Here is a 68,650-nt window from a genome sequence, read left to right as displayed (position 1 = left end):
GTGAAGATCCGGGGTAAAATAGGCCTTCAGCAACCCATGGCTGCCATAAAAAGCAACTCCGCTGGTCGTAAGAGGCGACTAACGGGATCGGGTGGCCAGGCTTGCTGACTTGGTTGACACATGTAATCGGTTCCCAGTTGCGCAGATCGATAATCATGCTGTTGATCACTGGATTGTCTGGTCCAGACTCGATGATTTACAGACCGCCGCCATATAGCTGGAATATTGCCGAGTGAGACGTAAACTAAACCCACTCACTCCCTCACTCACTTAATGGCAACTTTACAATTTCAAGCTGATAAGAACAGCTGTCGGTAGTCTAACAACAAAACCATGGCAATCTGACAAGAATACCTAATGCAGGATACAGACTCGGAAGCTCATGATGTAATATATTTTACATGTGATATTGCCTTGACCTCTATATTATTGGCGATTACGACTTTGTTTAGATATGAACCAAAGGATCGTGAATAGCCCCTTACCATTTAGGATATCAACTGTTTATTCGCAATGGATGCTGTCGTAGCTGAAGCCAAACAGTAGACCAAAAGAGAAGAAGGGGCTGGTGTGTGTCACATAGAGATGGTTATGTCAGTGCGGGATATTGTCATTGACTTGCTTACATGTAATAGAGGAAACAGAAATGGAATTATTCCCATTCATCCAAAGCCATCCGTAATCTGGCTTCCATTCATGCAACTGGTGTAGCTGTTACCACTGACAGCTGTCAACCGTGGTCTAGCTTCCTTTCATGAAATGCTTGTGGCTGTTACCACGAACGTCTGTCAGTCATTGTCTGGCTGCCTTTCATGCAACTTCTGTTGTTACCACTGACAGGTGCCAATCATAGTCTGGCTATATTTCATGAACCTTTTGTGGTTGTTACCACTGACAGTTGCCAACCATAGTCTGGCTTCCTTTCATGAAAAGCATAGGCAGTGTCTAACCATTATATGCAAACATTATACTACATATATGATCATCAAAGAGCTTGGCATTAGTGGCATCAAATTATATGAGGCTAGTATTTTAACCGAAAAAGAAACTCCACCCAAAGCATGGGTCGGCCTCATCAACGTTTTACTTTAAACCCATAAGATGGCTCCGTAACTGAGAAAGACATGTTTCTGGGTCCAGTAAATGGACGTCCACAACGCTGGCTCAAAGATAAAGATTAACCAATTGCAAAGTACGCAACCCAATCAAAGAAGGACTTTCTCAGAAAAAAAACAGGTAGATTTACTGCTTTATGAATCTAAAATTTTTCGAAGGATTTGCTCTAAGTTTGTGCAACTTAGTACAAAACGAACTTTACGAGACACCTTAAACACTGATCCATGAAGCATCTGTTGTACTTACTAATGAAACACTAGTATCGAGTTTGGATGCCATTACATCTACCTTCAGGGATTATGGAACATGTGGGAGTGACATGATGTCGCGTAATATATCCTACAAGTCTGTGCGCGGTCAATGTAACTATTCGGTACACAGAAGAAATATTTCTTTTAAGCTGTCCATGTTATTAGAAATTCGATATTTTGGCTGTGAAATTTGGCAGCAGCCGTTCCAAATTTACATGCGTTATCACACGTGTGCGTTTCTTTTTGTGGAGAGTACAGAAGATTTAAAGGGCGTCGTGCGACTCCAGCTCAGAAGTTGTTTGATCGGCGTCTTCCCAAGGTGCCTACAATCCCAATCTGCCTACAGCTTAAAACAACATGATGTGGTCCAGTGGTCAGGACGTGGTTAATCAGCTGACCTATTCTACCCCTGTTAAAAAGGACTTGACCACTTAATTGCTGAATGAACCTACCCGAACCTACCCAACTTCTTGGGTATATTCCCACTCTGCCTACAGAGGTCCAACAAATGACGAAGGTTTTTTTTTTATTGTTCAGAGAATTTCAGACATGGAAACAATGATAATGCATAATAAACAATGATATAAATAATAATGATGTAGTATAACAGTTTTCACCATTTCATTTTTAACACTGGTCAGTAACTTGTACACTGGTTTCAGAGTTCACCAGGATAGTACTTCTATGAGCCAACTTGTCCTGCAGCATCCAGATACTGAAGAGGTGATTTCTGCCGCTCTGGAGGTGTTCCTTAGGTCGCAGGAGTCCAGCATCGAGTTCTTAATAAACACGCTTCCGAGACTTAGGAAGGGCACCACAGTCAAGTTGGGCACGCTTGGTATTGTTTGCTGCTTCTATCTTCTTTATGTTGGTGATGAAGAGGTAGATGTGTGGGTGGGCTTTGGTGATGAGGTTCTTCAGTTTCAGGTGCCATCCTTCCAAGTGGTTGTTTGTCCTTTGTCCTACGTTTTCAATATGAGTCCATATCCGTACGGTAAAGCGCGCTTCGTAGTTAACCCATGCACGCGTGACATAGTCATTGAAGTCCCTGACCTTGTCTGACTCTAGGTCTTTTATCCATGGCAGCGATCCAAGTGTCCTACACCGTGTCTCGAGGAAGTAATGGAGGGGCGGCCGCTCTTCTGACATGAGTTTGAACTTGTTTGGCGTTGATGCTTATGTAAAAGAGACCCTTACTCCTATCAACGCACCCGTCATCCATTGATAGAACTGGTCAGCTCATTAACCACATGTCCAGAATCAGACAAGGCTGTTCCATTACTTCACAGGGCAAAACAAAAATTTCCCAAAGTGCCTGTAGGCAGATTGGGACTGTAAGCACTATGGTACATAACCGTTTGATCGAGGATCCATCATTCAGGGTCCAAAGAAAGCTTTCATAAAGCTTTCATGTGAAGGACATTCCTAATTTTGTCGCATTAGAGATGTCGTATGGAATTCCCTATCTTGACTATACCATGGGTCACATGTTCTTCTGGTGAACAATAAATTGTTCAGTAACACTTGTGTGATGGGAGCCGTGAATGGGCAAGGGTAGCTTTCCTTTTCGAAAATACGTGTTATCACCCATCACCCAAGTCAGGCCTACCAAAGAAACCTTTCCCACTGTAAGGAAATATGCACAAAAGTTCACCGTGGAAATAACAACATAAGCATAATGCCTCGCTACTGAAACAGTAAAAGTGGTAACTGTAAAATGCTAAAATTGCATTAAAAAAAACTGCAGCTTCGACTATGCGCATGCGCGCGTGGAAGAGGAAGTTCCGCATATTACCATTTTCCAATTTGAACACAGGTTTTAAAGTATTTATGTTGTGTTGTTTGGCATTTATCTCCATTAAACTTGTCTGCACGCTTATTTAGTTTACTTTCCATTCGTATGAAATGATTGACAGAAATCATTTCGACACATTCAATATTTTTTTGCTACGCGAGGCGATTCATTGTTGCTCGTGTTACGAGTGTGTATTTTCTGTATATTTTGTAATTAATTCAGTAATAATTATTATTGGGTCACAACATTTAGTGTTTTGAATAATAATTATGGTGGGTCACATTTCGTTTTAATAGATGGTCATGGTTTTCTAGGTGTTTACTTCCGGGAGACTTATTCGAGGGCATTCTACAGTGTTGACGATATTCGTAAGTGCCCGAACTTTCGGGAAATGACTGAGTATATATATATATATATATATTAAAAGGCTGGTTGCCGTGTTGAGGGCGACACACATTCATATTAAATGGAGGATATACATCACTGCCAACGCTTAATCATCAAAACCCGTCAACGCCTGAATCTACATTATATGCTGTCAGACCGATCGCTGTGTTTACATTCTGCATAGTTGATTATCTCTCGTACTGAGACTTTGGTGAGTTTGCTATATCATATCTTGTGACCCATTGCCCTAGATTTTGTCTCATTTCTATTGAATTTGTAATCAGCATTGTGACTATTGACATGTGACTTTGTATACCTTGCTCTCGTTTCATAATATTACAGAATTCGAACCTTTATGACTTTTGCTGTTTGCTGGTTCACAGGGGATTTCTGACATAGTTTGTCACGGTGAATCCTTAACTGTAACACTCAGAAATTTGACAGAAGCACGGATCGTAATGCGCAGTAGAGGTGAACGTCCGCTGATGTGCAGTTTCATAATAGACTTTCGTTGCCGTTTTCAGTAGCGAGGAAACATGTTGCTATTTCCACGATTTATTAGGACTTTTCAAGGTTTTTATGCACAGTGGGACAGTTTTCTTTTGTAGGCCTGATAGTACATGTACAATCGACTTATTAGGTAAATGATTTGTCGCTTTCATATTTTCAGGAAGAATCGGCAACCACCGATACAGTATGATAACAATGTGTACCTTGAAAACCTGGGGAACGGCCGAACTAGAAGCACGTGGTACCTACAAGCACGTAAAAGCCAGTTTCGGATATTGCCTCATATCAACTGAACAAAAATGTTAAGGTCTATCCAAATTTCAGTTTCAAAGTATTTATATTTATAATCTGTCAGTGGTAAGAACCACATTAAAATGCTTTAATGAATATTGGAATTGTCCATAAATTTTTGTTCAGTCTATTAAATCATAACATACTGCCAAATACTGTCTACAATGACACGATACCAAATATTGGCAAACAATTACGTCCTGCTAAGGATTCATATCCAACTACTGCCTGAGACAGAAGAACGCATGGACTACTGCTCAAGTGATGCTATAAGGCTGAATAATGCCTGAAGTGATGCTATAAGACTGAATACTGCCTGAAGTGATGCTATAAGGCTGAATATTGCCTGAAGGGATGCTATAAGACTGAATATTGCCTGAAGTGATGCTATAAGACTGAATATTCCTGAAGGGATGCTATAAGACTGAATCTTGCCTGAAGTGATGCTATAAGGTTGAATACTGCCTGAAGTGATGCTATAAGGCTGAATACTGCCTGAAGTGATGCTATATAGCTGAATATTGCCTGAAGGGATGCTATAAGGCTGAATACTGCCTGAAGTGATGCTATAAGACTGAATATTGCCTGAAATGATGCTACATGGCTGAATACTGCCTGAAGTGATGCTATAAGGCTGAATATTGCCTGAAGTGATGCTATAAGGCTGAATACTGCCTGAAGTGATGCTATAAGGCAGATAATGTCTGAAGTGATGCTATAAGACTGAATCTTGCCTGAAGTGATGCTATAAGGCTGAATATTGCCTGAAGTGATGCTATAAGGCAGATAATGTCTGAAGTGATGCTATAAGGCAGATAATGTCTGAAGGGATGCTATAAGGCAGATAATGTCTGAAGTGATGCTACATGGCTGAATATTGCCTGAAGTGATGCTATAGGGCTGAATATTGCCTGAAGTGATGCTATAAGGCTGAATACTGCCTGAAGTGATGCTATAAGGCAGATAATGTCTGAAGGGATGCTATAAGGCTAAATACTGCCTGAAGTGATGCTATAAGACTGAATATTGCCTGAAATGATGCTACATGGCTGAATACTGCCTGAAGTGATGCTATAAGGCTGAATATTGCCTGAAGTGATGCTATAAGCCTGAATACTGCCTGAAGTGATGCTATATAGCTGAATATTGCCTGAAGTGATGCTATAAGGCTAAATACTGCCTGAGGTGATGCTATAAGACTGAATACTGCCTGAGGGGATGCCACAAGGCTGAATCTTGCCTGAAGTGATGCTATAAGGCTGAATATTGCCTGAAGTGATGCTATAAGGCAGATAATGTCTGAAGTGATGCTATAAGACTGAATACTGCCTGAAATGATGCTACATGGCTGAATATTGCCTGAAGTGATGCTATAAGGCAGATAATGTCTGAAGGGATGCTATAAGGCTGAATATTGCCTGAAGTGATGCTATAAGACTGAATATTGCCTGAAGTGATGCTATAAGGCTGAATATTGCCTTGAGTGATGCTATATAAGTGAATACTGCCTGAAGTGATGCTATAAGGCTGAATCTTGCCTGAAGTGATGCTATGAGGCTGAATATTGCCTGAAGTGATGCTATAAGACTGAATACTGCCTGAAGTGATGCTATAAGACTGAATACTGCCGCTCCTTGCGTAAGTAGTCTCAGATGCAGGCTTTCTTTGAAAGGTGAAAGAAACAACACATTTGTCGACTCATAAAACGGAATTGGAATCAAGTCTGCTAGTATAACCACCCGTTAGGAGCTGTGCCTAAAGAGACAATTCAGTATGACGAGTTTGACAGCGGATTCTCGCTCTCTTTTGTTCATCACTGATTTCACCAATAAAATCATCTTGTCACGAAATGGGATAATTAAACGTGAAACGTGAGACCATAATACAACATGCATTACGGAGTTTGGTTTGAAATAAGGAACTGGGCACTCCCAGGGACCTGGTTGACAAAGCAAAGTCCGCAACCCCTTTTTTACGCGTCAATGCTATCAGTGTCACAGCTTTGTCCTGATGATTGTGAAATTCGGTGGGTGAGCTATGTGGTAACAACGTTCGCTAATCACGCCGAAGGCCCGGGTTCGATTCCCCACATAGGTACAATGTGGGGTGTCCCATTTATGGTGTCCCATTTGTGATGTTGCAAACAAGCGGCGTAAAACAAAATTCAACTTCTGCTTTATGAACACGGAAAATGTTTTCAGAATGGATATGGAAATTCATTTGTTGCAGAGCGTCTAAAGTATCGGGTGTATACTTCTACCATGTCAGCACTATGCACTACAGTCGACACCATACAAGTTCTTTTCCGACGCTATATAATTAAACATTGCATAATTCGACTGTAAAAGTTTTAAATATCGGAAGCTTTAGTGACCACATCCTCGAATTCCATCCTCGAACTCACTCCAGACCATAGTCTCCTCACCTAAATATAGACGTCATCGGCGTGAGTGAGTGTAGTTTTACAGGACCTTCACGGATTGCCATAATCTGGTTGAGTGAGTGAGTGAGTGTAGCTTTACCGGACCTTCACTGGTTGGCCGTCATCTGGTTGAGTGAGTGAGTGAGTGTGTGTAGTTTTACCGTGCCTTTATGGGTGGCCGTCATCTGGTTGAGTGAATGAGTGTAGCTTTACCGGACCTTCATGAGTGGCCGTCATCTGGTTGAGTGAGTGAGTGAGTGAGTGAGTGTGTGTAGCTTTACCGGACTTTCATGGGTGGCCGTCATCTGTTTGAGTGAGTGAGTGAGTGTAGCTTTAAGGGACCTTCACTGGTTGGCCGTCATCTGGTTGAGTGAATGAGTATGTGTAGCTTTACCGGACCTTCATGGGTGGCCTTATCTGAGTGAGTTGAGTGAGTGAGTGTAGCTTTACCGGACCTTCACTGGTTGGCCGCCATCTGGTTGAGTGAGCGAGTGAGTGTAGCTTTACTGGACCTTCATGGTTGGCCGTCATCTGGTTGAGCGAGTCAGTGTTGCTTTACCGGACCTTCACTGGTTGGTGTCATCTGGTTGTGTGAGTGAGTAAGTGAGTGAATGAGTGTAGCTTTACCGGACCTTTATGGGTGGCCGTCTTCTGGTTCAGTGAGTGCGCGTGTGTGTGTAGTTTTACCGGACCTTCATGGGTGGCCGTCATCTGGTTGAGTGAGTGAGTGAGCGTAGCTTTACCGGACCTTCACTAGTTGGTGTCATCTGGTTGAGTGAGTGAGTGAATGAGTGTAGCTTTACCGGACCTTCATGGGTGGCCTTATCTGAGTGAGTGAGTGAGTGAGTGTAGTTTTACCGGACTTTCATGGATGACCGCTATCTGGTTGAGTGAGTGAGTGTGTGTAGCTTTACCGGACTTTCATGTCATCTGGTTTAGTGAGTGAGTGTGTGTAGCTTTACCGGACCTTCATGTCATCTGGTTGAGTGAGTGAATGTGTGTAGCTTTACCGGACCTTCATGTCATCTGGTCTAGTGAGTGAATGTGTGTAGCTTTACCGGACCTTCATGGGTGGCCTTATCTGGGTGAGTGAGTGAGTGAGTGTAGTTTTACCGGACTTTCATGGATGACCGCTATCTGGTTGAGTGAGTGAGTGTGTGTAGCTTTACCGGACCTTCATGTCATCTGGTTTAGTGAGTGAGTGTGTGTAGTTTTACTGGAACCTCACTGGTTGGCGTCATCTGGGTCTACGACGTTGGCGAGGTCGAGCGGGAGTTTGTAACTTGGCTGAAGGGATGTGTTAGAGGTTCGATTGTGACGTACTACAACATACACAGCTGGCTTTGGTTAGATCATGATTTGTATATTGCAAGAACAAAATGTCTCCACAATGCCTTTTTGGATCACTGTGATGCCATCGCTAACCTTTATGACACAGTCTAATCATATCACATATCACCTCTGTCATTGAAGCTGTTCAGCTGCAGTTGTTTTACACTCAAGACACCGAGATCAGTATTTATACACTAGAAACATTCTAAGAATGATTTTAAATGTAGAGAATGTCATTCTTGAATCATTTAATTTCTAATGTCTATGCACTTGTCAATGAAAACGTAAAAGTATTCAGGAAACCTCGCAGTTATAAACTTTTAATTGACTCGTGTTGACATATTTCATATCAAACATGGATGGATGCGAATCTCTATTGGCCACAACACATCGAGTACCGAACAATCGATGGAGTGTTCGTAAAGATAAACAAAACGACAATGCCTCGTCCTCTAAGTGACGTCATGTGGATCAACAGACTGTTCTCTCTTGAGCGTCTCGGAATACGACTAAGGCTGACTTCTGTCCGCAACCTTTGAATACACCATACTCTCGCCCTTGAATTTCTAGCAGCAGTATCACAGTGGAACGTTTCATCCAAAACAGACACGCAGTGACAATCCGTGATGCTGTCCACAGTGGGATATAATCAAACCTCACTCGTCCACTGGATTGACAGGATGGAAAAAGCACTGTTTTTGCTTGTCTTATGTAGAGTCTGACTCAGGTAAACCCTCACATTCAAAATGCAGTCCTTTCCTGGATGTAGGATACACAGGCTGTGCCATTGTCTTCAGACGGTCACTTCTGTAACAGGAGAACCTAGTTGATTTAAACGGACATTCTGCAGCGAATGTCACGTGTATCCCGTTGTCTCAAACTAAACATGTGGTTCCGTCAAACAAAGGGTAGCCTGCTGCACTGCTCCCAGGATGACATGCGTGTCACAGGACAACACTATGCCTGATGTTGATGTAGATCCCTGGTTCTGTGACTGACACGGGCTTCGGGTACAGAGCACAACCCTAGCTATCGTTCATAGCGTCGCATCTTCAATCCTTATCTCAACAAATCCTAGTCATCCCTTCTCATGGGCACCGTTCTCATTCTTGCAGAGGGAACTGTTGAGGAGCTGTTCGTGACCAGTGTTAGCCGACGCCATTTCTATATGGTCAGTCTGCTCGGTCACCATGTCTTGGTCATCGTCACCGCAGTTGCAGCTGCACTTTCGAACCTCAGGAATAAGCAGCCAGAAGAGTGGCCGTATGCCTGGGCATGCTGATCGGAGCCAACTCAGCGCCTGCATCATCTTCACCGTTGATTCACAAGCCGCATCCACGCAGTTAGGCTGTAACATCGATATGGCGCCATATGGGAGCTGCATTGCCAAGCTGCAGAAGTTGATCACGCACAATGACGTCACAACGGATCTATGACCTCGTTTGATGATCCTCTTATCCAATCGTTGTCCAATAAATGTTATTCTAGTTATTTCTCCGAGTTCGTCCGGAAGCCCTCCAATAACTGTCACCAACACCAGGACTGTCAACACCATGATGGCGATTGCTGGTATGTACAGAGATATCAATGAAGACGCCAAAATCGCCTCCCCCGTTATACCATAGATGCAAAACTCAGGATGAGGCTCTTGAACAGAAGACAGCAACCACAGGGGAGACAGGATGCTGCTGCTTACTACCCACGGCATCAAGATGACCAGACAGCGCAGGAACCATTTACTGAAGAGCGTGTAGTACAATTTGGGTAGGAGAGCAAATATGAGTCGGTCTAGGTTTAGTGCTATGATGATTATCAGGGACACAAAAGGTAAAATAGCATCCAGGATCATCCATGCTTTACACACGTGTTGACCAAGTCGCCACGGCTCCAGTTCATAATAAACTGTCACTGTATCAACTAGCATGCTGTATGCGAGGTCGGACGCCGCCAGGTTTGCCACCTGGGTATAGATGTACTGGTTGTGGGTCTGACGTCGACAAAGGAGCAGGATAATGAAAACCGAGTTTACAAGAAAGTTCCACAAACAGATGAAGATCCCGAAGCCAGCACTATGAACAAAGCCACGTTCGTACGAGCTGTTGTGATAGTCAGCCCATACGTCGTCTTGGACGACAAGGGACGGAGTGCTGTTGGACGTCATCTGTAACAGACAAAGTGAGCTAGTAAGGAGGCCATTGACCTGTCACTATCTCATAAACTAGTCATATGCACTAGTCCCTACAACACCACTGCCGTGTACATCAATCATTACAACATCATTGTCATATACACTAGTCATTACAACACCGTTGTCATATACACTAGTCATTACAACATCACTGTCATATACACTAGTCCTTACAAAATCACTGTCATATACACTAGTCCTTACAACATCACTTTCATATACACTAGTCATTACAACACCGTTGTCATATACACTAGTCCTTACAACATCACTGTCATATACACTAGTCCTTACAACATCACAGTCATACACACTAGTCATTACAACACCGTTGTCAGACACACTAGTTACTACAACATCACTGTCATATACACTAGTCGTTGCAACATCACTGTCATAGACACTCGTCATTACAACATCACTGTCATATACATCAGCCATTACATCACCACTGCCATATACATCTCCCATTACAACATCACTGTCATATACACTAGTCATTACAACATCATTGTCATATACACTAGTCATTAAAACACCATTGTTTATATACACTAGTCATTACAACACCGTTGTCATACACACTAGTCATTACAACATCACTGTCATATACATCTCCCATTACAACATCACTGTCATATACACTAGTCATTACAGCACCATTATCATACATACCAGCCATTACAACATAATTGCCACATACACAAGTCATTACAACATCACTGTCATATATATTAGCCATTACAAGATCACTGTTGTATATACTAACCATTACAACATTACTGCCATACAGACTAGCCATTACAACATCATTGCCATATACACCAGTAATTACAACATCACTGCCATTTACACTAGTCATTACAACATCACTGTCATATACACTAGTCATTACAACATCACCACTGTCGAATACACCAGTCATTACATCCCCAGTGTCATATACACCAGTCATTACATCACACATATCATATACATTAAGCATTATATCACCAGTGCCACTGTCACATACACCAGCCATTATATTACCAATGCAATGTACACCAGCCATTATGTCACCCTTGTCATACTCATCAGTCATTACATCACCAATGGCATATACACCAACCATTACATCACCACTGTCATACTTATCAGTCATTACATCACCAATGTCATATACACCAACCATTACACAACCAACGCCATATACACCAGCCATTACATCACCACGGTCATACTCATCAGTCATTACATCACTAATGCTATATACAACAGCCATTACATCATCAATGCCATGTACTCCAACCATTACATCACCACTGTCAAAATCATCAGTCATTACATCAAAAATGCCATATATACCAAGTATTACATCACCACTGTTATACTCATCAGTCATTACGTCACCAATGCCATATACACCAACCATTACATCACCAGTGACATATACATCAACCATTACATCACCAATGCCATATACACCAACCATTACATCACCAGTGCCATATACACAAGCCATTACATCATCAATGCCATATACACCAACCATTACATCATCAATGCCGTATACACCAACCATTACATCACCAGTGACATATACATCAACCATTACATCACCAATGCCATATACACCAACCATTACATCATCAATGCCATATACATCAACCATTACATCATCAATGCCGTATACACCAACCATTACATCACCAGTGACATATACATCAACCATTACATCACCAATGCCATATACACCAGCCATTACATCACCAGTGCCATATACACAAGCCATTACATCATCAATGCCATATACACCAACCATTACATCACCAGTGACATATACACAAGCCATTACATCATCAATGCCATATACACCAACCATTACATCACCAGTGACATATACATCAACCATTACATCACCTATGCCATATACACCAACCATTACATCACCAATGCCGTATACACCAACCATTACACAACCAAGCCCATATACACCAGCCATTACATCACCAGTGCCATATACACCAACCATTACACAACCAAGCCCATATACACCAACCATTACATCACCAGTGCCATATACACCAGCCATTACACAACCAAGCCCATATACACCAACCATTACATCACCAATGCCATATACACCAGCCATTACACAACCAAGCCCATATACACCAGCCATTACATCACCAGTGCCATATACACCAGCCATTACACAACCAAGCCCATATACACCAGCCATTACATCACCAATGCCATATACACCAGCCATTACACAACCAAGCCCATATACACCAGCCATTACATCACCAATGCCATATACACCAGCCATTACATCACCAGTGCCATATACACCAGCTATTACACAACCAGGCCCATATACACCAGCCATTACATCACCAGTGCCATATACACCAGCCATTACACAACCAAGCCCATATACACCAGCCATTACATCACCAGTGGCATATACACCAGTCATTACACAACCAAGCCCATATACACCAGCCGTTATATCACCAGTGCCATACACGCCAGCCATTACATCACCAATGGCATTACATCACCAGTGCCATATACACCAGTCATTACACAACCAAGCCCATATACACCAGCCGTTATATCACCAGTGCCATACACGCCAGCCATTACATCACCAATGGCATTACATCCTCAGTGCCATATACACCAGCCATTACACAACCAAGCCCATATACACCAGCCGTTATATCACCAGTGCCATACACGCCAGCAATTACATCACCAATGGCATTACATCATCAGTGGCATATACACCAACCATTACACAACAAAGCCCATATACACCAGCCGTTATATCACCAGTGCCATACACGCCAGCCATTACATCACCAATGGCATTACATCACCAGTGGCATCTACACCAGTGTCCCAGGAGAGGAGAGGTTTGTACAAGAGTATGTGAATGGTTGGAAGTATACGACATAGAAGGAATACTCTGTCACGGTCGTGTTTGACTGAGCCTGTACCGGGTCCCCTATGCAGGCTCTGCAGCTGCACGATGTCATCGTGCCATGACGGCGTAGATCATGGCTCATGCGGTCAGTCACAGTTTGCTATAGCCCCGTTTCGACGTCACAGAGACAAGGCACGCATTGTGCTGAGTGCGGCGTTATGCAATATTCACTTGGTCGTATCCAAAGCACTACTTTTGTGCTCTTGCCTTCGTAGCGCATCAGTTGAAACGTGAGGAATATGGATGACAATTTGGACAGTGATTACACGTGCTTATTTCCTGTACCATTTGCAATATCCCATTTCATGACGAGAGTTGACATATGAGGCTGTTCGTGTACATCAACACAAACACATTAAATGTGATTGAAACAGGCGTGATTGAGACCATTAATGTGAACCGTGCGTCTCCTGTGGTGGAAGCTTGCCAGCCAATGAAGGAACAGAAACCAGTGGAACAGTGAAACAAATCACGAGCGGTAGGTGATGAACGTTAACGTAACCCTACTTGCATACCCCCTGTAATACAAACCAATGACAGTCATTTGACACTATTATCGTTGGTCAAACAACTTTTATCCTAAGTTGACTAAAATTCTGAGATTTAAATGTTCAACTGGCAAGGTAAATTCTGAGGAGTCGAAATCTTAATTTCGCTTTTTTCAGTTTACTTCTTTGTTAAATTCTTCGGTACGTTTGCACTGCAAACTGTGTTTTTGTTGAAAGACGAGGGGGTGAGGGGGAAAGACAGGCTGTCTGAAAATACCCTTTCAGTCACGCGCAATCTGTAACGAATGTTCCATGCAAACAGTGTATAGAATGAACAGAAATTATTTAGAATTTGAAGACTGTAATTATATCATGTTTTTTTCACTCATTACTCACGTATTAAATGTGAATATAACTCCAGATTCAAAGACAGGTGAACAGTCAGTATTTTATCTAGTCACCATGGGCAGCAATGCAGGCCTCAATGCGGCGGGCCATACTACTGATCAAAGAAGTTAGAAAGCCGTGGTCTATGCTGTCCCCAATTCGGACCACCTATTCTTTCATTTCAGCAATATTTGTCAGAATTTACTTACTGACACTTTCCTTCATTAGTCCCCAAACATTTTCTATTGGATTTAGGTCACGGCTATAGGTTGGACAATCTAATAATGACATATTTTGGGTCCGAAACCAGGCCTGTGAATCCTTTGAACGATGTTTTGGGTCCTTGTCCTGTTGGAAAATGAAAAAAAATCCATATAGGAAAATGAAAAAAAAAAAGATATAACACGTGAGCAGATGGAAGTAAATTTCCCTCGTGAATATCTGTATACCACTAACTGTTCATATTCCCTTCAAATACACAGAGGGACGTTGCTCCTAACACAGATATGACACCCAAACGTTAAATTTCGGATTGTACTTTGATATATCGCCTTCGATAAAAAGGTTTTAGTTTGTTTGGTCCAGAATTTTCATCTGAGAAAATCACATTGCCCCAGTTACAGTTTCCACGATCGGTGATGAAAGTCCTCGACTTTTCTGCGAACCCACTGCATGCAGCTCACTTCTAATTGTCTTCTTCCAGACAACCACAGTTTCTCTATCAGTCATATCCAGCTTTAAGTTTTCTAAACTCATTCGCTTGTTTTTAGAAACAAGAATACCACGCCGCCTCCTGTCACCGACAGTCAGTTTTCTGGGCCTACCTGCGGTTCCTAGTGCTCAATACCATATCCATTTGTCAATATTTTTCAAAACAAGATAAACAAGGGACAAAGTGATGCCTGTTCTACTTGAAATCACTTCAGCTGATCTAATATCCTTGTTATAACACTCTAAAATCAACTTCCTCTTCTCCAAATCATCCATACTGAGAATATCGTCTGCTAGCAAGTACCCAATGGGGATAACTCTTCACAAACTATTGAAAAAGAATAAACGGAGTTGTCCCTTGTGAATGAAACCAAGCAAGGTTGTTTATACTAGAAATCTAGTTATACATGTTCCTTAAATTCGCAATACTTTCTGGTCGTACTATACTAGGCACATACAGAAACTGTGCATACTAAAATTTAAAATCTAAATTCATCAAACCTGCCTAGACACATAAGGATTTAAACTCAGAGATATGTGGCATGTATCCAACATGTATGCACGTGCCACGTTCCGTGACGTCAGTGGCTTCGTCCTTGAGACGTGCAATACGTTGTTGCACGTGGATTTCCGGAAACGGAAACATTCCAATCGATCGGCCACGTTCTGGACGTCCACGTGTAACAATGCCAAGACAGGACAGATAGATAAAGGTGACCCATCTTCGCCACAGGTTTCAGACTGCAGTGATGACTGTCCGGGACATCCCAGGACTTCACCCCAACACAATTCGACAACGTTTACGTCATCACGCGATCAGACCTCGACGTCCCGCCATACGACCTATCCTGGCACACCGTTATCGACAAGCTCGCCGAATGTGGTGCCAAAATGATGTAACCAGACCCTTGTTTTGGTGGAGAAATGTCGTTTTTAAAGACGAGTGCAGGTTTAACATTTCCCATAGTGATTCCCAACGTAGAGGCGTGGGGGAATGTTATGCACAGGCCTGTGTCTTCGAGAGGCATCGCTTTGGTGGTGGTGGTTCCGTGATGATTGGGCTACAGGGGTCAGATCCTTCAACCTGTGGCAATTCCTTTTCTGCAACGTCATGGCCCTGGGTTAACATTCCAACAGGACAATGCCCACCATCATATGACAAGGGTTGCTATGGATTTCTTCCTTGACTTACTGTCTTGGCTTACAATTTGACCGGATCTCTCCCCGCATGTTTGGGACGAGATCCTCCAGATAACGTCCTTGACCTTGCAACAGAACGTGAGAGAAACTAACGTGACACCCCACCGGCCTTCCTTGCACGTCTGATCGGCTCTATGCGTCGTCGATGCACTGCTGTTCTCAATGCCGATAGTGGACATAACCGTTATTGAGCTTGTGACATGGTTGTTTGACACCTGTGCCGCATGTGGATTCGTGACGTCATAGTGACTGACTTTTCAGTTGAAATCCTCCCGACTTGTCATGATCTCATGATCCCTCCATTAAGGTTTGTATGTACCTTTCACACTGTTATCGTACTTATCAACTGGGATGATATTTTGACAATGCACAGTTTCTTTATGTGGTTAGTATATATTAGGAGTCTTGGCAGTTACGGTTGCTTTAGCTTCACGATAAATTTAATATTCTCGCGTTTTTGTATTTCAGTTAACTTTTTATTTTGTAGTTGTTGTACTTTTTTGGTTGATGGATATCACTTGTTATTGTTTATGTGACGTGGGGTGAAATGTCCTATGTTATATGTAATGTGGTTTATTTGTCTGTGTCTGTGTGTGTCTGCGTTTCCTTCTTCTGCCTGCACATGACATATCGATTAACAAAGGATAGACGACAGAGCAAATACAATTGAATCTGTTGTTTTAAATTGATCATCAATGTCTGACAACGGATAAAAATATTAAAGGATACATATAGGGCATAATGAGACACGACACAAGCAAAGGTCGAGTCGTCAGCTACTACCTTTAAACAGGTAGTATGTGGTGTGAGGCCGCATTAGGAACACAGTACGGTTCCAGGACCAGTAGGTGACACTGACCACGTGACATAGGCCTTTATTGAAGCCTGTAAGTCACTTCCGGGTTTTCCGCTCTACACGGCAGATCAAGGATGGACCACTGTCAGTGAGGATGAATGGGCCTCTTTACCTTCGATGTGAGACTGGTATATCTAGGCCATCTTGACTCTGACCTATTTAAGTGTGAAACGTGGTATTGACGTGACTTTGTGGAACACCCAAATGAACATAAAGAATGTGTTGTACTAAGCAGGGGGTGACTAACAACAAGTTTCTGAAGTGACCATGTTTACAGTAAATATAGGGATTTCATTAAATAGAATAAATAGAATAAGAAGGAAGCCAGATATTTCCTCATTTTAAGAAATGAAGCTGTGGAAATCTAGACTTGCCACATTTTCTGGGATATATTTGCTTCAGGGTCTGTATGACAGACTTATTGGCAAGTAACATATTTGGGATTCACCTCAAAAGACTCATCTCTCCAATGAACTCCACATAATGATGTGTTGTTTGGTGTGATATACACTCTGTATATTCAGTGAACCTCTACTTCACAATCATTTCAAGAATGTAGTCTGGGTATGGGGGAAAGAAACTGACGAACAAAAGAAAGCACACGCTTTAGCATTTGACCCTAAAAAAATACAAAGGTAACCGAAACTTTACTTCACCGAAACAGGCTCTTAACGAAAAGCCAGGAGACGTCTATGACACCCACATCGGCGCATTGCCATGACATGACCACTTCTTATGTGTATCATGCTTGAGACCATGAGACAAACTGTCTGTTGTCCAGCAGTATATATATAAAGCTAACTCATTACGTGGTGCTACAGGTTTACGCGGCACATCATGACATTGACGTAAATGCCAGGTTTAATGAAGAACTATGACAGTAAAATACCTATTTCAGGTTGCCGGACGCTCTAGTCTTCGTCAACCCTCGCGTCTGTCAGTACAATTAATGGCTCCATACCCACTGCGATCAGGCGTTAATGTGGAAGTACAAGTTGACAGATTGCGAATTAACGCGTACATTAGTTAGACTTAAAATGAAGACCCAATACCTCAGTCCGTCGTTATTCATGCTGTGGTCTATTCGTCTTAATTAAATGTTCCTGTTCCTGTGGTCTATTTCAGCTGCAGGTGCAATGTAAGGTCGTCGAGGGAAACGCATTTCCAAATCTGCATGTGTTAAGGGAGGGAATAGTAAAAAAAGAGTGACAATTTCGCATAGCAATCTGCGGTATCATTCAAGACGGGCCTGGGGCTAATTAGGGGTGAAAATTCATTTTGATGCAATCTTGGTCGAAATGAAAGACTACCGGAGTAATTTTGTCTAGGCTAAGTTCACGATCCAAGTAGTGAAGTCGCCCTCTGAAACGATGGCACAGTTGTAGACCATCACAAGTGGATTGTGATTTAATGTTTAATGTAAGTGTGCATGCTACTTACAAAAATTCGGAGGAAAAGTGCATGGTAGTTACCAAAAGCCTGGACTAAATGTACGTGGTGGTAGTTCCCAAAGTCTGGACTAAATGTACGTGGCGGTAGTTCCCAAAGTCTGGACTAAATGTACGTGGCGGTAGTTCCCAAAGCCTGGACTATGTGTATGTGGTGGTAGTTCCCAAAGCCTGGACTATGTGTATCTGGTGGTAGTTCCCAAAGCCTGGACTATGTGTATGTGGCGGTAGTTCCCAAAGCCTGGACTAAATGTACGTGGCGGTAGTTCCCAAAGTCTGGACTAAATGTACGTGGTGGTAGTTCCAAAAGTCTGGACTAAATGTACGTGGCGGTAGTTCCCAAAGCCTGGACTATGTGTATGTGGCGGTAGTTCCCAAAGCCTGGACTATGTGTATGTGGCGGTAGTTCCCAAAGCCTGTACTATGTGTATGTGGCGGTAGTTCCCAAAGTCTGGACTAAATGTACGTGGCGGTAGTTCCCAAAGTCTGGACTATGTGTACGTGGCGGTAGTTCCCAAAGCCTGGACTAAATGTACGTGGCGGTAGTTCCCAAAGCCTGGACTATGTGTATGTGGTGGTAGTTCCCAAAGCCTGGACTAAATGTACGTGGCGGTAGTTCCCAAAGCCTGGACTAAATGTACGTGGTGGTAGTTCCCAAAGTCTGGACTAAATGAACGTGGCGGTAGTTCCCAAAGCCTGGACTAAATGTACGTGGCGGTAGTTCCCAAAGCCTGGACTAAATGTACGTGACGGTAGTTCCCAAAGTCTGGACTAAATGTACGTGGCGGTAGTTCACAAAGCCTGGACTAAATGTACGTGGCGGTAGTTCCCAAAGCCTGAACTATGTGTATGTGGTGGTAGTTCCCAAAGCCTGGACTAAATGTACGTGGCGGTAGTTCCCAAAGCCTGGACTAAATGTACGTGGTGGTAGTTCCCAAAGTCTGGACTAAATGTACGTGGCGGTAGTTCCCAAAGTCTGGACTAAATGTACGTGGCGGTAGTTCCCAAAGCCTTGACTATGTGTATGTGGTGGTATTTCCCAAAGCCTGGACTATGTGTATGTGGCGGTAGTTCCCAAAGCCTGGACTATGTGTATGTGGTGGTAGTTCCCAAAGTCTGGACTAAATGTACGTGGCGGTAGTTCCCAAAGTCTGGACTAAATGTACGTGGCGGTAGTTCCCAAAGCCTGGACTAAATGTACGTGGCGGTAGTTCCCAAAGCCTGGACTATGTGTATGTGGTGGTAGTTCCCAAAGCCTGGACTAAATGTACGTGGCGGTAGTTCCCAAAGCCTGGACTAAATGTACGTGGCGGTAGTTCCCAAAGTCTGGACTAAATGTACGTGGCGGTAGTTCCCAAAGCCTGGACTAAATGTACGTGGCGGTAGTTCCCAAAGCCTGGACTATGTGTATCTGGTGATGGTTCCCAAAGCCTGGACTAAATGTACGTGGCGGTAGTTCCCAAAGTCTGGACTAAATGTACGTGGCGGTAGTTCCCAAAGCCTGGACTAAATGTACGTGGCGGTAGTTCCCAAAGCCTGGACTAAATGTACGTGGCGGTAGTTCCCAAAGCCTGGACTAAATGTACGTGGCGGTAGTTCCCAAAGTCTGGACTAAATGTACGTGGTGGTAGTTCCCAAAGCCTGGACTAAATGTACGTGGCGGTAGTTCCCAAAGTCTGGACTAAATGTACGTGGCGGTAGTTCCATAAACCTGGACTAAATGTACGTGGCGGTAGTTCCCAAAGTCTGGACTAAATGTACGTGGCGGTAGTTCCCAAAGCCTGGACTATGTGTATGTGGTGGTAGTTCCCAAAGCCTGGACTATGTGTATGTGGTGGTAGTTCCCAAAGCCTGGACTATGTGTATATGGTGGTAGTTCCCAAAGTCTGGACTAAATGTACGTGGCGGTAGTTCCCAAAGCCTGGACTATGTGTACGTGGTGGTAGTTCCCAAAGCCTGGACTATGTGTATGTGGTGGTACTTCCCAAAGCCTGGACTATGTGTATGTGGTGGTAGTTCCCAAAGCCTGGACTATGTGTATGTGGTGGTAGTTCCCAAAGCCTGGACTAAATGTACGTGGCGGTAGTTCCCAAAGCCTGGACTAAATGTACGTGGCGGTAGTTCCCAAAGACTGGACTATGTGTATGTGGTGGTAGTTCCCAAAGCCTGGACTATGTGTATGTGGTGGTAGTTCCCAAAGTCTGGACTATGTGTATGTGGTGGTAGTTCCCAAAGCCTGGACTATGTGTATATGGTGGTAGTTCCCAAAGTCTGGACTAAATGTACGTGGCGGTAGTTCCCAAAGCCTGGACTAAATGTACGTGGCGGTAGTTCCCAAAGCCTGGACTATGTGTATGTGGTGGTAGTTCCCAAAGCCTGGACTAAATGTACGTGGCGGTAGTTCCCAAAGTCTGGACTAAATGTACGTGGCGGTAGTTCCCAAAGCCTGGACTAAATGTACGTGGCGGTAGTTCCCAAAGCCTGGACTAAATGTACGTGGCGGTAGTTCCCAAAGCCTGGACTAAATGTACGTGGTGGTAGTTCCCAAAGTCTGGACTAAATGTACGTGGTGGTAGTTCCCAAAGCCTGGACTAAATGTACGTGGCGGTAGTTCCCAAAGCCTGGACTATGTGTATCTGGTGATGGTTCCCAAAGCCTGGACTAAATGTACGTGGCGGTAGTTCCCAAAGCCTGGACTAAATGTACGTGGCGGTAGTTCCCAAAGCCTGGACTATGTGTATCTGGTGATGGTTCCCAAAGCCTGGACTAAATGTACGTGGCGGTAGTTCCCAAAGTCTGGACTAAATGTACGTGGTGGTAGTTCCCAAAGCCTGGACTAAATGTACGTGGCGGTAGTTCCCAAAGTCTGGACTAAATGTACGTGGCGGTAGTTCCATAAACCTGGACTAAATGTACGTGGCGGTAGTTCCCAAAGTCTGGACTAAATGTACGTGGTGGTAGTTCCCAAAGCCTGGACTAAATGTACGTGGCGGTAGTTCCCAAAGCCTGGACTATGTGTATCTGGTGATGGTTCCCAAAGCCTGGACTAAATGTACGTGGCGGTAGTTCCCAAAGTCTGGACTAAATGTACGTGGCGGTAGTTCCCAAAGCCTGGACTAAATGTACGTGGCGGTAGTTCCCAAAGCCTGGACTAAATGTACGTGGCGGTAGTTCCCAAAGCCTGGACTAAATGTACGTGGCGGTAGTTCCCAAAGTCTGGACTAAATGTACGTGGTGGTAGTTCCCAAAGCCTGGACTAAATGTACGTGGCGGTAGTTCCCAAAGTCTGGACTAAATGTACGTGGCGGTAGTTCCATAAACCTGGACTAAATGTACGTGGCGGTAGTTCCCAAAGTCTGGACTAAATGTACGTGGTGGTAGTTCCCAAAGCCTGGACTAAATGTACGTGGCGGTAGTTCCCAAAGCCTGGACTATGTGTATGTGGTGGTAGTTCCCAAAGCCTGGACTATGTGTATGTGGTGGTAGTTCCCAAAGCCTGAACTATGTGTATGTGGTGGTAGTTCCCAAAGCCTGGACTATGTGTATGTGGTGGTAGTTCCCAAAGCCTGGACTAAATGTACGTGGCGGTAGTTCCCAAAGCCTGGACTATGTGTACGTGGTGGTAGTTCCCAAAGCCTGGACTATGTGTATGTGGCGGTAGTTCCCAAAGCCTGGACTAAATGTACGTGGTGGTAGTTCCCAAAGCCTGGACTAAATGTACGTGGTGGTAGTTCCCAAAGTCTGGACTAGTGTATGTGGTGGTAGTTCCCAAAGTCTGGACTAAATGTACGTAGTGGCAGTTCCCCAAATCTGGACTAAGTGTACGTGGTGGTAGTTCCCAAAGCCTCGACTATGAGTATGTAGTGGTAGTTCCCAAAGCCTGGACTAATAACATATATGACAACACTTGGAAACCCTACACCCCTTCAGTCGATTGACTAGATTGTTCCTCCCGGAAATAATAAATATAGTTAACACATAAAGCACCGTAGGATCACTGGCAACTACAAGTGTAATCTGGAGTATATAAAATATATGTGCCGCGCTGTGAAGCGCTCAGTGTCCCACGATTCCCCTGAACATCAATATAACAGACACTGAGATAGCTGAAGAAGCCGAGGTCCAGTCCTTCATGAACACCAGAGAGAGCGCTGTATGTCCTTCCCCTAATCTCTCAATCTCGTAACCACAGACTATATCAGAGCATGTTCCTGTATGTTTCGTTACTAATGGGATGTTCGAATGTTGTAACGGCGAATACGAGATGTCAGGTACAATGTCAATCTCACACTGACGACCGGTTGGCCGAACTGTACAAAATCCGAAAATCTATGGACAAAATACAAATCAAAGACGAAGTGTGACACACCATCATATAAACATAAACACATCACCATGGGATTGTTGTGTAACACATCACCAAAAACATGTGTTGTGTTTGTACATCACCACCCAAACACCTCACCAAAAACAACACATTAGGTGCTCAGGGTCTGTCAAACATAACGGAAAGTGTTCTGAAGATATACTAAATAGGATGTCCCACAGATACACTCCTAGACTCCCAAACAAAACATCCGTTTACATGGACATTCCAACAACATATTGAAAATAGCCTCATTTCCATGAGATGCTCGACTACTGGGCCGCAGCAGTAAGTACATGTGTGACTGGCCATAGAGTGGTGACAGAAAAGACAATAAGCAGGTTCTTGGCGACATATTTGATGATGAAAAGCTTCCATTAGAAGCAACTCCCACGGAGTTTATCCTCTTCCGACCTATTAAATCAGAAGATGATCAAAGTAGACTTCCTAAATGTCTGTTGACTTCACGCGCGACGTTGGTGGGCGTGAATACTGCGGTGAGTAAGTACCAAGCAATGTTTAAGTATAGCGATTTGTTAATACGGCGAAGCGAGGATGTCCCTCCAGGGCATTTTGAAGCATTTTCAGTGATTTCGTCTGACTGAATCCCTACAAATCAGAATTTGTACACCTCGGAACGGATTCACATAAATACAGACCTGCCACTAAGTAAGTCAGACGACCCGCAAAGGTCCTTCCCTAGGCAGAAATCAGTATATATCATACATAATAAGGCATACATATGTTCAACCACAACTATAGATGCAATGACAGGTGTTACAAGGAGTATTCATGTTTTTCTGAATTGTATTTTGTAATATTTCAAGGCTACATGTGTGCGTGCATGATTGCGTGCGTTCGTGCGTTCGTGCGTGCGTGTTCTAATTTCTGCAGAGCTAGTTTTGGCTGAGGGGGTTCCTGATGAAACTGCTCTTTGACGCAATATAGAAATTGCTGCGAAGAAACCCTGACTTGTCTCCCTATAAGTGTTTAATGTCAGATTCTAGCTCCATTCTTCATAAGCGGACCCAATATTAAGCCTGGACCAGGAAACCCAGAGGATGACAGTGTGAGCACCTATGCACGCAGTCGGTTAATGATATCGCACATCCGACCAGGTCACGCGCTATATCCACGCTGTACCTATCAACACACAGCTGACAAGCTACTTTCGACTTTAACACAAGACAAGAAAGAATAACCTCACAGTTCGTCATAGCAACGGTTATCAGAACACCAATAAGCTAATATTTACAATTTACTCCAGAGCACTTGAATGTTAAAAACACGTCTTTCAAAAACATCTGTCATACAGACATAAAGTATGTTTTCCCCTACATCACTGACAGCCAGTAGTCCTGACACTATGACACATGTTAGAAAATAAATGTTTTTTAACACGCCAGGCAGTACTCCGTGCCAATCTGTGCCAATCATAAAAATTACTTTTTTACACGTCCTTTTTCATCTGACATTTTAGCTTATACGTCTTCTTGCTATTGATAAAATACAAGCATGTTATAAAACGTGGGGAGCAATGCTTGTTATATATGTTATATATAAAGTTTCGTGTCTTACCATGACAGTACTGAGGCCAATACCTCAACCTGGCTTCCATCACCAGTTTCATCTACGCAACCTCTGCCCGTTATTTCACATACCGCATAAACCAGACAAAGAAACTCCAAACTTGTACAAGTTTGTACTGATATATTTCTTCGCAAAACAGACGGCCAATGAATAAAGGGCATCAGATAAAATTCACCTTCCTGGTTTCTCGTCTTGATAGCTGGCGTCATTTATACTGTCAGTTATATAAATGCAATCACATATCCCACTGTTTTCTTCCGATAACGATGATGAATGCCCAGTAGACCACCCATGAATATTCTCCATGACGCAGACTCATTACTGACATGTTAAATGTTGATAATAATGACTACTGATGACCTTCAGAATCATCATTGCAACAACAGAATGTGGAGGTCACAAAACTAATTCATCCGTCTTTATCATGAATTAATACCCTGTTTGGAATATAGTCATTCAACATATCTACACAGAGTGAGAGGGGGAGATAGAAAGAGAGAGAGAGAGAGACTACATACAGACAACATGGTACAGACGTGTGTGTGTGTGTGTGTGTGTGTGTGTGTGTGTGTGTGTGTGCTAAATCAGCTGTTTATTCCTCTAAATACAAGTTGGAAAACGCTACCGTTCCATATGTTCATAGCTTATCTTTTGTGTGATATTGATACAGGTCTCATCACGGATCCCACTGGTACAATGTGTTGAGGTGGACAATTGATATAGCCAATACAGATGGCAGTCTCCACGACATCTTCATACTGATTTATTACAATCTATGCCAAAATAAAAACACTCACAGATATCAACATTCCAACAGAAACCCTGTTTCCAAACGAGGTGGGAAACAACTTTTGGGGCAATTGTATTGTTCCCAAAATATCTAACAATTTTTGGTGTAATGTCCATGAAACATGGGCAAAATTAAAAGAACAAGATACGACAGCTAAACACACAGTTTATATGGCTGACATTTGCTAACAAACCTATAATATATAGGCACTGTTTTAAAGAAAATGTTAAATTCATTAATGATTTACTCAAAAACGACCGGATTCGTTTCCTCACATGAGTACAATGTGTGAAATAATTTTTGGTGTCCCCGGTTGAAAGATACCACTGATACTGCTGAAATATTGCTAAAAACGGCATAAAACCAAACCCACCCAGTCACTTACCAGTGGAAAATGTATATCTCAATACCTTTAAGATCAAAGTCCAAAACACAACTTCGATGGCTACAATTATCCAGAGAATGGTAACTCCAAATGAAGGCTATTTTAGCATATCACAATCATTGTATTCATTCTGTGCAAACATTTTACAATGTTGTGGAAGCGATTGGATAGACATTTTAAATGGCACGTAATTAGAGTTGAACGTAAAACAGATTTTGGGGGATATAAAGAAAGAAAAACTTACTAGTTACTTCTAATTTCATAGTCCACAAAACAATTCATCTATGCAAACAGATCTATCCCCTACAAACATAAATCAGACTAAAGCGCATTCGAAATATCTGATATCAAGTAAATAGATGTGCAACACACTCGAGTTGTCAATACAAAAGTTATCGGTCTTTTGGGTCTTCATGTCATAACCTGTTCATATGATTAATTTAAACTACATGTGATGTGAAAACATGTTTTCATTCCATATTCGCCAGATGTAAGAATGAAAATATATTATATACAATGTTATAATATGTGTACATGTATCTCAAATTATTCACTTGATTGTGTCTGAGTAATCATGTAATACCCTTTCCCTTTAAAAAAAATAAAGTGATAAAAAAATACATCCAGTCTACTCTCCTCCACCACAACGTTGTTGATGAGAATATATATAGATTTATTTCAGCAAAATGTTAGAGTCGAACTGTTCCACCCTAACTGAGCCTCTCTCAGTTGTGACTATATCTGAGGAACCTGACCAGTTACTGTAGTTCAGCTGAGAAATGGCGGGATATTGCAACCCTGATCAAACAACTTGGAAGCTCTTTGAAATCTTCATTCATACAGCATTAAAGATTACACGCCAAGTTATCAAATGTAAATTCGAACTCAAGTGATGGAGTTCGCTATTGGTCGACACTGAAGTCAAGGAAAACGTTGAAGTTATCTTTCTTGACAAACAGTCTTCTATCTTAACTAAACAGCTTGCCCGCCCCTAAAGACTTTATTATTTATGCGGATGACGTATCTGTGACGAACTTTTCCATTGTTTTGTATTGCAAGGCTAGACGGTTTGTTTGATGCAGCAAAGGAAACGGAGGTATGTGCGTCTATTCGTTCGGCTTCCGATTACTTCCGAGCGAACGCTGCCGTAATCAGTCAAGAGTGATCCGTAATTATGTCTTGGCACCATGTTGATCCTACCACATCTGGACATGAGGCAGAGGACATCGACGTCCTTAAAACTACCGCGGCAACGAACACTCCATCATTGACTATTTTAACTGAGTTGCGTTTGTCGAGTGATGCCAGCGACCGTTCTACGGACACATCGTTATAACGTGTCTTGCCAAGACAACTATCAGCTCCCGCCTTGTTTAGTAAATAACCGGATCTCGACAGGACGTCGAAGGAGCCATATTTGGTTCCTGTGATCAGGGTTGGACGCGCTTTGAACTTTATATCTGGTGCAACATGAACTTGCCCCATGCCTTGGGCACTGCTTTAGTATTATTATGAGAAGGCACACGTTGAACACACGTGGCTGACATTTGAGTTGTTTCAGTTACATCACGGAGTGACATCTTAATGTGAGACAGATACAGGAAGTTACATCACGAAGTGACATCTTAATGTGAGACAGATACAGGAAGTTATATATCACGGGACAGATACCGGAAGTTATATCACGGAGTGACATCTTAATGTGAGACAGATACAGGAAGTTATACATCACGGGACAGATACCGGAAGTTATATCACGGAGTGACATCTTATTGTGGGACAGATACCGGAAATTATATCACAGAGTGACGTCTTATTGTGGGACAGATACCGGAAGTAATATCACGCATTGACATCTTAACTTGTGACAGACACCTGGCCTAATTTTATCACGGAGTGACATCTTAATGTGGGACAATTACCGAAAGTTATATCACGGAGTGACTTGTTATTGTGGTGAAGATACCGAAAGTTATATCACGGAGTGACTTGTTATTGTGGTGAAGATACCGAAAGTTATATCACGGAGTGACTTGTTATTGTGGTGAAGATACCGAAAGTTATATCACGGAGTGATATCTTAATGGGACAGATACGTATAGTGTTTGGGTTACAGCACCGCGTGTGCATTCATTGTGATATGGACGTGTTACTAGTAAGTAAAACTGACAACCAAATTGTCAATTTTTGAAAAGTAATGTATCGAATAAAAGACAGAACAATTTCAGAGAAACGTCTAATGGACGTTATATTACAGAATCGGAAGGACATATGTTTGTAAAATCACCCGTCCTATACTCCCCATGCATCCAAACCTCACGCCCTTTGCAGTTTTCAAAAAATTCTCGATTTCATCACAATAAACAGACATGTATTTCGGGAGATGAATATGAGCATCTAGAGCAGGCTGTCATAATCCAGTCTGGACCAGGTAATCAATTAATTGATATTGAAAACAATAATTCACGCCTTTAGTTAATCATGTCATGGAGCCACACCACCAGATCCGTTTGGACTCCCGTTGTTAACAATATTGGTTGCTGAAAGACTTGTTTCCGTGAATTCCCTAGTGGATTCAGCTATACAATTGTTCTTTATGAAGCAGGGTGTCACATGCATTTGGCATTGCGAACGAGAGTTTTATGACAAACATAAAAAATTCTGATGTAATTAGGGATGCCTTTCTGGCAAATCCTCTCGCATAACATTTCACAAAATTTAGCAAAAAATATATTGTTAAAGCTATATTTTTTCTTATTGTCGGATTTGTTGCCAATTTCAGTCAAAATGTATCTCCAATGTGGATCACAATCTTCATTTACCTGACATTTCCTGAACTCCAAGCGCAATTGATACAGCTGTGTGTCCTCTCAATCGTCCGCACCTCAACAACCAATCAACTCTGCTCTAAGTTCAAAACAGTTCCTCTCGTGCCTTGGCTGGTGTAGGTCAATTATCCAACCCATCTGTCTAAAGTACGGACATCAGAACAGGGTGTGTTACCGCTAAAACCTCAATATCCACAGTGTTTTAACTCTCGGTGTTAAGAGAGACTATACTTATAAAGCTGCATCTACATTTAGTGATGTCGAACTGGATAGGATCTGGGGCATAACCGCTTTAAAGGTTATTTGAGGAGCCGAGGAAATTAACACTTACTCTAATGTACAAATCCTATTTCGGGGAGAGAGTACCGGAAACATTCCATAAATTTGTACAATAGCAGTTCCCGAAACATTTATAGAGAGGTGGATCACTAAACGGTAGTAATGTGATGTTTATGTGATTTAAACGTTGGGTTCCAAAACAAACAGGATGGCGTTAATCATACATCAGCAGTTGACTTCTTTTTATGATACGTACCACACAGATACCATAGAGCTTGAATCTAGAATTAAGGAAAAGAAGTCTTAAATACAAAGCAATGTTCAGGCAAGTGAGCAGGTTTTCACCTCTTTTTCAGCCGATTAACTCTGATTCGAAAGTATTAAAGAAAACAAGGCCAAAGAAAAAGATTCTTCGACCAGGGTTCAATGGTATGATGAAGGGGAAAAGCCTTCCATGCATTTTTGTTGCTTTGAGAATCGACACTACACCTCTGAATTGATTAATGCCCTTATTAGAGACTATGAGAATGAACTTTTTGAAGGCAGTGAAATACATAAAGAACAGAAAATGTATTATGAAAATGTATATAAATTTACAAATTATTGAAAATGAAAAGTTTCCAAACTCTTTTATCCTTCCTACACTTGATAAACTGCTCAATGAAGAACTGGAAAAACAATTGAATCTTAAAGAGATTACCTGTGCTGTTAAATGTATGGAAAACAATAACAGTCCAGGCCTAGATGGATTTCCTAGAGATTTTTCAAAATTCTTTTGGAGAGAGCTAAATATATGGATATTTAGATATGCTAACGCTGTTCATGAAACTAATGCGCTACCCAATGAACAGAGGTGCTACTACATGTATCCCCAAATCTAACAAAAATAGGAAGTACCTTAAAAACTGGAGACCTATTGTTCTCTTCAACTCGGTGTATAAAATAATCAGTACTTGTTTAACTATCAGAATAAAGAAAACTCTCCCTCATATTATCCATATGAAGCAAACAGGTTTCATACCAGGCAGATGTATCAAGTGATAACATTAGATTCTTGTAGGATATTATGTTTAAGGAGATTAATGACGTTGAGTGTTACTCCTGATAGACTTTGAAAAAAGCCTTTGATACTGTCTCTAAATACTTTATTATGCTGGTATTGGATATCAAACTTTATAAAATGGATCTCAGTCTTATCCAAAACGCTAGCTCTCATATTGTACACAACCTATTGTGTCTTTTATAAACGAACCAGGCTGTAGTCAAGGTGACCCAATATCACATTATTTATTTTGATATGTAGCAAATATATCTGTAGAAATTCTCGGTAATATGATCCGACTAAAAAATGACATCATAGCTATACAACTGAAAGATCAAGGGTATAACCCGGGCCAATATGCAGACGGTACGCAACCTTTCCTTGATGGCAGCGAGGTTAGTCTGAAGGCAGCTATGAAAACAATGTGTATGTTTCATCTAATGTCTGGAATCAAACTAAACATTGAAAAGACTAGGGCTATCTGGATTGCTTCTATGGCAGTTAACAGACTAAATTACAGGCAGGTATGGCAGGTAACAGACTAAAGTTATGTGAAAACCTTGACCTTGACTGCACTATCGCAACTTTGAAATCCTTGGCATTACTTTTAATCTTAATTTGCAAGACCTTTGGGTAATATGTACAAAAAAGCGAATGGAAATAGTTACTGGAATCTTGGCTTCATTGAAGCTCAGGTCCTTGCCTCTACCTTGAAAAGTAAGGAAAGTGAAAAAAGTATAGTCATTAAGACTTTAGCCCTCTCTACCTCAGTACACATTTTCTCTTCTCTTCCAAATCCGTCTCAAACTTTTATTAAGGACTTAAATAGAACTTTTTTCAAGTTTATTTTCAATGGGAAACCAGGAAAGATAAGAGAACTTGTATAGTTAGGAAATATGAAGAAGGCGGTCTCAGAATGATTGATATGAATGCATGTAAATCACATTTAAGAAGATGATTTCAACGTCCTGATTTCAATAACCCAAGGTACTTCCCTTTAGATGAAATATTCACCCTGGGTGCCAATATTGATACTCATATTCACAGGACGAACCCGTATTGGCAAGATATTTTATAGACTTGGGTAAATTATGTAAGAATAAAAAGAAGATATTTCTCTTAATGTTAATGAGATTCCGTCCCAAACTCTATGGCTCAATCATCATTTCAACCATAACACTTTTGATTAAACAATGTTATAGTAAAAGAACTTATTTTGAGGAAAACAAGAGTAACTATAGTGGTTTAATGAACTGAAGAATGTTTTTGATATTAGAGGCACGTTTTAGATTATCACAGAGTACTATGCTGCATTCCTCCTGGTTGGAAAACATGTATTGATGACCAAATCTGTATTAATAAATCAAGTTTGGTAATTAGTAATTCTCAAAGCTGGTAGGGGTTCTAGATTTTTCTACGTTAACGTCATTGCTTGTGACCAGTTTCCACTAGTGTGTAACAAATGGGTTGAAAAAGTCATTTCTCCTACCTCAAAAGATACATTTCTTCTTTATAGATACTGCACCAAAGTTGTAAAGCTACTGGAACTCCAATTTAAATTCTTACATCTCATAATCTACACCACACAGAAACTAAAAAATATGAAACTGGTGAACGAGGATATCTGCTTCTTCTGTAAAACTATACATATGGAAATTAATTAAGCAACACCAAATTCAAAGACACATAAAAACTGAACAAAGTTTAACGAAGTAATTTTGATGATTGATTATTCAATTTTGATGTATTGACATACAGCATGAGCTTTTCATGGGTTGATATGACGCGCGTGAAGCTTGCACAGTGCACGTGCATTGCTTTAACCTCAACTTTCGAAAAATGCACTTTTTCCCTGGGGTGTTTACAAGCGCAGGTTGTCGATTGCATTCGGTTTTTCATTCATTTCAATGTCATGGCACGTAGGAAATTATCAGAGGCCACTCGTTGGCAAATAATCGGCATGAGGAATGCTGGTATGTCTCTAAGACAAATCGGGACTCAAATCGGACGACATCATTCCATAATTTCAAAACTTTTGAAAAAATACCGGGCCACTAATGAAGTTAAAGACCTGCCTAGACCAGGAAGACCCAGGAAGACCACAGTCTGGGAGGACAGAGCTTTACTGAGACTTGTACGGCGCAGGTCCTTCGACTCGAGCTCTCGGTTGAGACAGGAGTGGCTTCCAGGGAGACCCATCTCGAACAGGACTGTTCGGAATCGTCTGAAAGCTGCAGGATACCGGGCAAGGAGGCCAATCAAGCGACCCAGACTGTCTCCAGCCCATAAGGCAGCCCGACTGGCCTGGTGTAATGACCGTTTGCACTGGAACATTGCCTCTTGGAGGAAGGTCCATTTCTCAGATGAGAGCCGGTTCTTGCTGCACATGGTGGACGGTCGTACTCGGGTCTGGAGGCAGAGGAACACAGCAATGGCTCCACGGAACATCCAGGAGACTGTGGCCTTTGGGGGAGGTTCCGTTATGGTATGGGGGTGCATTTCCATGAACTGCAAGTTGGATATCATTACCATCCGTGGCAACCTTAACGGTGTTCGTTACCAACAGGAGGTTCTTGACAGGGCTGTGGTACCTCATTTTGAGAACCATCCTCTGGCAACGAGACCCATATTTATGGACGACAATGCTAGACCTCACAGGGCGCATGCTGTAAATGATTTTTTGCGGCAAAATGCAATTGACAGAATTCCATGGCCTGCCATGAGCCCTGACCTCAACCCCATTGAACATTTGTGGGACTTTATTGGCCGTCGTGTGAGGCAGAGAGACCCACCAGTCCATAATCTCAACGAATTGACGGCTGCCCTGCATGAGGAGTGGAACAGGATCCCCCAGAATCAGATCCGGAGACTCATCCAAGGAATGAGGAGGCGTCTGGAATCGGTGGTGCGTGCGCAGGGAGGACACACTAGATATTGATGAAAGTCGGTGTGCAGACTCTCAGATGACTGTTCTTTCTTTCCATGTGACATTTGTGTTAATACACCTGACAACAACGTCTGTGGATGAATAGTAAATTGTGTCCATTTTTTCATGAATTTAAGACAGTTTTAAGAATTTGGATTTCGTTGCAATAAAGCAAAGTCTTGATACTTTTTCCCTTTAAGTTGTTTGTCAGAGATCGTCTGTTGAATAAAAAAGTGTCAAACTATATCAACCCGGCATATTTTGATTGTCAGAACACTTCAAAGTTGCTCCAATAGAAAAAATTGGGGTGTTGCTTGATTAATTTCCAGGTGTATAATAGTGAAAGTCTATCACATGTTTTTTCTAGATTGTGAGCATGTCAAAGATTTCTGGTGAAGTGTGGAACTATACTTAAACTCTTTTCTCAGTGAAGAAAAACAAGTAGACACTTGTGCTATTCTTTTTGGTTTCCCCGCCAAATTTAAGTCACTAGTAATTAACCACTTACTCCTGTTATGTAATAGACATATATTCTTAAGCAGTCTCAAAAGTTCATCGTTTCAGTTGAAAAAGTAATAAAGATTTTCAAACAGATATACTCCACCGCCCGCAACAATAATGAAGGGTCAGCGTTTGAAAAACATGACTTCCTCCATACAGACACCTATGAAGAAGTCACCTGTCTGACATAAACACTACACTACAGCTTGATCACTCTTGTCATATGCTGTGTGTCTATGTGCTTCGCCTGGATAGCTTTCAACCATCTCACTTTCCTCGTTGTTTTTCCTTCCAATTCAATCATGTCTGTGCCTTACGTTTTGTAGACATTTACCTTATTCCTGCAATATTATATTCATGCATATTATACACACAGTTTTATGTGAACATTGTCTTGGACTGTTTGAGCTCTGTATCTACTGTCAGTGAATAACACAATAGTTTGATGAAATAATAAAAAAAACTCATACATCAGCAACAATTGGCGCAATAATACTTCTAGTTAATACTGTCAAGATATCCTTCATTACATCGAAGGCGGTGGCGTTGTGATAGTTAAAATGATCACGTCACATGTCATTACTGACACACCCTAAAATCTGCCATGTTGCCTTGAACTGACGTTCGTCAAAATAAATGCCTTCACGCCAATGCATATCCAGAAGGTCTGGGATGGATCTGAAACCATTACACGAGAATATCGGCGGTTGCCCGACTTTCTCCTCTATGAAAAAATTGAACTGTTGACGGCATATAAATAACACTAATCCTAATGTAAAGTCCCAATTTCGTCGAGAAAGTAGCGGTATCCTGACTATGTACAGTAACAGATTTCCAACGTTTATCGAGAGATTATCAAAATATCTGAACCAGCGTGAGATGTGAGTTAGCTGGAGTTAAGACTGCTGTGAACAGTCTCCAACGACTTCTCCAAGCCAGTGGTCCCTTGGGAAACCTAGCGTAATATACACTGCTGGCGAAGTAAATACACAACCATGTTTGATTGTGGCTAAATATGGAATGAGCTGCGATATGTTGATGTACTTTTACACATTTGTTATGGTTTCATTTCAGCTAGTGAGTTAGTAGAGTTTTGTCGACGGCTCATACGTTCTGAAAGCGTCCAATTCAATTTCCGAGTATTTCTTCTGCCAGACAGTTTATAGATTTCTACACATCTTCACCATTTCTGTCAATAGTGGAAAATATATTATTAGATCCTCCCATTTGACATTTGTGAGCCCGTTATTTGAAGAAAAGTAATGAGAGCGCTTACTAGTTGTCTACAAATATAGCCCAAGATGAGCGTACATATACATAATAGTCATGTAAAGTGTGCTTTTAGAGTAATGCAGCTTCCTTGGAAATCTATCATCCTCATAACTCCGTCTATTCAACTATGGAGTGTCCTGTGAAAGTCCCTCCAGACAGCGGCGACGACTGACGCCCTCCGTGTGCGTGGTGTAGATGCAGTGGATAAGGAGACCTAGTAACATCTAATACACAGTTGTTATTATGGTGAAGGTCACTGTCAATAGAGTTGGCTTCCATGAATTCCATGTCATAATTGACGCTTTGGCATGAAACATTTATATCAGTTACGCCGAAAGTTTTAAATATGATTTGCTACTTTTTTATGTTGTTTGTTGTTTTTACTTTGTTTGATTTTACGAGGGGTAGTTTCGGTGTACTACTAACGCCGTTATCAAGCAAGTGATGTTAGTGTTGTAGCTACACCGAAACGTCGTTCATATTATGTTAAAGAATCTGCATATCCATACAACTCTGTTCATTGTTCGGTGTTTTTGCATATTTAGCGGACCTATCTTGAAACATCTTTCAATAGTTAGCTCAAACTGCCAACAGAGGCACCCTTGAAATGACCAAGAAGGGACGTGACAGTAACGGCATCTTAACGGCAGTGCAGGCCTGTCATTTGGCGTATGTGGATGTTCTACACGACGTCACGTGAGTAACGGGATTCACCTGCACAAAGAACTGTCAGCGTTTCATTTTAATGATGTTTCACCTGCAAAAAGATAGATTTAGGTATGATATCCTAAAAAAGTAGGAGTTTTATCTCTTAAGCGTTCACGTGAAGACTATTCATAGAAAAGTTGAAAACTCATGCTCAAGAGCAGGCGCGCAGCAGTCCACTTTTTTCGTGTAAACCAGGTAGGATGCAAGGCTATATATTTAGATAGTATTGACACATAGCCCAACCTTTTCAGCAACTATCATGTGCAAGTCCGGGCTTTTTATATAAAGGTAGCTACCTGAAGAGGGGGTAAAAGTTGCACAGAAACTGTCAATTAGGGGTAAGCTCTGGTTTGGCAGAGCTAGAGAGACAGCACTCAGTAATTTTCGCACCAGATAAGCACAGATCAATGCATATATGGGTCTGGGAGTTTGTGAACATGGCCATCGATTTTTGATACAAATGTGTAAACAATACGACTGAAAAACGCAACGGAAAACGTTTGGCATTAGCATATGGTTTCGCTGCTACCCCAGTTTTTTCTTGAGCCAACATGAACTAGTATGGATTCTTCACACTGATAACCGAGGTGACCTTCGGAAGTTGTAAAGAATCGTATGAAAGGGAAGTGAAAATTGGTTATTGGTTAACGTGAACAACGAACATTGTGTCGGCTTATCGATAACTGTCATGCCATTTACACTTTCTAGAAAGATCGATTTATATGTCAACTATTATTTATGTCAGCGTGTCGATTCTTGGCTGTTTTAATTCTTGGAATATCATTTAGCCTTGGGACGATTACACCGCGCCGATCACTACATACGGACGTTTGGAAATCCTGAAATTTTGGAGAGTTGAGCGCATCATAGCGAGCACTTTCAATGTTTTATAGATTGTCATTAGGTGCAAGTAAAACCCTAATTGTCAACGAGCGATTTCTAAGGTCAATGACTGAATTATCTGAGTGAAAGATGCGACATCAGGCACAACGAAAGACGTAAATGATGTAAACAACGCCGAAACTGGGTCATGGATGCTGTTTACGTACCTTGTAGTCAGATGAATCCGATTCACTCATCACTATGAACATTCACGGGCGTGGTCATGTTTGACGACGTCGAACTGACGTCTAACCAATGTCAGTCTGACGCCTGTATATTTGGCTGTCTATCGGTAACTGACGTTGAATAACATCAATATGACCGAGGAATCCAGGAAAGTTTCTCTTACAGTTTTGGAATATTTGACGAACGTCCAAGTATCGTCACCGGCTATATCTCCCTTTAACATTCAGTTATGGAATATTTGATTTGAGAAATCATAAAATGCGCGTCGTTGTTTAGCATACTGGTTTTTCTGCACAGAGATCCAATGAGAGACACAGAGTGGTACAGTGATCCACTGAGAGACACAGAGTGGTACAGTGATCCACTGACGGACACAGAGCGGTATAGTGATCCACTGAGAGACAGAGTGGTACAGTGATCCACTGAGGGACACAGAGTGGTACAGTGATCCACTGAGGACACAGAGTGGTACAGTGATCCACTGCAGGACACAGGATGGTACAGTGATCCACTGCGGGACATAGAGCGTTAAGTGATCCACTGAGGGACACAGAGCAGTACAGTGATCCACTGAGGGACACAGAGTGGTACATGGCGTAATTTGAAGTAGTCACAACTGCTTGTAGATAGATATTTCTAACACAACACACCCTTCAACCCTCCTCTCTACTTGTCCCCTTTTCATACCATCTAATACATAAGCATATACAACATATACTGTTTTATAAACATTCGACTACGGTTGTGCTTTCGACAAATTATGTGCCTTAAAGGTCATTATCGAGAAGGTTCAGTGAGGCTTTGACAGAATATGGTCTAAACATAAGAAAATAAATTATAGATTTTCACGTAATCGAAAAACAAATATGCCTCCTCACATACAAAGAAATATATATTGGATTCCGTTCACTGTAGAGTAAATCTTATTATTTTTAGTCGAAAAATGTATAATACTGTATATATATATTGATAATAGCACTGAAATGTGCATGTAGGATACATGTACACAATCAAATTATCAAAAGCATCCAACGGACCGCTAACCCCCAACAGGATCTTACCTGTCTGTCTCTGAAGCTGTTCCAAGTCAGAACTAATCAGCGCGGTCTTTCAGCGGAAGTTTCGCACTACGCTCTATCACGTGATCCGCGCAGTCGGTGCCTCGTGGTGAATCGATTTGACTTTATGCAGTAATTACCTCTGCACCAACCTGGCTAGGGTCTGTAGTAAACGCATCCTGCCTCATTAATACAATCTTCATTTGGCGTAATGATCCCTTTTGTTATCTAACAAATGTACATTATCATTTATTGGAATATCTCCGATAGCATGACATATGGAGGAGGAAATGGAGCCCTTGTTAGCAGCTGTGGTCCTGATTAGTAATTTGAAGCTGTGCTTGTTTACACACAGTAGTATCCATGTGCACTACGACATACATACTGGCGGGAACACACCGCGAAATGGACGGAATCCTGTTTGTATATTATGGGTGTCATATTTATGATGGATTCCACTATGCCTTTGTGACAATGAGAATGGCTGAATTCTGTACCACGAACTCAGTGTCCACAGAAACAGAGGCAACACTTAAATCGGCAGAGATCACAAGTGAATTTGTAAATTCCAATTTAAATCATAAAATGTTGTACTCGATGTTACGTCAGAATACACTCAGAAAAGAAACTGTCAGCTTTCGCGCATGCACACCGTTTCAGCGTCTCAGTCAGCCAACATTCACTACACGCACACTGTTTCAGCGTCTCCGTCAGCCAACATTCACTACACGCACACCGTTTCAACGTCTCAGTCAGCCAACATTCACTACACGCACACCGTTTCAGCGTCTCCGTCAGCCAACATTCACTACACGCACACTGTTTCAGCGTCTCCGACAGCCAACATTCACTACACGGTCACTGTTTCAGCGTCTCCGACAGCCAACATTCACTACACGCACACTGTTTCAGCGTCTCCGACAGCCAACATTCACTACACGCACACCGTTTCAGCGTCTCCGTCAGCCAACATTCACTACACGCACACCGTTTCAGCGTCTCCGTCAGCCAACATTCACTACACGCACACCGTTTCAGCGTCTCCGTCAGCCAACATTCACTACACGCACACTGTTTCAGCGTCTCCGTCAGCCAACATTCACTACACGCACACTGTTTCAGCGTCTCCGACAGCCAACATTCACTACACGCACACTGTTTCACGCTAGTGTTACACGTTTTCTAATACGTTTTATGAGTGAGGGTTTTGTTGGCTACAGTTCACACGATTCGCAACGCACATTGCGTCTGGAGCCAGAACATCTAGGAGAGAAATCGCATTTGGAATGTAATCAACCTTTCATGTCAGTCGTTTATTTTTGATATCAGTATTATATTTCAAGATATCAGTAACCAAATAACTGATGTCATTAGTCCCATTTAAGATATCACAAATGTACACATCATAAATGTGCTTCAACATATCCGTAATTCAGTCCATGATATCATGATTGTACTAGAGATATCTATGATTATCTTTACTTGAGATATGTCAGAGGGAAGAAGTTAGAAATCGTAGAAATCAGATATATACATTTGAGAATATAACAAAGGCGGAAGCTCATCATATACTGGACGAAAATAGTTAGGGATGTTTGTAAATTGAAATAATGATTATGAATAATGATATAGTTAATCGTGGACATGCTGATCCAATGTCTATCATAAAAATACCAATATCCCTAACTTATTTGGTCCAGTATGCTTGAATATTCTTTAGACATCTCTTGGAAATGCAAAATAACAATTGCTTGTATAGAGCATTTTCAATAAAAACAAGTTCAAGAACTGACATTAATATAAAACTCTGCAAAAAAGTACTGCTATATTAAGTACTTAATAACAGGAAGGGAGGTTGTATCTACAAATCTAAAGGTTCTGTTAAACCAGAGATTTGGGTCCGCCCGTGTAATCATTGTTGTACGAACAGTGTGAGTAATGATGCAGATTTTTATAAATGACGGTAAATAGAATTCTTGCATAACCTACGCAAACTCTCCTCATGACAATACATACACACTGATACTACGGGGAATGATATCAGGGTTAGAATTGTTCTTCAGTAACCCTTGCTTTTCGTAATAAGCAGCTAACGGGATCAGGTGGTCAGGCTCGCTGACTTGGTAGACACATGTCATCGGTTCCCAATTGCGTGGATGATGCTCATGATTACTGTATTGTCTATTCCAGACTCGATTATTTACAGATCGCCGCCACAAAGCTGGAACGGTGCTGAGTGTGGCGTTAAGCATCAAACAAAACCAATATGCATAGAGATAGGATAAGCGAGATCTCACTGACGACTTGGGCTTCACGCGACAACTGTGCGATCCCTCTTATACTCGCTCTGTCCTTAACAGTGCGACAGTCTCGCTCAGCCTGTCTTCCGTCCATCTCAAGTCAAGTCAAAAGGTTTATTGTACCAAAGGCCTCCGTATACAAGAGAGTTTGTACATAACATGAAGCTGCACACAGGGAGTAACATGTTCTTTAAGCGATTCATTCCTTGTAACTAATGCATGTTTAATATATAGTAAAATGTTTAATATTTGAGATTCGTTCTTAGCAGCTAAAACATATACGAAAGCTTGCGATGGCGGCATCTTTATCAAATTATCTTTAATATATTTCTTTCGAAAGTCACTATAAAATGGACAGACGAACACAAAGAGAATTTCATTGTCTGTTACTAAATTGCATAACTGACAAATTCGTTTCCATTTTGCAGTGGACACATTTCTTCCCTTCCCTTCGACAAGGTCTCAGTACAGGCGGTATGACACATTGGTACCCTGCCATAATGAAAGTAATGCTATCACCGGTTTCTTTTATCCCAACTGAAGGCGTCCCGATCACCCCTGTCCTGTCCTGTCTATCCGGAAGAAAGTTGAGTACATTTCAATGTTGACCGCTAACAGGGCTATCTTTGTGTACAGTGATACGTATGATAATGATGTTCACGTAAGAAAATATTGCAAAAGCGTCTCAAACATACCCCGTTGAAGCAAGATGCCAACCCATGAATGTTTACAGTTAATGCACATGCCACATGTTGGTATTTAACCTGCATAGGCTACCACTATAGTACGAAGATTCGCGACTGTTGTCAAGCTACACTGGTTACCAGTTTGCCAGCGCTCCACGAGAACAGCCCGTGGTTGCCTAAGAGTCGGGTACAAGAGTCATCCAAACTCCTCTACTGACAGATCATCACCACCAGGTATATTTGTTTTGGAGTTCGCAGCGGAAATACTAAATTCTGAGGACATCTAAAATACATTGTTCTGATGAAAGCCGATCCTTTCTTCGTGTAACTGTTCCACGCTTCAGGTTCTGGGACAGCAAAACACAGGTTTTGCAGCAAAAACATTAAACCAACTGTTGCTTTTGGCGAAGGCTCCCAGTGTGTGGGTGAAGTGTGTTATGAGTGTAAACTTGACATGCTGACAATACATGGGACTTTGACGAGTGATCAGCAGAAGGAAATGTTGGATCCAGTCGTTGTCTCACTTTTTGATGATCATCCTCTTGCTACAAGATCTGTGTTTATTGATGACAATACTACGCCACGCCGTTCTCGTGCTGATATAACCTCAACCAAGAACTAAACTCGCCATCCGTGGCTCGCCATTAGAACAAAAATCAACTTCCCGTAGAATATCAGAGACTTTATCGGACGATGTATGGAAGCACGAGTACCACTTGTTCTGTATCTGCGAGTTGGAAGCAGCTGTGCACCAAGAATGGTGACACTTCCCCTGCAACATATGCGACAACTGACGGGTAATGCAAAGTAGGGTACCGGCAGTTATCTAAGCACGTGAAGGGAACACTAGACATTGATATTGATTGTGCAACGTTACCAGGTTACAAATAAACACATGAACGCCATGTGGCCACATCTTCTCTCCAGTTCCACGCTAATGACAGATATCATTTTGACCCAAAACATTTGGTTTTTGTATTGTGTTAAATCTGTTATTAAAACGTTGAAGGAAACTGTTCTCCTCTGTTTTCTTATAGTCAAGCCATCGCTGTCTCTAACTAACTCGAGCATCGCTATCTATCACTCAGAAAGGATGTGGCTCGATAATCGTATTCTATCATCCATACTGGAGGTAACGCGATCATCGCTATGTATCACTCAGACAGGAAGTGGCTCGATCATCGCTGTCTCTCAACCATATTGAATGCGATTCTTTTATCGCTGTTTCTCCTTCATAGTGGTGGTGGCTAGTTCTCACCCTTACTGAAGGTGGCATGAAGTTAATGATCTATGGGCATGCGACAGCATCTCGGCGCTCTTGCTGTGACCATATCAGCACACTTTGCAAACATCTAGTCAGTAGCAGCGGTTTGACATCGCATATCTTGAGAGCCGACTCCAAGCCTTCAAGCTGACACAAACCACAACAGAATGCTCTTTGTCTATCAGGAATAGTGACAACCGAACGGTGGAAAGGAACAGAGTCGTCTTGCACACAACATTGCTGCGTGTAACGACTTTAAGACGTGTTAACAGGAATAGATCTGAGTTCATAGTTTGAGATATGTGGTGAGAGATGGCATTGGTGGCTTTGTCTTTTCGACTTCTCCGTCACAGTTGTATTTGTTCAACGAGTGTGACGTAATGTCATTGTCTTGCTGACTATGACGCAGTATTGATCACTGTGACTTATCATTGTTGTCTGGCTTAATACGTAGAGGATGTTATATGTGTGATCATGTTTTACTATGTTTACGACACGTGTGCCGAAACGTTGGTATTTCACAAGCGAGTGAAATTAATGTTCACTGCCCCGACCTTGTCCGAACTTGAAGATTAATTTCGATCGGGACACATTTCCCGTTCTAACTTGTACCTCGTGGGGTATTCTCTGACTACATTAATGATACTGGCACTTGTGACGGTTCTTCACTTGTAGTGTACTGTTTTCGACAGTGGCGTATCATTGCCAGCTGTGACATACTCGCCGAATTCATCATAAAATCACCATTATGACGTAGCGTTGGCGATCGCGAAGGCTTACCATTAGGATGTTGTTTATGGCATTATGGGGTCATTTTACTGAATATGATTCCATCTGGTTTGATCTGTTTCTTCTAGGCAGCGAATAGAAAATCTTCCCAGGAGTGAGGTAAACCGGGATATGCATCTGTGTCTGACAATCTGCCTCAGGTAACGTCAAGAATTGGAGCTACTAGTGACGCCATATAATTGTCGTCATGTACCTAGATGCAATCCCTGTATGTGATGTATGTTAAAAAGGCAACCACAACCGCGGGGAATGATGTACACTCTGCAGCGTACTCTGTCGCTTCAAATCTCGACATCCGAATTGGCTCATTTTGCTGGTCTGTCTATCTTCATTACTGGGTCCTTCGAACGGCTGCAGCAATTTATGTCAAACTGAAGGCTGAAGGGCTCAGTTGTATGATACAGCAATACATATTGGCGAGGTTTGGGCTTTTTATATAAAGGCTTTCCCTTTAATTTCGCCAGAGTAAGTGTCAAGTCTTCTTGTGTACATTTTGATAAAGATCTTTTCTTGTATTACGCAAGAAAACTACATAGAAATATGTCGTTAGTGAAAAGGAATTACCGACATTGTAAGCAAAATTCCAGTTGTCCACGTGAGCATGTATTCAGTGTTTCTTGTAGTCTCTGGAATCGTGACTCTGCACGAAGAGGCGAGGTAACATCAGCACCTTTACCACCATATCAAAGTGGACATTGTTACTTTTCACCGGCGTGCGAATTAAAGAAGTAATTTGGAAATCTAAGTACCCAGAACACAAAATGCTTTATATCGTGCGTGAAATGTAGATTTATTTGCTCGAAAGATGCAGGTTTTTTCGTTAACGCGGACACAGGGATTAGCTTCATGTTCATTGTTTGCGTGGACATTAACACGCGGCCCAGTTGTCGTTGGTTGTAGATCCGTAAAGCATTCATACCTAGATGATGCATGACATATTTGAATATTGCTGAGTTTTGCAATCTTTGGAACTAACAATAGTTTCGGGTGATACACGTGCATTGAAATATCAGACCTAAACAGCTGGATACCTAATTAGTAACAAGGAATTAGTGAGTACGCGTTTTCCACTATTCCAACACTACTTTAGCGTGGGGAATCGAACCGCCTTCGTCCGTGTGACACCGCCAATGTAACATGTAGCAGTTAAATCCTCCCTCTTGGTCTACATATCCTACTTGCACACACACAACCCCCAATATTTGGAAAACTGTTTTTAGTTAAACACTTGACTGAGAATGTTTCTGAAGTGTACAAAGTCGACGAGACTTGTCTTAGTACATTCCCGTAAAGCATAAACTGATCGGTACAAGACTGTTGGCCAGTTAACTAACCCAGCGAAATATCGCCATGAAACCATAAGGTTTCCTTGAAACATGAAAGGGTTTTCTTGTAGTTGGAAGTTTATTGCAACAGTGGTTTGAACAGTGCCATCTAAACGAGTGCTAGAATTGCCAAGCAATGAAATGCAAGCTTTAGTCTCGAGTTTATAGGCTGCCCGGTTTTAACGCTGCTGGGTTAATTACAACTTGGTGAATATTGCCATCCGATTAACAAGTCCTGGACCAAAGCGCAACCTTGTAAATTTGAACTAGTAAGAGTGTACTCCGTCTTGTGAATATGATTGTTCTCTGACCGGTGCATTTATTCAGGATATTAAATATGTACATGATGGAGCGTTGTGCTCTGTACACTGCTCATTGACAAAACATGCCCTCTCGTCAGATAAGAGATTACACCTGTATACACTTTTGGTAGAAAGTACTTCGTTATTATATTGCTTTATTTCATGGACCGTAAATACCTGCCAAATTCCCGTGCTTCAAATACTCAGTAACACCCAGAAATTGGCCAACACATGATGTTTATCGACATTGTAAACAAAAAAGTAAAGCAAAGGGGTTTTACTGTCTGCACTCGTTTACATAGAGTATGGGTACAGCAGTAAAGTACCATCACCTGGCCGTTTCAGCTGGTTCCCATCTGGAGTTCCTCATTTGTGACGTCATTCTAACTTTACGTCACAATATGATTTGAATGCCGTCACCACTGTTGGTGGCACAACAAAACATGTGTTTACGTGCCAAGACGCAGTGAACAGTCTTGCAGTTTCCGGGAATCTAATACCATTTGATCATGTTTTTCAACCAATCAGATTACATAACACAGTAACTTTTGGTTTACAATTCTAACCTCCACTGATTCACTCAAGTGAGAAAGTAATTTGGTCTTTACGCCGCTTGTAGCAATATTCCAGCAACATCAAGGCGTGGAACACCCAGAATGGGCTTTACACATTGTACCCGTGGGAATCGAATTCAGGGTCTCGGCGTGACGAGTGAAGGCTTAAACCCCTGGGCTACTCCACCGCTCCGTATTCACTCAAATACCATAGAAGAAGTACTGCGCCATCGTCACGTTTCGTATTAGATTTATGCATTCTCTGATACTAAGTACCACTAAACGGCTATTGACTTTTCTTCTATCATTAATATTCCTGCTCCAACTGATTTTTCAAAAGCGACCAGGTCTATCATGTTAGTGTCCAGGAAGTAACCAGAAACTGCATGTATGGTGCTAATCTACAAGTCTATTTCTAATATTCCCTTCACATATGCACTCATTCTCATCTCTTTTGTAGAGTTGCCCCCCGTGGTCCTTATTTAACTCAGCGCATTGATATCTAGACCTCAGCACGCGGTGTAGTTCTGTCTCAGTCGCGTCACGTCCTAGATAGAAGCAGTTATAAAACCTACAACACCGTGAAAGATGTACGATAAATTGAGATTATATCGTACAGTCCTCTAATTAAGTACGGGATAACCATACCAGTTCCACTAGATGAGACACAGATTTCCACTAACACGCCGTCAATCAACTGCAGTTTGTCCCTCGTGATCCTTGAAAGGCTTTTGATGTAATAAGAGAGAAACAACATCGGGTTGAATGTCAGTTATCAAAGGACTGCTTAAATCAATCAGTGTTGGCTAATTAATATATTAAAATGAAACACGTAAATATCTTAAAAAGATGAAACACCGAAACTAGTACTAAAGCATCAAACTGAATTAATCAAATTCGTGTACTGTTTCTACACTTTAAAGTCACAATGTCACATTACGCATCTCTACAAACACATAATGCAATTTTCTCGATAATACTGACTATCTTTCCTCGGGGATGTTACCATATAATGTATTCCAAACAAAATTACGGTTTTAATTACAATGTTAAATTAAAAAGTTCAACGAATTAATGCAACGTTGCATTAAATCGACTCTCACGTCCTCTACCGACCGAACATTGTTTTAAGAAAACTCCATATGTCGGTTGGAGCGCTCTTTACGAATATTTCGCTTACAACTTGTGATTGAAACCAGTTCGGTAAACACCCACAAGACCGCCACGCTCGACACCTTCCGACGATCGGAGCAGTTGTTTACATTCCATGTATGACAAGTGTTGATTGTTCGAAAGCTTGTTCTGCTTGACGTGTAAATTATCGATAATAAGTTTCTTATTGCATCAGTCGAAAGCTACAGTGAGTGTGTATTTCCCCAGTGTAGAAAATGTGGGTCAAAATATGCTCAAAAATGACTGACATTGTGTCTTTAAATATGTCTTGTTACTGATGGATATACATTTTCAGAATCAAATGTCATCTGGCCTGTTGTATCAGCGCAATCGTACAAACAGGTGGGAAAACATTCAAACCTGAGACGAAAGTACTGAACAGGAAAATTGCATTTTAACAGTTGAATGAACTTATTTTGTTTAACCAGGTAATGATGACATAGTTGGAGTGTTAGTCTTGTATATGTCATACATAGTACATAGCAAATAAAGTATACAATCACTTAAGCCTGAGAATTTGAAGTGTCAAATCTACCTGATTTTACAATATAGAAGTGAACGAAATGAACCTGTCTATTTTCAATTACATTGTATTAAAATTATTTTATATCCACTTTTAGTTCATAATGTAAAGATTCAAATCAATACTTTGTGAGATATTAATGTATTGATGCAAGCTGTCATATCTGTCTATTTAAGTATTTTTCGTAGTTTGTGAATGTACAGTAGTCATGAAATAACCTAGATATTATTAACGTTACTAATGATACTATTACATGTATTTTATATAATTATGGATCTGGGGTTTTAACTCGGTAGTATTGGAAAGGCATCCTGTTTGTAACCTATGGCAACATACGTATAATGGATCCTGCAGATAATTAGTATCATGTGCATTTCATCTTGAAAAACGCAGTAACGGCGTCTGTCAGCTTGGCTTGTTTCTCTGGTATATAAATACATCTCTTTGTACTTCCAAAAAACATTCCTTTGACGGTTGTGTTTGCAGCAAAAATATCCATATTTCGATTTTCTCAAATCCGAAATTGAACTGTGTCCACCAGACACCCCGTAATAACAGTCGGCGATGAGCCAGCTTCAAAGGTCGGACATCACAGGTAAGTTTCATAAAGACCACATTCTTGACTAATGACATTCCTAACCAGGGTTTGGGATTGAGACTCAGAGAATACCGGAAGCAACAAAATATGCCCTTGCCTCGCCGCCCTTATAGATACATTCACGAAGGGTTATTGATTAGGACCTGTAAGGTTCGACAACGCAGTTGTGTACTGATATCAAAATCAGCTTTTGTGATCATTATGTCCTGCTGCCTGGAGTATCTGTTATCAGTTGGTGGCAGACACTTATAGATCATCTACTAGCAGGGAGTTTATATGCGCTTATTGACCATACCCACGTGTGTCCACGCTCTGACAGATAACATTCGCCTATACACAATGCCCTCATGTGTCTACTGTCGGACAGGTGATATACTCCTTTGCACAATGCCCCCGTGTGCCTACTGTTAGAAAGGTGATATACACTTGTACACAATGCCCACGTGACTGCCATCTGACACGTGTATCATCTCTTCACATGTAAAGCTGTACTCTCAGATACACTGAGAACTAACACAGTAATTGATTTGACGTACGAGATGGCAGTCTTGACCTATTACATTTAATATCTGATTAATACCAGAACTCCTCATCAGTGTCATAACTTAAATCTACTGGAAAGGAAGGCTGAACCCTTCTGTAAGACCATATCCGAATGAAGGAATACGAGTGTACGTGGGGTAGGGTGATAGTGAAAGTAGTTAAGTGTTTAGTACCCCTCGGGGGGAACAGTTACTGCCAATAACGCCGGCCACGTCTCCTGATATATGTCTTCCTTCATATTATAACCGGTCTGGTTTCCATAACAATTTTTCATTCCTGACGTTTACTAAGCTCGTAAAAGACAGCGGAGATAGAAATCATATTATGTTTGAATTATACATTCTGACTGGGAAACATGTCCCGTTCATTGACACGCGGACAGTTTTCGTCTGCTTCGAATAAGGTATTACCTCGAAATTGGTTTTGCATGGGGTTCATTTGAGCGCCGCGTTTGCTCACGTGATTGCGATAGGGTTAACGTTAATAGCGAATTGTTTAATGGCTGTGGACATGTCCTCACCTGACTCAGTGGGCGGTGGGGTAGCCTACTGGTTAAAGTGTTTGCTTGTTACGCCGTGGGTCCAGGTCCGATTCCCCATATGGGTACAATGTGTGAAGCCCATAAGCCCGTGATATATATCACGGGCCTATAAGTCCGTGATATTGCTGCAATATTGCTAAACACGGCATAACACCATACTCACTCACCTCACACAGACTATGCTAGTATAGTGACTTGAATCTATTTTGAGCACATACGTATTGTAGTACGTACCTATTGCAATTCCAGTCTAAGATACGCAGACATCACAACTCAAATACCCAGCATACTGTTCGCATGATTCTCGGCATCTGAGCAAGAACTATGTCCTCTACGGTAAGAGGCAAGAAAACACACACAGTTGACTCGACATTAATATTCGTGACGCCAAATATGCAGTGACTATGAAGACAAGAGAGAAATACACATGTCGGTGCACATTTCCGTACCCATTTCTGAGTCGTGACACCAAGAGACAATTACTCCTATAGATACCAAATACGTGTCCGTGCTGATCATCAGAATAATTCCACCTTTATGGTGAGGCTCTAATAATCTTTATTTAGTGTGTGCGTGCGTGCGTGCGTGCGTGCGTGCGTGCGTGCGTGCGTGCGCGCTGATTGCATCATTATTAGGCTGTAGAGAGTTCATTTCTCCTATGTAGAAAGACATAGTACAGAGTCTTTGACAACGTCTCTAGGATTTCCTTCCGAAAATATAGTCTTAAAAAAAGTAGGGGAACCTGAACTTTCAATTCTGGAAGGACGTTACAACGACATTCATCTTGAGTATGCAGCATCATTTCACGTTGTCACCACACGCAAACATATGCATGGGAAGAACGTTCACAACGTGGGACCCTCCTACACGTGCATGGGTTGTCATTATGAATCGTGACGTTTTTCAGGCAGGTCGATAAATCACTGTAGACCATTTTTTCCGATAATTTTCTTGCATCTGTGCATGATCAGGGTTTTAAGGGTCAAATCACACACTAATGACTGAAAATTCTAAACTTGAAATTTTCAAGTCATACTCTAGTCACCTAACAAGGGGGATAACTAAACGAACAGATTTGCTTTGAATCAAATCCATGTGATGATGCATTCTCAAAACATCCGTTATTAATGTATCAACATTGATTCAATCCCATATATCACCCAGTTTCGACAATCGTACAATGAAAGTACAGTTCCCTTACTTTTTTAAGAGCATATGCTATATATATGCGCTAATACACATATTCATTTACGAATATTGTGATGTACAAAGTAATAAATACGTACAATACTCATTTCTTAAAGTGTGGGAGGCTGGACAGACACAAAGGAAGTGATATTCTTCTTCAATAATTGGATTCGAATCACACATTTTCTATCGTCTTTTGAATTCCCATATATCTACCTGTTTCTATTTAATTTAACAATTCATCGGAGGATCTACGAACATTTGTAAGCGTGATTCTATATTTATTTATTTGACACAGACAATTGGTCAAGCAAAGTCTGGATAGATATATAGATATATATACCTAGTGGCCTTTGTTTAATGGATAGGAGGAAATATGGATGCGTGGGTCTATGCACTGTTCTAGCCATAGGCATATATTACAGAACCAGTAGGAAAATAAAAAATGTATAACATCCGTAAACCATTTACGTTTTCCATCATCATATTATGACATTTCGTGGGTAATTTGTAACGTAGCATATCTAAGATTTTAACCAATGTTTTACTACTTTCATTTTTGATTCAACGTATAAAGGAATTCTACCACTTTCACAATAAACCATTATGTTTAAAGTAGTAACTTTCACACCTTCTTTTAATTGCATACAAATATGTACTTCTTATAGCATATCAAATGTTTGGATTCTTCAAACCTCAGAACCATACAAAGTATGGGACTATTCTTAGCATCAAAGATTCTAAAAAATTATATGTGCGACAAGTCATCTAAAATATAACTATATCTAATAATACCAATTAGTATTTTCTACAATCAAGAGCCACGATAGGTGGTATGTAAAATAAACTTCAACGTATATGTAAGATGTAGTTGTTTCTATCATTTCATCTCCATAATACCATTTCTCTTCTGCAGCACCCATGTTTACACACACTTATTTTACTGTTGTCTCTATTTACGTTTAGTTTCCATTCGTTACGGTATTGTTTTTATTCATTTATTTCTGCTTGTAATCCGCGGATAGTGCTAAAGAAAAGTATGACATCATCAGCAAATACGTCTAATAGAAGAAATAGCTGCATTGTATCTGGATGTAACTGAATACCATTTGAACACTTTTCATAGATCTGCGTTGCTAGTTCATTGATGAATAAAGCAAATAAAAATGGGTTCAAGATACAACCTTGTCTAACTCCTATTTGACTCTCAAAGGTTTAAGATATTTCATTATTCTTCCTCCAGGACGTTTAAATAAATACGTCTGTAATGTTTACCCATTTTTTTTGCTGAAGGAATTATTATCTAGTAGTTCCATTACTTTTCTCTGTGTATAGATTTGGAAGCCCTTGTAAAAGCTACAAAGAAAACATAAAATTTGGTACTTTTATTATTTAAGTATTTTAGTATAAGTGAATATAAAATATATATGTTGTCAGTAGTAGTATATCCTTTTCTTACACCAGCTTGGCAGTCGGTTAGCTTATCAAAGGATTCTGACCAGAATACTAAACGTTTATTTATGGTGGCACTCGATATTTTACTAAAGACACTTAGTAGAGTAATGCCTCTATAATATTCAGTCTGATTGTCATTACCATGCTAATGAATAGGCAGCGTGATATCAATCGACCATGAAAGTGAAAAAGACACATTCTCAAAAATGACATTAAACATTAATTCAAGGTGTGGGAGTAGAATATCTGATGAGTGTAAGAAGCATTCGGAGATAGCATAATTTATTCCAGGTGATTTGTTCAGCTTCATTTGTATAATACTATTTGAGTTTTTGGAATATCAAGTATGTCATTTATCACTGAGCAATTTAAATCACATCTTTGATCGTTATTTTCGTCGCACAGCCTGGCTGTATAGCTGTTCATGGCATTATGAATTTCCGATGTAGAAAACAAGTCTTTGAAATAACAATACCATTCGTAATTACGGTGAGTGTCACAAAATAATTCCACCTTACGGTGAGTGTCATAAAACAATCACACCTTTACGGCGAGTGTCATTAAACAATTACAATTTTACGGCATGTCATAAAACAATTACACCTTTACTGTAATTGTTGTAGAACAATTACGCTTTTACTGTGAGTGTTGTAGAACAATTACCTCTTGACAGTAAGTGTCGTGAAACAATTACACCTTTACGGCGAGTGTCATAAAACAATTACAATTTTACGGCATGTCATAAAACAATTACACCTTTACTGTGAGTGTTGTAGAACAATTACACTTTTACTGTGAGTGCTGTATAACAAGTACCTCTTGACAGTGAGCGTCGTGAAACAATTACACCTTTACGGCGAGTGTCATAAAACAATTACAATTTTACGGCATGTCATAAAACAATTACACCTTTACTGTGAGTGTTGTAGAACAATTACACTTTTACTGTGAGTGCTGTATAACAAGTACCTCTTGACAGTGAGCGTCGTGAAACAATTACACCTTTACGGTGGGTGTTACAAAACAATTACACCTTACAAAGAGTGTCCCAGAAAAATTGCAGTTTTACAGTGAGCGTCATAAACAATTACACCTCTATGGAAAGTATTGTAGAACAATTGCACCATTATGGTTGAGTGTCTTAAAACAATTACATTTTGATGGTGAGTGTTGTAGAACAATTACACCTGTATGGTGGGCGTCGGGGAGAAAATGATCACTCACTTCAGTAGGGTGAGAACAAAGTGGACCAGAATGAACTGAATGCCTTGTTGCTACTTGAGGAAAGGTTGACCTGAATGTCCTGTTGCCAACTGAGGCAAGGTCGATCTGAATGTCCAATTGCTAGCCGAGTCTGGGTTGACCTGAATGTCCTTTTGCATGGGACAAGCTTGATCTGCATTTGGCCATATTGTCTTGTCTATCCTCCACCGTCAGTGGTGTTTGTTTTAAGTTCGCATTAATATTACATACCGTTATAAATGGAAGTAGATCCCGGATATTGATGACAATCTATGACAAAAAGCAGACTACGCTTCCAAGAGCCTCCAATTACAGCCTAAAAGGGAAATCTTGTCTTCTAAAATTCGATAATACAAATGCTGAATTCTTCGTAATTCGTGTATTTTTATGAAATCGAATGCTGACACGCGTTAAGCCATCGAAAGTGACAGAGAATAGAATCAACGACTGCAAGAAACTATCGGTAAGACCTTCATTAAGTTCTTAATACAGATTTGCATAAAAAATCTGTCGCCTAACATGTGAGAACGAATATGACTTTTTGTGTAAATATGCAGTCGTATAGATGTAAGCCTCCTTTTAGATTACGATATCGTGAAGCCATTAAATTCAATATTACCAATTATACTACACAAACTTCTAACGGGAAACGTTTGAAAAGTCTCACATTGCTATTTTCGATTTAGAATAGTCAGTTAGAAAAAAAAGAAACTCATTGGTGAGTTTGAGAATATTGGACTCATACATACTGCAGCAAGCACAATACAAATGTACTATTTCTTTCCAAAACGTCATCTTTGTGTGGTTGTAAACAGCTTCGGAGGGGTGGGGTAACCTTGTGGTTAAGGCAACATGAAATTAGAAACGGATTGGGGATTGGGGAGTCGAATCCAGAATCTGATTTTGTTTGTTCACATTTGGGATTCGACTCCCCAATCCCCAATCCCCAATCCCCAATCCCCAATCCCCAATCCCCAATCCCAGTCCGTTTCTAACTTCATATTGCTTGTGGTTAAAAGGTTCGCTCATGACGCCAAAGACACGGATTCGATTCAGCACATAGGTACATTGAGCGAAGCCTATTTCTGGTGTCTCCCGCCACGATATTGCTGGAATATTACTAAAAGCGGCGTAAAGTAAAACTCACTCACTCACTATAACAGCATCGGCACTGTAGTTCTTCCTGGAAGTCATTTTGTGTTCTATCCAACAGAAGTTGCATTGCACGCCTCGGATTCTGCTCCAAGATGTCCTTGATAAACAGCGGTTGCCATAAACAAGATAAGTTTCACTTCACTGCATAATATCGAAGGCACCCACTGAAATTGCCAGGGCCATCAGTTAATATTTCCATTCCACCAAACGTTGATATGTTACAGCCATAATATTATGAACGCAGATAAGAACACCACTGCTGCCACTTTGCTGCTTATGATTTGTAACACTAGAACCATTTTCAGCAGCAATCTGACAACCACATTTGACGTTATATCACTTTGTCGTTTAAGTTACAAGCTGTCATCAGTATTCAATTAACCGATCGTAGAATGATCCTGAGTGTTTTGACAGAGAACCTTCTGTCGTGTGCTATACCCACAAGACACCCGTTTGATGAGTGAGTGAGTGAGTTTAGTTTTACGCCGCACTCAGCAATATTACAGCTATATGGCGGCGGTCTGTAAATAATCGAGTCTGGACCAGACAATCCAGTGATCAACAACATGAGCATCGATCTGCGCAATTGGGAACCGATGACACGCGTCAACCAAGTCAGCGAGTCTGACCACCCGATCCCGTTAGTCGCCTTTTACGACAAGCTGAGTCGCCTTTTATGGCAAGCATGGGTTGCTGAAGGCCTATTCTACCCCGGGACCTTCACGGGTCCCCGTTTGATGAACTCTTGGTGTCTAACTCTGTCGGTCTTTTTTGTTGCTATTTCTTTTCTACTTTTTATAAAATTCACCCAGACAGTGACATTGTTAATACACAAGCTGTAACTATTCCGATGTACCCATGTATTTGACTAACCGTCGCACTCTGGGTACATATCTATATTGTTCGGATTTCGGAAGAGATTTCATATTAAAGGTCACATGCAACCAAAAAATCAAACATAATTAAAACACATTTATCACTTATTCATGACATATAATATACATTGCTGCTTTTAAAAAAACAAATAAACAAAATTATAAGCGTACAATCGCGATTCAAAAGTGCAATATTTTGTACTTGGGCTTACTTCCCCCGAAACGAAGCCCTCGGGAGACCGAACCCAGTCATAGCGGGTGGATATGCACTCAAGTGTAACGACGGCTTCCGATTGGCTGTTCCATTTGCTGACATGCTGAGGGTTCATTGTGTGTACAGAAAGATGATCTGTTTGATGGGCATTTTAGAAGTATAGCCAGTCACAAGAAAGTAAGATTCTTTGTGGATAACAACTTCTTTTTGTGTACTTGATGCGTCGTTTCAGTATGGATTCATATTCCGTTGTCAAGCAAAATCATATACACCAAAAGAAGTCGATATCCGTGACGAATGTATATAGAGATGTTAGGTTTTGAAAATACATGTTCTCTGAATTTGCGCTCGATCCAATAAAAAATCATGTCAGTAGAGATGGTAAACTACTGCGTGGCTCCAGCCATCTGTCATTCGTCCAAGTACGAAACAGGACTGGAATCTGGAGTTTGCACAAGTTTCCGTCACATCCAGTCATCCGAATAAAATGAATGTAGTTTGTTTGCAACCCACATACATAAAAACATGTCATGTGTATCACACGTGCCTAATTACATAATGTGGCAGACACGGGACTCGGGTGCACGAGTCATAAATCAACTTATGTTCTTTATGTCGTATAGTCTGATAGGTGTTAAGTTCAAATTGCACGTTGTCAATGATTGAAGCTGTGTATTGCATGTTGTCTTTAGCAGACAGGCAGACAGACATATAGGTGTGAATAAACGAGACACTGAGTTTTCTCTGTGACAGAGACTGCTTGCCACAGTCAACAAGTTGTTTTACGTAACGAGTAGATTATGTACTTGTTTGTGTACACAACCGAGATTAGACTACTGCTCACGACCTCAGACGCTGGGCATGCATACTGTTTCAAGCTCCGCAAACCTATTCACTGCTCATGCGTTATGGACGCAGCGCAGCACAGCTGTTGAAACCAGTTTTTCCCCCAGCGCTGGGGGGAATTTAGTGAAACGTTTGAACTCCGATTTCGCGGGCTTTTTTTCATCGCGTTTTTTTTCAACTTTACAGGTTGAATTGGCATTTTTTATGATTTGTTTCGGTAAGTGCACACCGAAAGGTACCAGAATCTGCAAAGTTGTATTTTACGTTGCATGTGACCTTTAACTTAATGCATTAAAATGTTGACGACTCTATGCTGTTATACCATGTATGGAAACAAATACCCCTTAAACGTTTCCTAAATGCATACAGAAAGATGTTATTACCAACATCTCTTGGTTCACATTGGTTCGTATACCTGGTGTCCAATTGGCCATTCCCTCCTAATACCTCAAGTATAACATAACTGTAGAAGTGGGTTTGAAACGCATTCATCCACAAAAACTTGTCGGTAACCGGTACTTGAATGTACATTTTAGCATAAGGGCCAGTGGAAACGGTGAACACGCATAAAACGCACCTTGTAAAAAGCGTCCGGGGAGTTACAGAATTCGAAACCATCATGAATGTCACTAGCTAATAACACCCACCAATAAATAATTTCTGGGTTGTGATTTATGTTCATAACATCGACCATTTAGGGAAGATACAAATGATATGAAATATAAATGAAATATTGCATGACGTAACTATTAACCATATCTACTAGTAAGCTGTAGTGTACGTGGTGTATTGCCCCGTGTCACGATAGAAAGACTGTTGAAAATAATCATCTCTGGTAACATTTTCACATCGTCACTACTTCATATACATCGGTTGAGGAGGGTACTTTACCACACAACCTCCACGACTGACGATGGATCTGGAGCACCGAGTAACGATTTCACTGATGCGTTACAAAGAGGCTATCTTATGACATATGACCCCGAAACTAACATTAGCCCTAGAGTACCACATCAGTCCGAGACTACAACATCAGTTCGAGAATACCATATCAGTCCAAGACTACCATATCACCCCGAAAATGCCATATCAGCTCGAGACCACCATATCAGCCCGAGATTTCCACATTACCCCGAGACTTCCATGTCATCCCGAGACAACTTCGGAAAACGACAAGATACCTACCATGATATACCTACCGATGATACTAATGTCAAGTACCGAACCGTTGCATTTCAGAGACAGGGATATAACTCATGGATTTCATAGTTTGTTCATGTAATAATCTGTCAAGATACTTGGAAACTAAGCATATTAATGGTATGACATATCTATCCTCTCTAACTGTAAGTGATGTGAAGTTTATAGCGCTTGTTATAGCATACTCTGTAGAAGAACACGAGACTATTGTACATATGTTGAGCAAAGTGTATTCCGTTCGCTGAGCTAGGGTAAAGTCAAAAGTTTTAACTGTCAGTTTGCGTGACCCACCACCCGCGACGTCCTTGATGCAGCGTCTGTCTCCGGCGTACACATTCACTCACCCACTCATAATCACCTGTTCTACAAGTATACAGAGCAGTCCCCTGTCACGTTATCAGAGCCATCTACATCACTGAAAGACGCCACGTTACCTTTGACGTCGGACTTACAACAAATAAAGCATTCTCGATTCCCTCGGGCTGTTTTACATCAACACATTAGTGATGTGAGATCACATCTGCTTGCCTACCTACCTGCCCTCTGAACCGGACTCCCAAACCTGACATGGGATAATGACAGATATATGGCAAGATGATGGTGACACCAGTAACATGACAGACAGACGGCAGTGACAACCGGTGTAAGGCAGGGACAGAAGTGTAGACATGCATGTGTGTGTGCGCGCGCGCGCGCGTACGTACGTGTGTGTGGCAAGCTTGGCGGACCTTCTTCATTTTCCGACATTGTCGCATATAATTTTGACATAACTAAGGGTAATCATGGACTGGGTCCTGGTTACAGTTACGTTACTTCATGTCCGCTGTGACGATCACGTGATGTGGCCCTGAACCTGCTGGTACAATACACCGATTATTGATCCACGCGAGGTACTTCGATTACCCCAGCTTGTGCCTCGAGGCATCTCCAATTACCATTATTATAGCACCAACTAGACTCTAGTTTGTGTTTGATTTCTTTTTATTTGCAGTTATTAAAAATATTTTCATTAATCATATCTTTTTGATTTTGAAACTGCTCTTTGAATTAGTTTTCGGAGCCGTTCGCTGCATCATTTGAAGCTTTGTGTTGATTTTTTTTCAAATTACTTCATGATGTTATTTGACAATTATTAATGGAAAACATGAGAATATCCGGCATGCCTATTGTATCGACCATAATTATCACCTTGGCTGCACATAAGAAAAGTTCTTTCACGTTCTTTCTTAAACGAGAACTACACGTCAGACAGTGTGTCGTGATGTATTGCTTTAGTGGGCAAACGTGCTTGACGTCACACAGTCCATGATTCATTACAGTGAGATAAGAAATATGTAAAGATGAGTTTCATACCGTGATAAATGGAGACAATTCTCACCTTCGTCCCCAGATAACTGGAAAGTTCAATTCAAGCAGACGACACTTTTGCCGAGAGACTGGAAACGTGCTAATGTCGTGACATAACTGTGTTATTGTAATCATGCCTTATTTCATTAGCATAATGCTGACAGCATACGTCATTGCAACAGATGCCTTCACTTAGACGATACAGCGTAGCACACTATGTATACGTTTGTCATTGCAAAGGTTAGCAAACAAGCCATATTCCCGTACCCAGCCAGTGCATATATCCATTGCAATCATTCAAAGCCATATGGTCGTATAATAATCGAAAACGGATAATATGGAAAATGAAGGTGTTCAATAATTTATTTAGACACCAATCTAACGTCAAGGGTCAGGTGCGATTAAACTCTAGCTTTGTGAAATCCAGTCCAATGTTTTCCTTCGACACGTGTCTTGCGGGACTTGTAATGTATTCCAGTTTATTTAACCTGCCCTAGGGAGCGTTATCGGTGATTAGCGTTAATGTTCGCTGTAGTTATCAACTGAACTTCTCGAGCTAGCCGAAGGATATGACAACTGTGGTTTTGTGGTTTAGGTTATCAGGGGCCTGTACCTCACACTACGGGGAGTTCGTCAGGCATGATATGCGGTGTTGCAGCCCAAGAAGCAACGGAAACATCGCAGGAGTTGCATCGTGGATTCATTCACTGACAAGTCACACACGTTTCTCTACGCCCAAATGTCACCCAGGATGGACCAGTCATGTACCTGCCCTGTCAGATCATCCTGAAGATATCGTGTTAGTGTTTTAAAACGAGGGTGTTCTGACTTGTGCGACATTACAAATGGCTTGTCACCATCCCCTTGTTAGGTGCATACTTGTGTTACTGGATTTCAGGTCCGACTCAAATATGTACAGGTTTACATCTGGGAGATTGTTTTCAAATCAAACAGATATGGATTCATACGACATATCGTCAAAAATAGAAGCCATAAGAATGTTTAGCTAAATTTTACGTCAAAATCATTGTTAATATATATATCTGATATCTAAAGATATTGAGTGAGAGTACGTGGATTAGCCAGTACTCATACCTGATCACAATTACATACGAAAGGCATAATCAGATCCTCATTACATACTGACATCTTCTGCAGCTGAATAGGGCGAACCCACAAGGCCTGCATGTAGACTGTCATGTTTACCTTACACACTATATATCACCCCACAGAACAACGCTGCACTCTACAACACATCACAACTTACCCACACACACTACCCGTCACCCCACACTACCCATCACCTAACACTACCCGTCACCCCACACTACGCGTAACCCTAAACTACCCATCACCTGACACTACCCGTCAACCCACACTACCCATCACCTAACACCACGCGTCACCCAACACTACAATTCACCCTACACAACACGACATCCTACAATACACATCACCCCACACGACACATCACCCTACAATGCACATCATCCTACACACTACCCTATATGATCACTTGAGACCCTGTGCTTGGATTTCGAAGCTCTCTCAGCGCTAAGATAGACGTAAGTTAATGTTAATGTATGGTGCTTAGGACCATCTTAGCGCTAAGAGAGCTAAGAAAATCTAGGCCTTGTACAGCTGTACATCGCCCTGCTTAATACATGGTGAGCTCAAGTTCTTTCTCCATTATAGCGTTTAAGCGTAGACTTATTGTTTGTCTGATAGTCTGAAGTCTAGGACGGACTATATTACAAGGATATAACACATATTTTTCATGACAATTGACATCAATCCGTAAGGAAATGATTAAACGTCACGACATGTAGTGTATGTTACCTGTGGTATAGTGTTATGCTCCACGAAGGTCAGGCCAGCTGTCATGTTCATCCTGTAGACGATGCCTTTACACAGTCATGACGGACATCATATGAAATGTCTGTGTTGTACCTGTGACCGAGTAGTTGGATTGATCCCGTTCTCAACCAATGTTGAAATGGTGTTTGTCACACTGCTCATGGCCCACCGATTCCCACTGTCAACATTAGAACGCACGAACAGGCCGAAGCTCACACTTGTACTGCAGAGTCAAGGTTGCCTAAGACTGACTGATATTTTCTTGCAGACACTGTTGTAACTGGCATACTGGCAGTCTAATCTCGGACTTCAATTTACATGATACATAGCTTGAAAAATGTATGTATCTGGCACGGCAGAGTCATGCCAATGCAACACTGGTATAAACGGGGACCTGGATATGCTATATGTACTGGTATCCCGTGAAACCAGTGAGAGTGGGTTCGAATCCAAATTTTTCCTGCATGTATTTCTCGGTGTGTTACGACATGCATCACGTTGGGCTTTTCATTCTTCGTGAAACAATCGAAACAACGTATACAGCTGCTTCAAACCCATTCACTCTGATATGGAGACCCTATTTAACAGTGTTTTGGAGAAGATACAGTAAACGCCGAAACAAACGTTACCTTCCATCCTTAATGACAAAGGTAGGCGTCATCGTCTTCAGCTGGCGTTGTGATGCGTGGACGACCACTTCTGTCAACGGTGACCCCAGTCTGTCTGTAGTGCTGTCAGTCTGTCTGTAGTGCTGTCTTGATACGGTGGCATCGGTGGGCGTTTGCTACAGAATTGTATGTCGACCCCATCTGCACCACTTCAATGTTTGAATATTGCTGCCAGCGGCTTAGAACCAAACTCACTTTATCCATTCAACAGAGCATATATCTAAAATTTTCCAAACGATGTTACGGCAAACAGTTAATACCTCACTTCACCCTATATCCCTGTAGCACTTCACCCGACATTCCGGTATTGCTTGACCCTGAATCCCTGTGTCACTTCACCCTGCATCCATGCATCACTTCACCCTTCCACCTTGTATCACTTCACCTGCACCCTTGTATCACTTCAAGATGTATCACTTCACCTTGTATCCATGTATCACAACACCCTGCATATCTGTATCACTTCACCTGTGTACCACTTCACCTATGTATCACTTCACCTATGTATCACTTCACCTATGTATCACTTCATCCTACATCCATGTATCACTTCATCCTACATCCATGTATCACTTCACCTTACATCCATGTATCACTTCGCCCTGCATACCTGTATCACTTCACCTATGTATCACTTCACCCTGCAGGAATGTATCACTTCACCCTGCATCATTGTATCACTTCGCCCTGCATCCTTGTATCACTTCAGACTATATCCCTGTATCATTTCACCCTACATAATTACATCACTTCACCCTATGTCCCTGTGTCACTTCACCCTGGATACATGCATCACTTCACCCTTCAGATCGATACTCTTGATGTCAGTCACCGGGTTGTATGATTCAGGGCTGTATCATTAACAAACGCTGCCATATAGCGGTTTTGGGCGGCAAAGAAAATAAAGCTTGTATTTACTTGGGAAAAAGTCATTGTTGCAGTTTAGATGAATATATTCACACTTGTTAGTTCAAAGTGGTGTATTTCTCGGCGCCTTCATTTGCAGGTGTTATGAATTGTCGGTTGCAGTTGAGGATAATTCTTCATGCAGGGATCTGCTTTGTTTACATGTTGCAGAAACTCACTGATGACGAAATGAGAAGCTGCCATTCAAAGGATGTTTTACTGGAATTCTGACTAGCACTCTCGTATTGAACTGCATGAGCGGTGTTTCACAAAGTGATTACAAGGCTACGACTGCGGTAGCTCCTGTACTTACCTTAGAGTTACGACCGTCGTGGAGCTATGATCGTTGTGTCCTTCACTTTAAGAGGGCGGGGAGGGTTGCAAATGGCGGCGAAAGATTGACCTTTTTCCAGAGCTCCTGCTCGTTCGTGTTTGATACAGCGAAGCTTATATTATGACACGATGGGATGAAATGTAATGGCGACTTGCTGCCCACAGTCCAAAACAGTCAGAAGCCAGAAACAGCTTTCAAACAGAGACATTCCATCTTTGTGACCAAATTAAAATGATGAGTCATATCTCCCGATTTTCCAGGAACATCATTAGGTTAGAGATTTCTCTAACACTGGAATTTACTTGTTTTCGCGGGTCTCTTTCCTTGCTGTTTATCCTGAAATATATGTAACAGATGGGATATAATGACAAAAGTACAGCAAGTATTTAGCTAAGAGTAGGACTGGGTGCAGCTGAAGGGCCTTCAAGTGGATCGCCACATACGCTCCTTGACACTTGCACTCGAAGCATAGCGTTCACCTTTACACTGCCAGACTCAATTTAGACGTCAGGTGGCGCTGTTCATATCGATAAGAAGAGGTCTTTTATCCTCTTCTTGAAATTACGCATTCAAGATACATTTCCGTTCTGCAGACAGGAACAAATACATAGCTATTTAGCGTCTGTTTGTAAATATTTATGTCGGACTGTTTCCCCTCCTGGCGCTGGCCTTGCTATGGCGTGACAGGCACAAGACACCATTTGTGATCACCAGTCTCTGGGAACAACCCGGATGAATCTATGCAAGCTTGGTTATCTTGCATTGTGGATCACCGTGACTGTCTGATTTATTGCCAATCGTGTCAGAAAAGAAAGTTTTTCGTCTTCACTTTGGTGTCAATCTTCCTCCATGGAGTGAGCTGAAGGTATTTCTGTTTATATGTATATATGTAAACCGAAACTTTAAAATGGATGGGTAAAGGCAGATATATGTTCTTGTGAGACGTTAGGCACATATGGCTGAACACAGAAACTACGGCGTTGCTCGATGCAGCTAAGAATAAATACAGTTTCAAGGCGTATGAACTTTCAGTGGAGCACACGGCGCCCGATTATGACAGAAAACGTTTAGCCGCTAACGGACAACCCGAATGTTCCATGTATCCGAAACGGCTGTAAATGCATGCTTTTGAATTCGTGACTAGAAAAAAACTGGAATCAAGCGCGGGTTTGTGGATCTTAAAACTGTGAAACGTCAACCTCTTGGTTTACTTTGATTCCCCAGTGGTTTCAACAGCTGTGCTGCGCTGCGTCCATAACGCATGAGCAGTGAATAGGTTCGCGGAGCTTGAAACAGTATGCATGCCCAGCGTCTGAGGTCGTGAGCAGTAGTCTAATCTTGGTTGTGTACACAAACAAGTAAATAATCTACTCGTTATGTAAAAAAAACTGGTTGATTGTGGTAAGCAGTTTCTGTCACAGAGAAAGCTCAGTGTCTCGTTTATTCACACCTATATGTCTGACTGCCTGTCTGCTAAAGACAACATGCAGTACACAGCTTCAATCATTGACCACATGCAATTTGAACTTAACACCTATCAGAGTATACGACATAAAGAAAATAAGTTGATTTATGACTCGTGCACCCGAGTCCCGTCTCTGCCACATTATGTAATTAGGCACGTGTGATACACATGACATGGTTTTTTTTATGTCTGTGGGTTGCAAACAAACTACATTCACTTTTTTCGGATGACTGGATGTGACGGAAACTGGTGAAAACTCTTGTCAATTCCAAATCCTGCCTTGTACTTGGACGAATGACAGATTCCAGCCACGCAGTAGTTTACCATCTCTACTGACATGATTTTTTATTGGATCGAGCGCAAATTCAGAGAACATGTATTTTCAAAACCCAACACCTCTATATACATTCTTCATGAATAACGACTTGTTTTAGTGTGTATGATTTTGTTTGACAACAGTATATGCATCCATACTGAAACGACACATCAAGTACACAAAACGAAGTTGTTATCCATAAAGAATCTTACTTTTTTGTGACTCGCTATACTTCTAAAATGCCCATCAAACAGATCATCTGTCTGTACACACAATGAACCCTCAGCAGATCAGCAAATGAAACAGCCAATCAGAATCCGTCGTTACACTTGAGTGCACATCCAGGTGCTAAGACTGGGTTCGGTCTCCCGAGGGGGGAAGTAAGCCCAAGTACAAAATATTGCACTTTTGAATCGCGATTGTACGCTTATAATTTTGTTTATTTGGTTTTTTTAAAAGCATCAATGTATATTATATGTCATGAATAAGTGATAAATGTGTTTTAATTATGTTTGATTTTTTGGTTGCATGTGACCTTTAAAGCAAGTCTAGATTTTCTTCCTGCATACATCCCACTGGCTCCCCAGTTGAACTGAGATCTTAGTGTCTATAAAAATTAATTTTCCAAACACTAAATGTCAGTCTATTTTTCCAAACGATAATAGAGTTATTGTATTAAGGGTGCAAGCATGTTTACACCTTTGGGCTCGTGCGTACCAATGTGTCCCGATTTGATGTTAGTAGATACGTAACCTTATCATTGCGTAGCCCAAAGCCAGGAACGTTATGCGTGCTTTCTGACATTAAGCTGTGAAGTAAGGCATAAATAACTCGCAAAGAAACAGTCAGATCAACAACTTATCTTCATTGGTACTGCCATCAGCACGATCCTTAAAATATACATTCAGCTGTTCAGTGTTAAGAATCTTACTTTTTTGTGACTCGCTATACTTCTAAAATGCCCATCAAACAGATCATCTGTCTGTACACACAATGAACCCTCAGCAGATCAGCAAATGAAACAGCCAATCAGAATCCGTCGTTACACTTGAGTGCACATCCAGGTGCTAAGACTGGGTTCGGTCTCCCGAGGGGGGAAGTAAGCCCAAGTACAAAATATTGCACTTTTGAATCGCGATTGTACGCTTATAATTTTGTTTATTTGGTTTTTTTAAAAGCATCAATGTATATTATATGTCATGAATAAGTGATAAATGTGTTTTAATTATGTTTGATTTTTTGGTTGCATGTGACCTTTAAAGCAAGTCTAGATTTTCTTCCTGCATACATCCCACTGGCTCCCCAGTTGAACTGAGATCTTAGTGTCTATAAAAATTAATTTTCCAAACACTAAATGTCAGTCTATTTTTCCAAACGATAATAGAGTTATTGTATTAAGGGTGCAAGCATGTTTACACCTTTGGGCTCGTGCGTACCAATGTGTCCCGATTTGATGTTAGTAGATACGTAACCTTATCATTGCGTAGCCCAAAGCCAGGAACGTTATGCGTGCTTTCTGACATTAAGCTGTGAAGTAAGGCATAAATAACTCGCAAAGAAACAGTCAGATCAACAACTTATCTTCATTGGTACTGCCATCAGCACGATCCTTAAAATATACATTCAGCTGTTCAGTGTTAATCAGATTGTCACCGCGCCTTTCACGAAATGATTTGTATATGTCCCAAAGCAGTAACAGTTTGAAGACTTTCTCTTGGGTTACAGGGAGATTTATAGTCGGCACAAAACACAGGTGTTTCTATTGCTACCAAAAGTAATCAAACACAGTTGCAGAAACTCTTTTTCTTCTTTTTCACTTATTGAATTTGGATGTGTAGATGTGACACAGTAGGATACTGGCAGTTTCTACACTTTCCTGAGCATTGCATTTTTAAACTTAAACCACAGGAGAGATCGGTGGCGTCTATGCTGATACTTGGTCCGTGCGTTCCGGATAGGTCCGCATACTTTGTAATATCTGTCTATTTCTGTAGATCTCAACACCCGCAAGTTGCTTAGATACTCATATGTGTATGATCTCTGTATCAGTGAGTGAGTGAGTCGAGATATCTCTGCATGGGTCGGTCTTCTGCTTTACTTACTATACAACCCTTGCTCGCCGAGAACGCTATCTGTTTACTATACAACCCTTGCTCGCCGATAACGCTTTCTGTTTACTATACAACCCTTGCTCGCCGAGAGCGCTATATGTTTACCATACAACCCTTGCTCGCCGAGAGCGCTATCTGTTTACTACACAACCCTTGCTCGCCGAGAGCGCTATCTGTTTACCATACAACCAGAATGAAGATTTTTATGGATATCAACTTCTTTATGAGAGAACACAACGTTTCGGAGTTAATGCTTACTCCTTCATCAGGTGATTGAGAAAGGGATACAGAGGAGTATTTATATGTACAGGTAAAACAATAACAAAGTAACAAGTGGAAAGAGTTAACGAAAGCTAGTATAAACAAGCACTGATAGGAAGCTGATAGTTAAGATAACAATGATGGAAGCCAATGGTAATGCATTACAGTTGATTGGATATGTTTACATAACACAGATACGGGGTAAGGACGATGTACATGATTGGGGATAAGGATGGAAGCCAATGGTGATACATTACGCATGATTGGATGATGTTACATAACACACGATAGGGGGTGAGCATGTTTACATGAGGGTTGATGATGTACAAACACAAGTAGGTAAGGATGTACTCGGGTAGATTGGCTATACATGAATTACATAGATAGAATGTACACAGATAGATGAGATTAATTTATCAATAAGTCCCAGGCACTTGGTAGGTACACTCCTTGGTCACGGTTGATGGCTGGTTTCTGTCTCCGGATCTCAATGGCCTCTTGCAGTTTCCTTTGGCGCCAGTTGTTGTTGTTGGTAGATAGTATCCTAGTGTCCTCCCATCGAATTGAGTGTCCAGGGTTCTTGAGAATGTGTTCAGAGATGGCCGATTTCTGGTCGAGTTTCCTGACTGAGGTCTGATGTTCCTTCATTCTGGTGTTGATTGGTCTCAGCGTTTCTCCAATTACAGAAATCTTCATGACCTCCTTCGAGGAAGCAGCCCTCTAGACAGCTCCGTTCCAGCCCCTCTGTTGGTACCGCAAAGTCGACGACACCTTCACCACCATCGCCTATGACAACGACCCCAATGAGCTCCTCAACCACCTCAACGACCAACATCCAAGAATCAAGTTCACCATGGAGACTGAGACCAACCAACACCTGCCCTTCCTCGATGTATCCCTCCACACCACAGACGATGGACTTAGAACCTCAGTTTACCGCAAGCCGACGCACACCGACCAGTACATCCACTACAACTCTTGCCACCATCCTCAGATCAAGCAAGCTATCATCGCCACCCTTACCAGACGTGCCAAAGCCCTCTGCCACCCCGATGCCCTAAACAATGAACTGGACCACCTCAGAAAGACATTCACCACACTCAACGGTTACCCTCCCCAGCTCGTCACAGCCACCATCAACAAGACCCTCAAGGACCGAGAACCCCGCCCCAAACCTTCTCCATCACCCATCAGAGTAACCATACCCTACCTTGGCCCCATCAGTCATCAAATATCACGTCTCATCAAGACCAAAGCCAGCATCGATGTCACCTTCTCCAGTGGCAAGACCATCACGACCTACCTAAAAGCCAACGGTAAAGAACCCAGCTGTGAACACCCTAACCCGAGAGGATGCATCTACCAGATCCCTTGCAACTGTGGCGACCTATACATTGGAGAAACGCTGAGACCAATCAACACCAGAATGAAGGAACATCAGACCTCGGTCAGGAAACTCGACCAGAAATCGGCCATCTCTGAACACATTCTCAAGAACCCTGAACACTCAATTCGATGGGAGGACACTAGGATACTATCTACCAACAACAACAACTGGCGCCAAAGGAAACTGCAAGAGGCCATTGAGATCCGGAGACAGAAACCAGCCATCAACCGTGACCAAGGAGTGTACCTACCAAGTGCCTGGGACTTATTGATAAATTAATCTCATCTATCTGTGTACATTCTATCTATGTAATTCATGTATAGCCAATCTACCCGAGTACATCCTTACCTACTTGTGTTTGTACATCATCAACCCTCATGTAAACATGCTCACCCCCTATCGTGTGTTATGTAACATCATCCAATCATGCGTAATGTATCACCATTGGCTTCCATCCTTATCCCCAATCATGTACATCGTCCTTACCCCGTATCTGTGTTATGTAAACATATCCAATCAATTGTAATGCATTACCATTGGCTTCCATCATTGTTATCTTAACTATCGGCTTCCTATCAGTGCTTGTTTATACTAGCTTTCGTTAACTCTTTCCACTTGTTACTTTGTTATTGTTTTACCTGTACATATAAATACTCCTCTGTATCCCTTTCTCAATCACCTGATGAAGGAGTAAGCATTAACTCCGAAACGTTGTGTTCTCTCATAAAGAAGTTGATATCCATAAAAATCTTCATTCTTATGTATTCTCACTTCTAAATGACATTCAAAGACTTGATACCATACAACCCTTGCTTATCTATTCAGTTATGTAGCATGTTGACTACATGACTACGTTCACACGAAACAGGAAATCCACCGCTTGTTCTTACCAACGTCTTGATACTCAAATACGGGATTTAACTATACGGGCAAAACGGCCTTGGAATTCGTCACAATCGTTAGGGGAAAATGGGATGCTGGGAGATTTCTTCTCACATAATGTCGTCTGGCTTCTATATATCCAGATGTAGGTTGGGCAGTGCACGTGTGACAGCATCTATAGGTTCACTGTAGGTTAGTTAGGGAGGAATACCATATGGAGGAGCTGGAGAGTGTAGTGAACTATCAGCTAGCGTTATTATGTCTGTTTCATTAAACGGTGTTTTTGTGGTGTGAAATTGGGATATATCGTTGCGCTGAAAATGTTCGTACTTACAGACCGTCTGTCCGTCCGTCTCTCGGTCTGTCGCTTATACTAGTACGCGCTTATACTAGTGCGGATAAGTCCAGACAAGGTTTCATGGAGCTACATTTGATATTCCAAGCCGTTTTAGTTTAAAGGGCTTTCACTCAGACAAAACAAACTGACGGTGCAATTATAGTCTGTTTGCCGTGAAAACGTACCGATCAAATAAAGTGAAATTAAGATTGCGAAACTTCGCAATTTTACCTTGCCATTTGCACATTTATATCTCAGAATTTTATTCAACTTGTGATAAAAGTTGTTTGACAAATGATCAGAGTTTCGAATCGTTATTTCTGGTTTGTATTACATGGGGGTAAGCGCGGTAGTTGGAACAGTGAAACAAATGCACGTGTGGTACTTGTTCTCGGTGTTTCATTTAATGTATGTACTGCAAATGAGTAATAGCGATTCCCATGAGAATCCAGTTAACAGTGAGTGAGTTCAGTTTTACGTCGCGCTTAGCAAATCCGGCGATACCACGGCTTCAAACAATGGACTTGAAGCATTATTAGGAATGGAACCCTGGTCTGTGGCGTGACGATCGAACGTATTAACCTAAGGTAAGAAGCTAAATATAAAGGCCAATGCTTGATTTGGCACACGATTCAAGGAATCCCCTTGCCGGTCAACGGGAATTGATTCTCAAGATATCAGTCTCTGTTTTGTCTTGACTCGATTCTTTAAGCACATAAGGAATATTGGTTAGTGGAGTGTCAAACGAAACTCCGCTTGATAATGCCATGACATCCGTTAATGGAATTCGTGAAGTGGGTAAACGATTAATTCCTTATCACTTCGGATTTGAAACTG

General features: G+C 41.4%; 1 protein-coding gene across 2 annotated transcripts; it reads right to left on the bottom strand.

Moving 5' to 3' along the window:
• Nucleotides 1-8,403: 8,403 nt before the first annotated feature.
• Nucleotides 8,404-59,832, bottom strand: LOC137277141 (beta-3 adrenergic receptor-like). 2 transcript variants are annotated; one of them, XM_067808812.1, is made up of 3 exons: nucleotides 59,776-59,832; nucleotides 59,129-59,324; nucleotides 8,404-10,265 (listed from the first exon to the last, which is right to left on the bottom strand). In XM_067808812.1, exons 2-3 carry the CDS (start codon nucleotides 59,177-59,179, stop codon nucleotides 9,183-9,185), a joined length of 1,134 nt encoding a protein of 377 aa, XP_067664913.1. In that variant the 5' UTR covers nucleotides 59,180-59,324; nucleotides 59,776-59,832; the 3' UTR covers nucleotides 8,404-9,182. The 2 variants fall into 2 exon arrangements, with proteins under 2 accessions (XP_067664913.1, XP_067664912.1); XM_067808811.1 differs by lacking the exon at nucleotides 59,776-59,832 and having other exon boundaries at nucleotides 59,129-59,454.
• Between the last annotated feature and the right edge of the window lie 8,818 nt (nucleotides 59,833-68,650).

This window comes from Haliotis asinina, chromosome 3 (assembly GCF_037392515.1).
Source record: "Haliotis asinina isolate JCU_RB_2024 chromosome 3, JCU_Hal_asi_v2, whole genome shotgun sequence".
In the NCBI taxonomy this organism is placed as follows: Eukaryota; Metazoa; Mollusca; class Gastropoda; order Lepetellida; family Haliotidae; genus Haliotis; species Haliotis asinina.
Note: the sequence above shows the minus strand (reverse complement) of the source record. Positions and strands in the feature narration are given on the sequence as shown.

What these genes read in the sequence shown, in the direction of transcription:
- LOC137277141 (XM_067808812.1), bottom strand. Translation starts at nt 59,179, where the DNA reads ATGAACATGACAGCTGGCCTGACCTTCGTGGAGCATAACACTATACCA. An exon ending in AGCATAACACTATACCACAG is followed by an intron (nt 10,266 to 59,128) that starts GTAACATACACT and finishes TGTCTGTTACAG; the next exon opens with ATGACGTCCAACAGCACTCC.